Source organism: Miscanthus floridulus, chromosome 11 (assembly GCF_019320115.1).
Source record: "Miscanthus floridulus cultivar M001 chromosome 11, ASM1932011v1, whole genome shotgun sequence".
NCBI classification, from domain to species: domain Eukaryota; kingdom Viridiplantae; phylum Streptophyta; class Magnoliopsida; order Poales; family Poaceae; genus Miscanthus; species Miscanthus floridulus.
In genome coordinates, this window is record NC_089590.1 from 25,005,938 (window position 1) to 25,078,026 (window position 72,089).

A 72,089-nucleotide genomic window follows, 5' to 3' on the forward strand; every position below is an offset into this window, starting at 1 on the left:
GTGACCTAAGACTACCTTGGCGCAGGTATGTCTGGGTTTGTGTTAGGAATAAATTCTCAGCTGGTTGAAATCGATTCGAATCGCCGTCTCTCCTGGATAGTGAGAACTTGACAGAGCTTCTTTCCTCATAGTAATGGATGGAACATGATGGTTATGATGATAATATGATAAACCAGATATGGTTACTATTGTGATGCTTATTAATTAAGTGATTGCTCTAGAATAGGTGCAAAGTTAGTCATGATAAGCTTCACTGAATTTGATGCTAAAACTTGAATAAATGATTGAAAGTAAGGACTCATTATAATAATGCTTGTTTTGAAAAGTAATGCTATCCAACCAGCTCCACTAAATAAGCCTTGTATATCCTTGGGAGTCTTTTTATTTCTCTCCTATCAGGTAAGTCTAGCTAAGTATAGTCGAGTACTTAGGGTTTATCCCACCCTATTGCAGGTGAAGTTCTCGGCCTATGGAAGAGGGTGGCTAACCGCCGGTGGGCTTGGTGACTCTATATTTATTTCTCATCTATATACTTTTATCAGAGGATGACACTTATGCTAGCAATGTATTTGGAACTTATATTAATGTAATCATTTGAAAAAATATGTTGTTTCCCTTAACTGGTTTTGAAACCTAAACTTGTAATATTATTTATGAACCTATTTGTAATATTATTTCCGCTGCAACTCCATGTATGTAATGTGTATTTGATTAATCATGCAATCTTGGTTGTGATGTTGATTTACCGAGGTCCTTCGTGACACTCAGCGGACTATCATGTTTATATAAGTGAAAGTATGCGCGCATCAACGTGTTAAACGGGGATAGCCGTACTTGATCTTGTATAAATTGGGCAGTTCTATCACAGAACCGATCGGAACATAGATCATTCCATTCCATTCTTTGGCCTCTGCTCTACACCAAGGGCAAGGCAACCTAGAGAGGGGCACCGAGAGCTCCTCCACAGCATCCTGTTGTCTTCCTCCTCTCTAATGAGGAGAAGGCTCCACTAACGACGAGGCAACCTTAGGATTAGCACTGAGCTAACCCCCTACCAAATCTCTCTACAACCCTGTTGTAACCCCCTGATTTTGGGTTCTTTTGAGTATAAGGATCATTAGCTGCTAGACGTAGGGTACCGATTGGCCCGAACCAGGATAAACCGCTGCGTCCTCTCTGTGATTTTTGTGTTCTTGAGTCCACCCGAGCCACCAGAGACCCATACTCTGACACCAACTCAAACAACAATGCTTGTCGTGGTTCCAACCCCACAACACTTAGTACAATGTCAGTCAATCCTTTTGGACCGAAGCAATCAATATGGCTTGCTATTGTAGCAACCGCTTATATTGTCACCCATTGAAAGAGAAGACACCTTGTGAGCTCTTGAATGGTAGAAAGCCCAACATTCCATATTTTTGGGTTTTTGGTTGCAAATGATACATATTGAGGAAAGGCACTAGATTGAGCAAGTTTGATAAGAAATGTGATGAAGGATACTTGCTTGGATACTCAACCACTAGCAAAGCATATAGAGTTTGGAATTTAGCAAGTGATACTCTTGAGGAAGTTCATGATGTCAAATTTGATGAAACCAAGTGTTCCCAAGATGAGAATGAAAATCTTGATGATGTTAGAGGCATTCAATTTTTAAATGCCATGAAGAACATGGATATTGGTGAATTAAGGCCTAGACAAGTGATAGATGAAGAAGATGATCAAGTGTAAGTGCTCTATAACTCAAATGTGCAAGTTGACACTAATCAAGCAAGCACAAGTGGCTCTCATAACAATGTGCAAGATCAAGTAGCTAGTTCATCATCTCAACTGAATGATCAAGCAAGTGCAAGCAATCAAGATCCAATACTCCAACCAACAAATATTGCAAGGGATCATCCATTGGACACTATAATTGGAGATATTTCTAGAGGTGTACAAATAAGATCAAGATTGGCTTCATTTTGTGAGCATTTCTCATTTATATCATTCATTGAACCAAAGAAGATAGAAGAAGCATTGAGGGATGTTGATTGGGTGAATGCTATGCATGAAGAATTAAACAACTTCACAAGAAATCAAGTATGGGAGTTAGTTGAGAGGCCAAAGAACCACAATGTGATTGGAACCAAATGGGCCTTTCGCAACAAGCAAGATCAAGATGGGATAGTTGTAAGGAACAAAGCAAGATTGGTAGCACAAGGTTACACTCAAGTTGAAGGTCTTGACTTTGGTGAAACATACGCCCTAGTTCCTAGTTAGAAGCAATTAGAATCTTGCTAGCCTATGCTTGTGCCCATAACATCAAGCTCTATCAAATGGATATCAAGAGTGCATTTCTCAATGGCTACATCAATGAAGAAGTTTATATTGAGCAACCTCCCGGTTTTGAAGATGACAAGAAGCCCAACCATGTACAAGTTGAAGAAGGCATTATATGGTTTGAAGCAAGCACCTAGAGCATGGTTTGAGAGGTTGAGGGACTTCCTACTCTCTAAAGGGTTCATGATGGGCAAGGTTGACACCACTCTTTTCACCAAGAAGATTGGCAAAGACTTGTTTGTGTTGCAAATCTATGTGGATGACATCATATTTGGATCAATCAATCAAGACTTTTGTGAATAGTTTGGGAAGATGATGGCTAATAAGTTTGAGATGTCCATGATTGGAGAGTTGAGTTACTTCCTTGGTCTTCAAATCAAGCAAATGAAGGATGGTACATTTGTGAGTCAAGGCAAGTACATCAAAGACATGCTCATGAAGTTTGGTATGAATGAAGCAAAGCCAATTAGTACACCCATGGGAGCAAATGGCAATTTGGATAGTGATGCAAGTAGCAACATGGTGGATCAAAAGATGTATAAGTCTATGATTGGAAGCCTACTCTATGTGGCCACATCAAGGCCAGATGTCATGTTTAGTGTATGCATGTGAGCAAGATTTCAAGCCTCACCAAGAGAAAGTCATTTGAAGGCAACAAAGAGAATATTGAGGTACTTGAAGCATACACAAAATATTGGTTTGTGGTATCCCAAAGGAGCAAAGTTTAAGTTAGTTGGTTACCCTGACTCGGATTATGCGGGATGCAAGGTTGAAAGGAAGAGCACTTCAGGCACTTGCCAATTGTTGGGAAGATCACTTGTTTCTTGGTCATCAAAGAAGAAAAATAGTGTTGCATTATCAACCGCCAAAGCTAAATACATATCCACCAGTAGTTGTGCACAAATTCTTTGGATGAAGGCTACCTTGAATGATTTTGGAATCAAGTTCAAGAAAGTGCCATTGTTATGTGATAATGAAAGTGCTATCAAGCTAACCAACAATCCGGTTCAATATGCAAGAACAAAGTACAATGATGTCCGCCACCATTTCATTAGAGATCATCAACAAAAAGGGGACATTTTCATTAAGAGTGTGGGCACCAAAGATCAACTTGCCGACATATTCACCAAGCCACTTGATGACAAAAGGTTTTGCAAGCTAAGGAATGAGTTGAATATATTGGATTTCTCAATGCGTTGATGCACCCCCAACTAATATGACATGCCTCTCCTTCGAGCAATCCAAGGTAAAAGTTGATTGGCATGGCATACATCCTTTGCTAAGGACATATTTAGTGCATTTAGTCATTCCTCATGTTTAATAGGCTCATTCATGAAAATAAAATGAATTTGATGCTTGTATGGTACTACTATTGCTTCTATGCTTGACTTGATCTAGTGGTAGCATATGACATGTTTGTGGGCTTGTGAACCTAGTGTTTGATCTAGAAAATGAGCTATAAGTGTTTAACTCAACATGCTCAAGATAACCCTTGAAATGAGGTGTGAAGAAGCTTGTCCTTGGATCAAACCAAGTTAAATATCTTTGGCAAGTTCTCTAGATTGGACCAAATTTGGGAAAATGATCCTCACCCCACTGATTGACATTGATAATCTTACCCTATCTAAAATTGAACCTTTGTGGTCATTGATGACAAAGGGGGAGAAATAGTGCATAAAGATAGTGAATAGATGACAAAGGGGGAGAACTTTGACATAGTAGGAGAAATATGAAAGTAAGGGGTTCAATTAAAAGTTGAGCACACAAGTAGGGGGAGCAAGCTCATGAACTTAAAATGTTGCATTTGAATGTGCATTCACATATGTTTGCTTGCATTTGTAAAGTTTAAATTTCAATATATACATGCTTGTGTGGTGTATGCTAGTTGTAAGTTTGAATGATGAAATGAAAAACTAGCATGCATAGGATGATAGTTAGATATGCCTTTTTTTGGTTTTCAAGTGGTACTAGAGCCTTACATATAATGTTGATCTCATGAGGTATCTAGTGTTTGTGTTTTACAAGTGATTCCAAATGGTATCTAACTAACCATGGTGCTAAGGATGGTATTATTAGTGCACTCCGATTGGTATCATGCTTCAAAGGTCCATTCTTTACACCTTAGCATCATCCGGTAGACATTACTATCCCACAACTTCAAATCCATGCATATGTGCAAGCTTCAATCCAAACTCTTAGCACATATGTAGGGGGAGCTAATGCTACCAATTCAGGTTCATGAAACTTATCCAAATCCTTTACACATGGTAAAAATGCTTGGGCAAGCAACATGGATTCAAAATGCATTCAATTCTTATCTTTGTGAAAGGGTCGTCATCAATTACCAAAAAGGGGGAGATTGAAAGCTCAAGTTTGGTTTTGGTGAATTGATGAAACCCTAAGTGCTAACCTATTACTCTAGTGATCATGAGATAGGGTAGCACATTCCAAGTGGTGGAGCAAATGGATGAAGATCATGATGGTGGTGAGGGCCATGGTGATGATCAAGTGCTCGGGCTTGGAAAAGAAGAAAGAGAAAAACAAAAAGCTCAAGGCAAAGGTATAATTGATAGGAGCTTTTTTTGGTGATCAAGACACTTAGTGAGTGTGAACACATTTAGGATCGATAGCCGTACTATTAAGAGGGGTGAAACTGGACGTGAAATGTGGTTATCAAAGAACCACTAGATGTTTTAATTATTTGCATATGCATTAAGATTCTAGTGAGTGCTAACACCCTTGAAAATGTTTATGAAAATATGCTAACACATGTGCACAAGGTGATACATTTGGTGGTTAGAATATTTGATCAAGGGTGGCAAAGTTTGTGAAGTGGAGGAGTTGTTTTTCTATGACTAGACTCTGGCCATGGCATGACCGAACTCTGCCTGGTGCGTCCGATCACACTGCGTAGAGGAGGCGCTGTCTTAGTCTGAGACCAGATGCTGGAGACAAGAGAGGACTAGACGTGCATGGCTTGCGTCCGGTCAGGTGGTGACGTACGCTGAAGTAATGCGTGGAGAAGGCTAGAGAGGACCGGACTTGGGGCTGCGTCCGATCGCGTGTCAACGGACATGTTTGGTCATGGATTTCCCTCTCTGGATGCTTACTAGAAGTGACCAAACTCGGTGTGGGCATGAGTCAGGTCATCAGTGTGGCACATCCGGTCTCTGCGTTGTTGGCATTGGCGCACATGCGAGCGGACGCGGCTTAGGTGTGTATGATCGCTTCGTGGTGCGTCCAGTCGCCACTTAGCCGTTAGGGCTAAATCTGTTCACTATTGGGATCGCGCAGTGGAGAATCATTGGCGGGGACATGTGGTAGCAATCCCATCACCAGACGTAGAAGGTTGAGCATTCGGTCGATCTAACCGGTGCATCCGGTCAGCGCGAGCAGGGCTCTATATTGAGCCCAACGGCTCTATTTTATGGGGGCTTCTATTTAAGCCCCATGGCTAGCTTAGGCTCACTCTCCTAGCCATTTGCATTGCCTATACACTCTTGTGAGCCTAGCCAACACTCTCTCACTCACATTGCTTGATTGTGATCATCATCTAGTGAGATTTGAGAGCATCCAAGTGCATTGCTTTGAGTGATTACATCTAGAGGCACTTGGTGATTGTGTTTCACTATGGGATTCGCTTGTTACTCTTCGAGTTTGCTGACTCATAGACGGCTTGGTGCAGTGAGGATCATCGAGCGGAGGAAGGTGCTTGTCTCTGGCTCCAATTGTGGTGATTGTGAGGGGTTCTTGACCTTTCCCTGGGGGAGAGCCAAAAGGTACTCTAGTGGATTGCTCGTAGCTTGTGAGTCCCCATCTTGTATTGGTTGTGTAGCACCCAATTGCGGGTTAGGCGTGTGATGCCTATAAGTGCGTGAACCTCCAAGTGGGTGAATCACTATAACAAGGACTAGCTTGTTGGCAAGCAAGTGAACCTCGGTGAAAAATCTTGTGTCATCTTATCTCCGAGGATTTCATTGGTATTCATTGTGATTGATTGATCATCTCTTGCTAGGCGGTATAAACATCACTACCTCTCTTGTGTATTTACTTTCCTAGTGTAGCTAAGCTCTTTAGTGTAATTAGTTTTGAGAGCTAGCTTGTGTCTTGTCTAGTGGTTAGTGAGGCTCTTTAGTTAGTCTTTGAGAGCTCACTAACTTAGTGGGAGTGACTTAGCCTCTTATGTGAATTAGAGATCATAGCAACTAGAATTGTGGATAGGAGGCTTGTATTTTTAGTAGGCTATCACAACACTAACTTTGCCACCTTATTTTCTAACAACTTGGCTTAAGTGTTGTTGTAGCAATTTCTAATAGGCTATTCACCCGCCTCTAGCTATTAGCACCTTTCAGACGGGCACCGAGAGCTCCTCCACCGATCCATTGTCTTCCTCCTCTTCGACGAGGGGGAAGGCTTGATCGGTGGCGAGGCAACCTAAGGATTAGCACCGAGCTATCCCCCTACCAAATCTCTCTCCATCTACTATACACTCCATTGTAACCCCCAGATTTTGGGTGCTCTTGAGTAGAAGGATCATCAGCTGCTGGACGTAGGGCATCGATTGGCCCAACTAGGATAAATTGTTGCGTCCTCTCTGTGATTCTTGTATTCTTGAGTCCACCTGAGCCACTAGAGACACGTACTCTAACACCACCTCGAACAACAATGCTTGGCGTAGTTGTGACCCCGTGACACTATCCCTCCTTTGCATAGTGCTTGTTCATACAACACAATCTGTGCCACTTAAAATTTCACTTTGGTTGTGTGATCGGTAATGGTGTTATCATTAGCGACTAATGGTGCCATGATGAAACCAGGAGCCTCCTATGGCATGTAAGACAAGGTTATTCTACTCAGCACGCATTGGTATCGAGGTTTCTAGTCATGATCCATTGTAGAACTACACCGATGTGTTATCTTCTTGTGGGCTTTTCCCTTGGTAATCTCTCTATATCCCTCTGAAGATCCATATATTAGACTAGATGTAGTAGGACTTTGTTTTGACATTGCAAAGAGGATAACCTTTGAAGAATAGGTCACCGACATAAATATTACAGATTGCAAGAGGTGGTAGACAAATGTTCTTTGGTAGCTATGAAGGCCATGTCACACGGAAGCTTAGGCATACTTGAGACGTCGTTATCTTGGATTCCTCCAAAACTAACACTGCTTCATGGAGGTGAATGAAGGAAATTCTTTAGACTAGAGTAACCACAAAACCACAAGGAAGCTCACAAAGTTGTCCTGACCCTATAACCTCTTTGGTGTTCAGAAATTTTAAGTAACCTTGTGCTAGCATAGCTGTTCAAAATGGATGACATACTTCTTTTCCCTTAAAAGTCTTTTGCTCCGAATCTTAGGATGAGATTTTATTAAGGGGGGAGAGTTGTAACACCCTAGGTGTTAGTCACAAGTTAACAATGAGTTTGGACTCGAGTAAGTTATGTCAAGTGATAATTAGGAGCTCTAGTTCACAACCTTGGAAGTGGTGATGTAACTCTTGTGCTTAACATTAACTCTTTTCAAACCAAGCATGAGTAGTGTTAATCATGTCTCCATATGCATCACCTTGGCATGAGCATCTTGCATTCTTGTCCTGAGCATAAGCATGTTTGAATGCCTTTGTAAGATAGTATGTAATGCTTTAATTTCTATGCAACCATTTGTGGTGATGTTTGGTAATATAACCAAGTATTGTTTGCTCACTTAACCAACCTAGAACAACTTAGTATCAAAAATGATCTAGGGTTTATATTGATTTTTTAGCCTAAAAATGCTTCTAAGTGTTAATGATCTAGGAATCACCTTTTTCGTGATGCAAGTTTGACTTTAGTTTATCTATGACTTAGAGTGCTCTAATGATTTTGACCTTAAATAAGAGTTGTAGTTTAGCTCGAGTGTAGCAACCTTTGTTTAAGGACCAAGACCTAGTTCGGCCTCTAATCTAGCCAAATAGAGAGCCCAAGACCGAACCATATGATGTTTTGCATCTCCAAAAATTGGCTAACTATGGGAACTGGATTTTTTAGTTTCCTAGTTTCAAGTGGCTATCTTTGGAGCCTTGTAGTTTGCAAACTAGTTCGAATCTAATCAAACTTCTTTAAGCAAATTTATAGTGCTCGTATAGCTCAACAATAAGGACTAATTAGTTGAATCAACCATCAACTAGTTAGAGAGTTAGAGGAGGAAGCCTTGGCCATTTCGATCGATAGGGAGCCGCATCATTCCCGACCATGCGCAGGAGAAATGTGCCACATGGCCCTCGCACCCGCTCGCATGCGTGCCACGGTGCCCTGCTCTCCCGTCTTGGACGCCCGGCGCTAATCGCTCTCGGTCACTCGCACTCCATCTCTCTCACTCGGTCTCTGTCTCGCTCTCGCTCAGCATGGAGGTCGAGCACGAGTAGAGCACCTCGCCGCTGTGGCCATGCTTCCCTAGGCCACCTCACCCTAACCAGCTCAACTACCACCACCTCCGCACCAGCCAACCTCGCCGCCCCATCCTCATTTCGCACTACTTCGTCGTCGTGTTCTCGTTCTGGCCAAAGGTGCCGCTTGCTGTCGTGGTCGTGCCGCTGCTAGCTATAGCCGGCCAAGCTAGGGCCAAGCACGGCCACGACTAGGGCCAGGTGACCCTCCGTGGCTACCACCGGCAACTAGCCGGATGGGATTTGGCTGGCCTGATCCGTCCCCCGCTCTGTTCATGCCGAGAGAAAGAAGAAGGGGAGATAAAGAAATAGAAACTATTTCTTGGTTCCAGAAGCGTAATAGCCAGAGAGAAGGTTTTTCAGATCGAGGCTACATTAATTTGTTAAAGATTCAGGGTTCCAAATGCAAAAGTGTTTTCCTTTATCTGCTAATCTTTTTTGCTGTGCATAAATCGGCTGAAACTTTGAAAATGCATAGCAGTTCGTAGAAATATCATAAAATGTAAAATGAAGATGTTTTGAAATCCTAGTGACTAGATATATGCAGTAAAGTCCACACTATGGCATGTGTTAGTGCAAAGTTTTTGTTGTAGATGTATATTTATGCTTGTTTAGGGTTTTCTGTGTTTAATTCATATCTGTTGTTGTATTGCTCTAAATGATGTGAAATTTTTATGCTAGGTTATTCATGTGATGCTTGTGCTGTGGTAAAAATTTTAGCTTCATTGGATGCAGTATGACTGAGCTTTTGATTTAACATGTTTAGTGCTTGTTAAATGGGTTATAAATAATATACATGTGTAAAAAGATTAGCAGATAAATTCTAGCTTTGTATGATGTTGTTGTAACATAAGAAAACTTAAAATGACCGTGCTTTTACAGAAAATGTTGAATTATAGATTTATCCTGCTCTCACATGCTTATTGCAATAAAAACTTATTTTTATTGTAGAAATTAATTCATAAAACCTAAGCATGTAATATTTCTACAGTAGTTATGTTTTGATGTTACCTTTCACCTGTAAAAATTACAAGTCCAAACTAGTTGTTTGTAGTATCACCTAAAATGAATATATATGTTTTAATATATATATATAAGTTAATGAAAGTTTAATGGGGGAAATGCTTAATTGATGTTTGTGATGTTATCCATGCTGGTTGATAGTGGTTGGTTGCTGATCACCATGCTTGTGGTGATGCTAAGCTTGGTATGTTACATATGTGTTGCGATACTATAATTAAGTTGTATGTTGATCTATGTAAAAGGATAGTAATTAGTGACATAATTATCTCTTTCCATGATACTTGTGATGCTCAATTGCTTACACTAACTTGGAGATCTTGTTGAGTTATGTTAGTTTTAGTTAGACCTTGAGATGGCTTGCACGTGTGCTCTCATGTTAATATAGCAACTAATAATTATGTTGCTTATGCAAGTCGATAACCTTTGCTTTAGCTCTACTTTTGATGAGATGATCATTGTGTGAATGTTGAGGATGTTTGTGTGTGGGAAGACCAGCCCCTAAATCACATTGGGCAGGTTACCTTTTCTTTATGTGTTGCTCATGTTTGCTACTCGGTAAACGAGTGTCCAGTAAATGGAAATGAGAGATAAGCATCACCTTGTGACCTCCATGCTTAGAGACATGCTTAGAGACATTTTATATAGGACTAAGGCTAATTAACTATGTTAATACTAAGTTGTGGTCTATGTAATTAGTTGTACATGTATGATCTTGTTAGTGAACCAAGTGGAGAACTTGTTTAAACATCCGTGCTGAAATGGCTGCTATACCTGTTTCTGTTGTGCTGTTAATTTCGTGGTGATAATGATGTTTTATGTGAATGTGGTTAATACAAAAGTTGTAGATAACTCCATCATCTTGGGTGTCCTAAAATTTCGTGATTTTAGGAGCATTGGTCTGAGAGTTATAGATTTTACAATCTCCCTATCAGGTTTTGCTTGCTCTATGTGTAGTGCTGCCTTGTTGTACCTTTTGACTAAGATAACTTGTGAATCACCACTTGATGTCAACTAAATAGTTGTAGTACTTTTTATAAGCTGTCCAAAATGTTAGAGAGCACAGATTTTGGTGGTATATAACTCTAGATATAGATGTCTAAAGCTTAATGCTAGAATCTGTCCAAGTCTGGACAAGTTTGCTTCTTTGCATTGTTTGGTCTTATTAACTGTTGATTCATCTTGAGATGATAATAATAAAGTTATAGATAACTTAATAGGGTTTATATAAAGTTAAGAATCATGTTTGTTGGATGTCTAGAACTTCAAATATATATTTCTGAAGTTCATGTCAGTTTTCTGTCCTTGCTATGCAGTTCTGCTTCCTTATGGTTTTCAACATGGTTAACTAATGAATCAGCTTCGGGTGTAAATAACAAAATTGTATAAAATTTCCTAATCTTTCCAGAAAGTCTAAGATCACCTTTATGGGATGTGTATACCTCTAGTTATGATGAAAACAAGTGACTGATGTGCTGCTGTCCAGAACCTGTGTGTAGCAATAATTTTGTTATGCTTGATAGAGCTAATTTGCTTGAAATATCTAATGAACATTTATCTTACTTAAGTTGTCTCTAACCTGCTGGTTATGTGATGTTAAGCTTATTTAGCTTGTGCTAGCTGAGTGCCTTATGATAGCTTAACTTCAGTTGCCTTGTGAATAGATACTTAGTGTTGCCTTCTTATCATCCTAGCATGATAGGTTTGTGTGATAGCCAATTAAAATAACTTACTCTCTAGTGCTTAATAAGTCAATATGGGGTGACCTTCTCCTTGTCTTGTATGCCTGTTGCAATGCATCATGAGTTGCTTTCTATGCATTTATACATCTGCATTGTGCATCAAGTCTAGGTATGCTAGATGTACAATGCGAGGAGCTGACGGACATGATGTTGGAGCTGGACCCGAAGATGGTGTTTGGTGGATCAAACCTGAAGATGGAAGGACTAAGCAAGTGCTAGGACGGGAAATGCTCGCCAAGCGAGTGTCATCTAACAAACACTGACCTAGTGTTGGATACCGGGCAAGCCCTGGAGCATTATAAGCCTCTTACCCTCTCTTTTAAAATGCACTTGAGTATAATCTTGTATTGTGCATTAGGTTGATAGGAGTTGAATGAAACCATTGTTGCATGACTTACCTTGTCCACTATAGATATACCTATACCCTTACTAGTATGAGTAGGCTGATCTATGCTTAGCCATGCTTAGACAGGTAGAAGGTAGGTGATTTCCTGTCACCTGCGAGATATAGGTGGATATCTAGTCACGGTTGGCTATATTTGCTATTGTGGAAAAGAACCATGTGATGTTATATAAATGGAGACCGGACGTGATCTTATATGTTGATAGTGATATGACTTATGTTGATCCCATCTATGTTGATTTAGGACCGTACCATTGTTGGACCTTGCTCGAGATTGAAGGCCGACTTTCACTTAGCTGCCCGGATAAGTCGTTCCAACCGTGAAGCCGAGTAGCTCAATTCGGGCTGGGAGTTGTTATAATGGCGCGCACACTGGAGGGGAGGATGTATGTGCGGGGACACGGATAGGACCTTGGACACACCATTGTCTGAACATCCTGGCTTCCAGTTGGTCCCTAAGTGTGCGGCTCAGATCACACCCATGATTGTTTCCGAATTGTACCAAAGGTGACCTAAGGCTGCCTTCATGTGGTATGCCTGGGTTTGTATTATGGATTTCTTCCCAGATGGTTGCAATTGATTCGAATCGCCGTCTCTCCCGGATAATGAGAAACTTGAGTGAGCTTCCAACATTCGTAGTAACATGTTTATTCAATATGATGGTTATGCTGATTATACGATAAACTGGATATGGTTACTACTATGATGCTTAATTATCAAGTGATTGCTGTAGAACAGGTGCAAACTTAGCCTTAAAAAGTCACTAAACTTGATGCTAAAATATTGAAAGTGAGGACTTATTATAGTAATGCTCTTTTGCAAAGTTATGCTATCCAACTATCTCCACCAAATAAGCCTTGCATATCCTTGAGAGTCTTTTTATTTCTCTACTATCGGGTAAGTCTAGCTGAGTACATTCTAGTACTCACGGTTTTATCCCACCATGTTGCAGGTGAAGTTCTCAGCCTCCTGAAGGTGGTGACTAAGTGTCGGTGGGCTCGGTGAATCCGTATTTATTTCTCATCTACATGCTTTTGTTGGAGGATGTCATTTAAGCTAGCAATATATTTGAACTTATGATGTTATAAGCATTTTCAATGCTATGTTTTCTCTAATTAGATTTGAACTCAGTATGTATTATTTATTTGTGAACTCAATTGTAATATTATTTCCACCGTAAACTCCGTGTATGTGATGTGTATTTGCTTAATCTATTACGATCTTGGTTTTGATGTGGATTTACCGAGGTCCTTCATGACACTCGGCGGACTACCGAATTTATATAAGAGAAAGTGTGTGTGTGCCAATGTATTAGCGGGGGCAGTAATACTTGATCATGTATAAATTGGGCGGTTCTGTCACATTTGAAGCCGACCGTTGGCCTCCAATGGCTACTTCATGCGTGTAGCAACACCTCCGGACTGAGCATCCAGACCGAGAGTCCGGACCAATGCGCACCACAGTTTGGAGCACAATAGAGAGCTCTTGAGAGCACAAAAACATAGAGGACCCAGTCCGGTTCAGCACTTTGGACCATGCCTTCGAGTCTGGAGCTCGCTCACTTGCACGTTGTTACGCCACATGGCACAACCGGGCGCGTGCACCTTGGTCTGGACCCACTGGGCACCCAGGGTCCGGAGCCTACGCCACCTTGGGAAAGGTACCGGACCCGCGGCCCATGTTTCGGACCCCAGGGCCCAGAGTCTGCCCCCAAGTCTGGCTCCCTACCAGCAACACCAGAGAGCAAGGGTTAGTTATCGAACCCTCGCATCATGGTCCGGCCCCTTGCCATCTCAAGGTCCAGAGCACTCAAAGACACCTCCTTCTCTTGCAAATGTGCTAACACTACCAAGTGTACACCACCATGTGCAAGTGTGTTAGTATTTTCATAATAATTTTTCAAAGGATTATTCTCTCTTTTCACCACGCCACTCGATCCTAGCAACGCATGCAATGTTAGATCACTCAAGTGGCACTAGATGACCGATATGAAAACAAGTTTGCCCCTCTTCATAGTACGACCATCTATCCTAAATCCGGTCATACACTTCTCTACACAATCTTTGACCGGTGAAATAAAATGCCCTACAAATATACCTTTGCCTTGCGCATTCCATTTCATCTCCTCCAATGTTGATGCAACACATGCACCAACCTTGATCAACAGATGATATGATCCACTTCATATGATCATGCGACCTTATCGGTTCATCGATCTTGACCTCACTTGCTCTTCAAATTTGCTTCGGTCCATCAGTGCCAAGTTTTTGCTCAAGCTTCCCTGCCACACGACTTGCCCTTCACGCTTGCAACCGGTCCATCAATCCAAGCCTCATCTTGATCTTCTCCACCTAGTCACATGACTCCTCGTCATGTCTCATGCAATGAGCTCCTTCATCACATGTGTGAGCCTTGCAACATATCCAAGCCATTTTCACCTACATGGCATGTGTTGCTCACACTAGTGTACTTCAGGACTAATCACCTGTGTATCTCACATGAACACATATTAGTCCACCTAGGTTGTCACTCAATTACCAAAATCAAACAAGGACCTTTCAACCATGCAGGACCCCAACCCCGAGGAAACAAAAGAAATGCAGCACCAAGTGCAAGAATTGCTTGACAAAGGTTATGTGTGTGAATCTCTTAGTCCTTGTGTTGTTCATGTACTTCTTGTTCCTAGAAAAGATGGAACATGGCACATGTGCATAGATTGTCAAGCAATTAATAACATTACAATCAGATATCGTCACCCTATTCCTAGGCTAGATGATATGCTTGATGAATTGAGTGGCTCAATTGTGTTCTCTAAAATTGATTTGCGTAGTGGTTACCACCAGATTCACATGAAGTTAGGAGATGAATGGAAAATGGCTTTTAAAACTAAGTTCGGCCAATACGAGTGGTTAGTCATGCATTTTGGTCTCATTAATGCACCCAACACTTTCATGAGATTAATGAATGAAGTTTTGCGTGTTTTCATTGGAAAATTTGTGGTGGTATATTTTGATGACATTTTAATATGTAGCAGAACACTAGAGGAACATGTTAATCATTTGCGTGCTACTTTTGATGCTCTACGCGATGCACGTTTATTTGGTAACCTTGATAAGTGCATGTTTTGCACGGATCGAGTATCTTTTCTTGGCTATGTTGTGACCCTGCAGGGAATTGAAGTTGATCAAACCAAGGTTGAGGCAATGCACAGCTGACCGGTTCCCACAACGGTCACAAAAGTGAGAAGTTTCCTCGGACTTGATGGATTCTACCATCGCTTTGTGAAGAATTTTAGCACCATTACAGCCCCCCAATATGAACTAACCAAGAAGGGAGTGCCATTCACTTGGGCTGCTACACACAAGAATGCCTTTGACATGCTAAAAGATAAGTTAACACATGTACCATTGCACCAACTTCCTGATTTCAATAAAACTTTTGAGCTCGAATGCGATGCTAGTGGAATTGGTTTGGGAGGTGTGCTATTACAAGAGGGAAAACCTGTAGCATATTTCAGTGAGAAATTGAGTGGGCCAAGTTTGAACTACTCTACCTATGATAAGGAGTTGTTTGCTCTAGTTCGAACTTTAGAAACATGGCAACGTTATTTGTGGCCCAAAGAATTTGTTATCCATTCTAATTATTAGTATCTGAAACACATTCGAAGTCAAGCAAAACTAAACTGTAGGCATGCTAAGTGGGTTGAGTTCATTGAATATTTTCCTTATGTCATCAAACACAAAAAAAAGGGAAAGAGAACGTCATTGTTGATGCGCTATCTAGACGTTACACAATGTTGTCCCAACTTGACTTCAAAATTTTTGGTTTAGAAACAATTAAAAATCAATATGTACATGATGATGATTTCAAAGATGCGTTGTTGAATTGCAAAGAGGACAAAACTTGGAACAAATTCGTCCTCACTGACGGTTTTATGTTTATAGCTAATAAGCTATGCATTCTAGCTAGCTCCATGTGTATGTTGTTGTTGCAGGAAGCGCATGGAAGTGGGTTGATGAAACACTTTGTTGTGAAGAAGACAGTGGACATCCTCGCTGGCCATTTCTTTTGGTCCAAGATGAGGAGAGACGGGGAGAGATTCGTGGCACGCTACACAACATGCCAAAATGCTAAGTCACAACATAATCCCCATGGGTTGTACATGCCTTTGTCTGTTCCTAGTGCACATTGGGAAGATATCTCTATGGACTTTGCTTTAGGACTACCTACAACAAAGAAGGGGAGAGATAGTGTCTTTGTTGTTGTGGATAGATTTTCTAAGATGACACATTTCATACCATGCCATAAGACAGATGATGCTACTCATGTTGCTAATTTGTTCTTTCATGAGATTGTTCGTTTGCATGGTGTGCTAGATACAATGGTTTCAAATCGTGATGCAAAATTTCTTAGTTACTTTGGAGAACATTATGGGCTAAGTTGGGCACTAAGCTATTATTTTCCACTACTTGTCACCCACAAACTGATGGACAAACTGAGATCGTGAATAGAACTTTGTCTACAATGCTTAGGGCTGTTTTGAAAACAAACATAAAAAAGTTGGAAGAATGTTTACCTCATGTTAAGTTTGCTTACAATCGTTCACAACATTCTACTACTAAAATGTGCCCTTTTGGGATTGTCTATGGTTTTGTGCCCCATGCGCCTATTGATTTGCTGCCTCTTCCAACTTCAGAGAGACTGAACTTTGATGCTAAAAAATGTTCTAAACTAGTGTTAAAATTGCATGAGACCACAAAAGAGAACATAGAGAGCATGAATGCCAAATATAAACTTGTTGGTAGCAAAGGAAAGAAACAAGTCACTTTAGAACCCGGTGATCTTGTTTGGCTCCATTTAAGAAAGGACAGGTTCCTTTACTTGCGAAAGTCTAAATTACTTCCTAGAGCTGATGGTCCTTTCAAGGTGTTAGAAAAGATTAATGATAATGCCGATAAACTTAAGCTACATGCAGATGTTGGGGTTAGTCCCACGTTTAATATTGCAGATTTAAAACCATACATGGGGAAAGTGGATAAATTTGAGTCGAGGACGACTCAAAAGCAAGAAGAGGATGATGAGGGCATCCCTTGCATTGGTACAACAAAGACTATTGGACAGCAAAGATCAATGACACAAGCTCGAGCACAACTCAATTATCAGGTTAACTCGATCCTCGTTGTCCATACAAACTCTTCTATGAATGGGGTCCTACTAAATCATTGTGATCATTTTCTCGTTCTTAGAAATGTTGGTCAAGACCCCATTGGCTCATGTTCAGACCCAATGATGAGGATGGAGCAACCAAACAAGTGGAAATCATCATTAATAGGGCGCTCAGCTTAGACAGCATGAATCACTCCATCAAAAATACCATAACTCATTGATACGAGATCCAATAAAGCTGGTTTTTGACTTGTTGGAAAGAGCCAATCGTCCTCTTTCATGTGGGTCCAACCCCACTATCAGACTCTACATAAGCTGTGCCTAGCAAGCAAAAGGACACACAAACCTATAGCTTTAGCATGGGCCTTAATTCACTAGAGCCCACTAAAAGACGCCTTGATTAGGGTTTCCCATGCCCCCTTATGCTCTCCTACCTATAAATAGAACCAACAGCCACCAAAATGAGGTTAGATTTTGTTTAGATACAAGATAGCCTAGACCACCCGATTTACTTGTGATTTAGATTCAGCCTTTGGCTTAAATCCCTGAATTATTTGCTTATCTTGTTCTCTATTGCTAGTAGGTTCATGATGTTCTTGACACGACAAGAACATCACAAGCAGAGCTGGTGTACCAGTTGCTAAGGCACAACAATCTTGTGGTTGTTGTAGTCGGACAGCCAACGTCGAATCCACCCGAAATTGAGCTTATCCACACTCATCAAAATATCAGGGACAGCCCCTTGTCGTATCATCAGAAACCAAGTAATCGACACATGATGTAACAGAATGAAAAGATAATTACGCAAGTTGTTTCCTGTAGGTTAACTGCTGCCTGCAGATAAAGCATAACGTGGCCTTTAGTGGTCACTACTGCTTGGTACATGGGATGCGCCAAACGACCTGGGGCACTATGTATATGCAGCTAACCCTCAACTCTAAACCAAGACGATGCAGCAAGGAGCTAGAGATGTAGCAATACCCTATCCCCCCACAGCATGCTACGACGGCTTCAACTTTTCTAGTTGCAATATATGCAAACTAAAACTGTCCCTAGTAGACGGTAGCAATGTTGCTAGTTTATTTCCTCAAACTTTGCGGCCTTTCCTGGCAGCATTCAGTTGCTCCAGCAAGTCCTGTATGGTGGAAGATGCGTCCTGCCAAAGAGGGAATAAGTTGCACAAAAATGTTCAGAAGTGCAAGAAACAAAAGTTCATGCTGTGCTGCGACTTTCGATCAGTCACAGTTTGTTCACTCACCTTCAGCTTCTTCCTCAGGCTCTCCTCTTCTTGGTCTCGTCGGTTCCTCTCTTCTGAGAAGATGTCGATCAACGCTTCTTGTTCCTTGGTTGCAGACTCAAGTTGTCTCTGCAGATCCTCCAACTGAAAAATAGGAGGGTGACGAGCAACATATATTATCCCAAGAGCACAATGTATCCTTATAGAGCAAAGACAGGCATATGATAAATAAGATAGCTCATAGCATGAATTAGGATAATAAATATAAAATATCAATGGCCTTACTGACCAAACACAATAAAAAATGAATCCATATGGTGGATGGGGAAACTAAGGTTACCAAGCACATTGTGTCAGGCATAGAATTTAATGGTAAAACATTTCAACCCACTAACAAGTGACAATACAGTGGGCAGCCTCATCTTTTTAGGCCAAGCAACAATATTTGTTAGTAAAACAGTAGGCAGAAAAGACAGAAGTGCATACCCTCTCTGTCAAAGACTTATTCTTGTCACGCTCCACCACTAGCTCTTGCAACATCGATTCTTCCACCTTTGATAATCTGAGAAAAGAACATCATGAAGAAGGCACCTTACTGCAATCTTGAGACAAATTGGAGTACCATTATACATTGCAGGCATGCTCAACGTCAAGTTCCTCATCCAAGGAAACTTTGATAATTTGAGAAAACGATCATTATGAATGCGGAACGATGCCTGTTCCTCATCCTGGGAATGTCAGTCCCATTCCAGATGCATGAGAACAATCCCGTTGCCACCTTGTCGAAACATTTCTAAAAGTAGCCCCATCAACCCAGGAACTGACTGCAAGCATGCGGGTTTGGTAGTTCTAGCAACCACATTGTCATATTCAAATGGAGTGGAGTAGCTAGACCTTGATGGCCAAAGTAAAATGAATTTAGTATTTATATAGCATATATAAAGTACAGATGATCCCTACATTGTTTTGCGCAATTTCATATTCATATCAAGTGAAACATAAGGAATTTTTAAAAGTGACGTAATTTTCAAATAGCCCTTCTGGGGAAAACTATATAACCTCAAGAGGTGAAAATCCACTAAAGCCCACCCATATGCAGGACAGGCCACACAGAAGCATAGCAAATCACACAGGCTTTCCTCTCTTTGCATGATAGCATTAACATGGATTTGCAATATCCATTTCCTTTTAATATGAAAAGATTCCAATTTCTTAATTATCCAAACAATACTTGGATGGAAACCTAAGGTTTTCCTTCAAAAGCCATTTAAGTGTCTCGTTGAAAGCACATTCATCTCTTAACTATAAGATCAAAAGACGAGAAATCTAATACAAGTCCATTGTCAGTTTTAAGATGTGGCCTGTGGGTCATCATAATCCCTTATTCATGACTCTTGGTTACCATAGACCATTTGAAATATGGAAGCATTGTAATGATACGATGCTTGTGTGTTCAAAGGAGCTCCTCCAAATGTCCAATTGGTTCTACAAGCTGTGGCTAATGAGAGTGCTTTGTGGTGCATGGCTGAGCCTCTGCTCTTAGTGAGATGTTTCTTCAGCTGCTAAACACACAGACTTGATGTGTGCTGTTTTAGTGTGATGGGATGTTCTTTCCTTTTAGTTTTTATTGTTTTTTAAGTGTAGGGTGCAGGAGTTAGTTTTTTTTTCTCCCCTCTCCGTTTTTCTTTCTTCTTAATGAAATGACACACAGCTCTCCTGTGTTGTTCGAGGAAAAAAAATGACTCTTGGTAACACAGCCCATTTGAATAAGGAATCCCTTAACACAAACTTGTTGCTACATTTTAAGTCATTCTCTCAACAGTTGCACAACGTGAAGTATGGAAAGAATGTGATCAATCCAAAGCTTTGTTAAATTTCATCAAATATCATCGACATATAGTAAATGTTGGTTGCCCAACGGTAACAAGAAAAGTGGAAGCTGAACCCCACTGATATTTACCTTTCCTTTAGTGATAAATTTTCATCCCTTAACTGCTTGATAACAGAATCATACTCATCGATAGTATGCAGATCTCCGTTACTTGTTGCTTCTGGGTCCTGGGCAGTAAATATTAAAATTATGAAACCTTGATATGAGATTTAGTAATTATAAGTAGGCAAGTAGCGATGAGACATGCACAAGTTGATGCTCTGAGATAAATTTTAGAGTCAAATGCACCAGAGGTCCATTAACTTATGTGGGGGTTTCAGTTAGGTCCGTCAACTCTAAGGACCTCTAAGGAACACAAGAATTTCACAGGAAAGACAAGAGCACGAATTATTTTCCGTGTTCCAAACAAGCCCTAAAAGAAGTTGATTTTCGGGTCCATAAACTTTTTAAGTGGTTTACCGCAAGTGCATACACATTCTTTTTTGGCCCTTAATTAAATTTTTGGGTCGATAAACTTTTTAGGCCTTGGTTGAATACGCATGCATTCATTTCAATCCACTTGTGTTGAAGTGGATTGGAGTGGAATTAAACTAAGTTCCATTCCAATCCACTCCAACACATGTGGATTGAATTAGATACAAATGCATCCAAACAAGGCCTTATGTGGTTCACCAAAGGTCCATACCCCTCCAGTTTGGCCCTTAGATCTGACGTGGCATGTGGAGTCAGCAGCTAGCATGGCATGAAATTTGCCAAGTTCATGCATATCCCATGACCGCGGTGCCCTCCTTTCCACTCCCTCAAGCCAGTGCTCGCCACCACCATTATCGGCTCCTACTATCACCATTGTTTCTCACCTTGTGCTTCACCTCTATCCTAGAAATGAGCTATTGAGTCTGTCTCCGCCTCCTCTACCCTTTGCGACCGAGCTCCTACTATCACCGTTGTTCCTCACCTTGTGCTTCACCTCTATCCTTGAAATGAGCACTATTGAGTTTGTCTCTACCTCCTCTACCCTTTGCCCTCGTTGGACACAAAAAAAACCATGTCGGAGCTCCTAGCCCGTCATATTACAACTGCCATGGTCAAGCCTTGAGCTCACGTGCGCCGCCGTTCCCATAGGTGTAGGCCATCACTACTTCAACAAGTGTGTGCTTGAGTCTGCCGCAGTCACCTCATCCCCATGCGCACACAATTAGGGCAAGTCTATGTCGGACCCCACCATTTTTGCCACCGTCTTCTACCTTCTGCCTGTCGTCGACCGCTGGACAAGCACGCTCGTGGCCAACCCACTGCTGGGCAACAACGGATAGATTAAAACCACCCACGAATTCGCGGGTGAGTGGTGAGGTTCACGGTCCCATCCATTGTAGCCGACACGTGCTCCCTTGGCCGAATCAACCCTCCCGCCATACGTGTGTCTATGTTGATTTTGTTGGCCCTCGATCTCCCTGCACAGGTGAGCAGCAAGCTCACCTACACTCACACAAACTCACACAACTGTAGGATGAAGAAAGGGTGAGCACAGCACGCACACACACAAGCACTGCACGAGCAAGCACTTGCTGGAATTCTGAATGTAATACAGCTGAACTGCTGCTGGCTGGTGCCTTTACCTTCTATTTATAGCTGATAGAGACTAAAAACAGACCTAGTGGCTTTCCTAGACATTACCTAAGAGAAGACCTTGACTTGGAGTCAAGTCTTCTGCTGAAAACAGCCCTAGTGGCTTTCCTAGAAACTACCTAAGAGAAGATTGACTGCTGTAGCAGTCCTAGGAACTTGCTAGGAAATTACAGCAAGGAATTGACTGACTTGCCAACTTCCTGCTGCAGCAAAACAAACAAGGGCAGCAGCAGATTATCTTACAGATTTGAGGAAGAAAGAAGAGGAAGGAGATGACTGATGGGACATGTGCGCCGCCACGTCTCCAAAGTGCGCCCCTGCAGCCCTATGCCTCACGCCACCGTCCCCTACGCTCGTGCCACTTGTCGGCGCTTGCTCTCACCACCTTGCGTGCTCAAGGAACAGAGCAAGGAACGATAAAGGAGAGAGGAGGGGCTAATTGAAAATTTCATGTCATAAAGTTTATGGATCCGGAAGTTCAATCTAAGGGCCAAACGAAGGGGTATGAACCTACGGTGGACCACTTAAAAAGTTTATGGACCCAGAAATCAACTTTTAAAGTTGATGGACCAACTTAAACCCCTGCATAAGTTAATGCACCTCTGTTGCGTTTAACTCTAAATTTTATATCAAGAATGTTATGTAGGAGTACAGGAGCATATAAATGGGGAAAACAATCATATCTGCAACCAATTAATTCAAATGGCATATAACCATAGTCACCAGGTTCAGGGTTGAAGTCACATTCCTTGACCACGGGACACCGTCCCGAATCAAGTGTAGGGGATGACAGGGATCAACGTCCCTGTTTTAACAGGTGCATTGCATGGGCATTTGACGGGACAAGAGAAAGGTTCAGCTAGCGTGACCATGCTTCATCAGCGGAGGCAGACCGTTAATCATGCAGGTAGAGCACAGACAGCAAACCTCATAGGGGGACGCTGGATGGACTTCACCGGTAGAGTTAGGATGCCCATGAAGGACCCCATTGACACATGGAGGGAAGATAATGGGAAATCAATTTTGTTTCCCACGGGTGCAGATGCTGCTGGTGGCCACTGTTTTGTTGATGCTTCTATATATATATATAGTCATCTCCACTACTGGAGTGCTTAGCTTCTGAGATCTCCAAGGTTAGTAACAAGAAGATGGCTTGCTGTGGTTGTGCAACATCAACTCGTGAGTCGAGACCGTTTTTTTTTTTTTTTTGAAAACACGTAAGAGCTGCGTGTTATTTCATTATGGGAATCGTATAAACAGAAGGGCTAGAACAAACCTTCCCAAGCCCCCCCCCCCCCCCCCCCCCCCCAACTCACATTAAACAAATAGCTAAAAAGAAATTTGTGCCACGGCAAAAATAACAGCCCGACCAGTGAGTCGAGACTGGTACTCTTGTAAAGCTAGTTAGGGTTATCTTAGTGAGTCAAGGACTGTGTAGGCCAACTTTTGGCAGCAAAGAGCAAAGTTGACCTTTTACTTTCTTTTTCATTTTGCTATTATTACTTGTATATATGAATGCATGTGAGCTAATCACGTGACATATCAGCACTCATTGTCATTGCTCAGAGACCAACATCATCGATCTGGATCAATCGGAATCACTTGTAGCGAACTACTTAAGACCAACATTTTGACATCCACAACCCACGTGGGGCTATCCTGCCCTGCAATCCAATTAGCCCTTATTTCTGGTGACTATGCAATTATGCATGCAACTATATAAGGGATCAATCCAGTATTGACTCCAGTTGGAATTTGATATGTCAGCTCTTCCGTCAGAGAAATGCTACTTTTTGCTCCAGAAATCTTCTATGAAATTGTATGGCATAAATAGTAGTAAATAATGTTGTCAGGCAGTCCAGCCATCTATGTGTGATTCAGCAAGAAAAAATATGGGCCACCGCAGATCATAAATTTTACAACTTCATCATGCAGTTTTTATTACCAAACTATAAGAAAACTAGCAGTGCACCCAAACCCAGTTAAAGTAATGCTAAAAGGCAAAGAAAATAGAGTGCATGAACACAAAGCAAAGACATAGAATACAGGATATTATATGGCAAAACGTGGTTAAAAGAATAAAAGACACTCCTTAAGGATGCATAAATCATAATGCTCTAGCACAACATGGTTCAGTTATCATTTGTGAATAAGAAACTAAGCACATAGGGCAGTATAATCCTATATTAGTAGAAGGAAATTACCAATGGCTGGGATTTAGTTCTGACCCTCTCTCTTTCTATTAGTCCACTGGATTGAGGTGTTGTCAAACCAGTACTGCCATTTTGAAACAATTTTTGGTTTCTGTTCACAGTGTGAGATCTTGACTTCGACAGAGTGCCCATAAACTCAGAATCACTATTATCACCATCAGACAGCCCGTGTAGTATTGACTTGGTAGATCGTTTAGTCCTTGCGGACTTCTCAGCTCTCTGCTGAATACCAAATGATGTGCTTGCCTTACCACCCTTTTTAATAATATTATTCATGTCTTTTGCCTGTGTGTACCCTTTCCCAGAATGATAAGGTGATGGTTGTGCACTTGCTGTGTTTTCAGGAGAGTCTTCTGTCCAAAATAGGAAAGATAATTGTCATACAATTGCTGGTTATTCAAGATATAATAATCACTTAAAGATGTAAAACAAATTCAAAAGAAAATGGTAAAGATGTCATACAAAATTGTATTTCTATAAAGGTTGTTATTGGATTTTTTTTCTCAACACGTCATTGGACTAAGTGTGCAGATAGAGCATGAATAGGAAAAACAGTTAATGCAAACTCAAAATGGCAAAGATAATCCATTCAAAGAAGAAAAAAATTCCCAAACACTTTGTTATCAGATTTAGTGTGCTGATATAGCATGAACAGAAGGAATATTTAACCCAAACTCTAAAAAAGGCAAAGATTCCATTCAAAGAAAAAAAATATTTCTCATTACATCAGTCCTCAATAGCATACCATAACTTACCTGGGAGTTAAGACCAAGGGTTTGGTTGTTATTTTTTGTTACTTTTTGTTTGTCAAGAATGATTAATGTTGTGCGTTGGTCCTCAAAATTCCATTTTACCTTTCAAATATTCAGCCATGTGGCAGAAACACTTTTAGTGGTATTTCAAAGATACCAAAGATTTAGGCAAATAGCATCTCTATTTCATTCCATTTTTATGTTGCATGGCCCGTTCGTTATCTATACCTAATATTAAAGAGGTAAAATTTCTCTCCAATTTTTCGTTCCGCCCATCTCATTCTACTACACATTTCAACCAAATGCAGTTATTTTCTACGCTTCCGAATAAGAGCCATTTCTATTTTTCCTATCCCCCCCCCCCCCCCCTCGAGTCTAATCCTGCTTAAACTTTTACTATGTCCACTGCTTCCTTTTTTATTCCGTTATGTCCGCTGCTTCCATTTTCGTTGGGGCGTAACCCTCTTAGCGACGCGCCATATCGGAACCCGGGTATGGTGTTAAATGGGCAAGGGCCGGGTCATCACCCCCGTGACGCGCCGTGTCGTGATCTGGGCATGGTGTCAAGTAACCAAGGATCGGGTCGTCGCTTCCTTAGTGGCGCGCTACATCGGCGCCCGGGTGTAGTGAAAAATGAGCAAGGGTCTTTGCATCAGAGTCGACGGGTGCGAAGGGTAAGGAAGCTAGTCGAACCAACTAGGATCCGTTTAGGTAGTTGGAATATAGGGTCACTTACAGGTAAGTTAAGAGAATTAGTTGATACCGCGACTAGGAGGCGTGTAAATATATTATGCGTTCAAGAGACTAAATGGAAGAGTCAGAAGGCGAAGGAGGTGGACAATACAGGTTTCAAGCTTTGGTACACAGGGACAGTTGCGAATAGAAATGGAGTAGGAGTTTTGATTGATAAGAGCCTCAAGAATGGTGTGGTGGGAGTGAGAAGGCAAGGAGATAGGATTATCTTAGTCAAGCTTGTCGTTGGTGATATGGTCTTGAACGTAATTAGTGCGTATGCCCCCCAAGTAGGCCTCGACGAGAGTGATAAGAGACAGTTCTGGGAAGACTTAGATGGTCTGGTTAGAGCTATACCTAGTAGTGAGAAGCTTTTTATAGGAGGAGATCTTAATGGGCATGTAGGTACTACAAGCGCAGGTTTCGAGGTAGTTCATGGAGGTTTTGGGTATGGTAGTAGGAATCAGGAGGGGGAGGAAGTTCTGGACTTCGCGGTAGCTTTTGACCTGATGATAGCCAACACTTTCTTTAGAAAGAGAGAATCTCATCTAGTGACCTTCAGTAGCGGACAACACTGTAGCCAGATTGACTTTGTCCTCGCAAGAAGAAAGGACAAACGAGCATGCTTGGATTGCAAGGTGATACCAGGGGAGTGTGTTGTTTCTCAACATAAGCTTTTGGTGGCAGATTTTCGTTTTCAGGTGCGTGCTCGTAGGGATAAACAAGCTAAGATTGAAAGAACAAAGTGGTGGAAACTGAAAGGGGAGACGTCAGAGGTATTTAGGGAAAGGGTTATCAAAGAGGGCTCTTGGAAGGAAGAAGACGACATAAACAATATGTGGGACAAGATGGCAACCAACATTCGGAAGGTAGCCTCAGAGGTGTGTGGAGTAACCAAAGGAAGGGGACGCGAGGCTAAAGATACTTGGTGGTGGAACGAGGAAGTCCAAAGGGCTATTAAGGAGAAGAAAGAATGCTATAGACGCTTGTACCATGACAGGAGTGTGGACAACATAGAGAAAAGGTGGCAAAGAAGACTGCAAAGCGAGCTGTAAGTGTGGCAAAGGGTAGAGCGTACGAGGATCTTTACCAACATTTGAGTACGAAGGAAGGAGAGAAGGACATTTATAGGATGGCTAGGGTTCGTGAGAGAAAGACACGGGACTTCAACCAAGTTAAGTGCATTAAGGATGAAAGGGAGCATCTCTTGGTAAAGGAGGATGAGATCCGACATCGATGGCAAGAGTATTTTGACAAATTGTTCAATGGTGAGAATATGGACACAACCTTTCAGTTGGATGACTCTTTTGATGACACCAATAGGCGCTTTGTGCGGAGAATCCAAGAATCTGAGGTCAGAGAGGCGTTGAAAAGGATGAAAGGAGGTAAGGCGATGGGACCGGATGGTATCCCAATCGAGGTGTGGAGATGCCTCGAGGACATAGCTGTAGTATGGTTAACCAAGCTGTTCAACCATATTTTTCGATCGAACAAGATGCCTGATGAGTGGAGGAGAAGTATATTGGTACCGATCTACAAGAATAAAGGGGATATTCAAAGTTGTACAAATTACCGGGGAATTAAGTTGATGAGCCATACTATGAAGCTATGGGAGAGAGTTATCGAGCATCGCTTAAGAGCAATAACGCGGGTCTCTATGAACCAATTTGGTTTCATACCCGGAAGGTCAACCATGGAAGCCATTTTCTTAATAAGACAAGTTATGGAGCGGTATAGGGAGAAGAAGAAGGACCTACATATGGTTTTTATTGACTTGGAGAAGGCTTATGATAAAATACCAAGGAATGTTATGTGGTGGGCTTTGGACAAATATAAAGTCCCAACGAAGTACGTCGGGCTCATTAAGGACATGTACAACAATGTTGTGACTAGAGTTCGAACAAGCGATGGAGACACGGATGACTTCCCGATTAGGATAGGACTACATCAAGGGTCAGCTTTGAGCCCTTATTTGTTTGCTTTAGTGATGGATGAGGTCACAAGGGACATACAAGGGGACATCCCTTGGTGTATGCTTTTCGCGGACGATGTAGTGCTAGTTGATGAAAGCCGGACAGGAGTAAATCAGAAACTGGAGTTATGGCGGGAGACTTTGGAGTCCAAAGGTTTTAGACTTAGTAAAACTAAAACTGAGTATATGAGATGTGACTTCGGCACTACTACTCGGGAAGAGGAAGATGTTAGTTTGGAAGGTCAAGTAGTGCCTAGGAAGGATACCTTTCGATATTTATGATCAATGCTACAGAGGGACGGGGATATTGATGAAGATGTTAGCCATAGAATCAAAGCAGGGTGGATGAAGTGACGGCAAGCGTCTGGTGTCCTATGTGACAAAAGGGTACCACAGAAGCTAAAAGGCAAGTTTTATAGGACGGCGATTAGACCTGCTATGTTGTATGGTGCAGAATGTTGGCCTACGAAAAGACGACATATTCAACAGCTAAGTGTCGCGGAAATGCGTATGTTGCGTTGGATTTGCGGTCATACAAGAAGGGATCGAGTTCGGAACGATGATATACGTGAGAGATTAGGGGTAGCACCAATTGAAGAAAAGCTTGTCCAACACCGGTTGAGATGGTTTGGACATGTGCAACGAAGACCTCCAGATGCACCGGTGCGTAGTGAAATCCTAAGTCAGGATAGTAACGTGAAGAGAGGCAGAGGAAGACCGAAGTTGACTTGGGTAGAGGCAATAAAATGAGACTTGAAAGGATGGAATATACCCAAAGACTTAGCCTTAGATAGGAGTGCTTGGAAGACAGTTATTCACGTGCCTGAACCTTGATTGCTTCTGTTGGGTTTCAACTCTAGCCTACCCCAACTTGTTTGGGACTTAAAGGCTTTGTTGTTGTTGTTGTTGTTGTCGTCCGCTGCTTCCATTTGTGTTTTTTTCTGTTGCTTCTATACCTAATATTAAAGAGGTAAAGTTTCTCTCCAATTTTTCGTTCCACCCATCTCATTCTACTACACATTTCAACCAAATGCGGTTATTTTCTACGCTTCCGAATAAGAGTCCATTTCTATTTTTCCTATCCCCCCCCCCCCCCCCCCCCCCGAGTCTGATCCTGCTTAGACTTTTATTACGTCCACTACTTCCTTTTTTATTCCATTCCCTCCTTTATGTCCGCTGCTTCCATTTTTTTTCTGTTGCTTCGATTTGTTTTCCTTTTTTTGTCGCCAATTAATTATGTCTGCTGCTTATATTTTTTTCTAGTTTCATCACATCATCCTTTTCTTTTCTTCTTTTTCACAAGTATGTCGTTTTTTCCTTATAAACATCATATCTAAAATAAATTATAGATGTAATACATGTGTTTTGTCTTTTTAACCTTTTATTCTTTCCTAATAAATAAATATTCGCACCCCTAAGTTGTTTGTATAATTTTAATTATGAATAAAACGTGTTCTTGTTAGAACCTATATCAGCCAATGGTCCGACTAATCAAACCATGAATTGAAATCTTGAGGAGTTTGTTAATTATCCAATCTAATCCAAGTTGTATATCATCAGTGTAACCCTAGACGAGGGCTGCCATGCGAAAAATCGAGAAGTCTCCATCATAATCATCAACAGACAGACCAATACTTGACACGACGACAACTAACTCATTGCTGACTTTAATCAAAGACTAGAATTGCATATTTTTATGGGTCCTCAAAGAAAATCATGACTCGATATTTAACTCTATCAGCACATATGTAGTATAAAAAAAGTTATGATATATTTACGAGTAAACATTTCTATCTTTATGGGTCCTCAAAGTAGTCAATGAACTCGATACTTAACTCTACCCGCACATGGATAGTATAAAAATTAAAGTCATGACATATTTATGAGTGAATATTTTTGTGCCTTATCACAGAAGAAAACAATCTATCAAGATTGTATTTTAATTCAATACAGATTTCATAGAACATTGTCATATTATTGCCAATGTTAACTTATATTATGGAAACCATGGTTATCATAAAATAAATTATATCTTTTAAATTGTCTCATTAACGTTTGATAGATTTTTTGTCTTCCGCTGCAACGCACGGGCATATTTGCTAGTTATATTTTAAAAGGCACGACTTTGAAATTTTAAGTTTGGATCGCTGCTTATTTCGAACCACACCGTTTCAATGATCTGGCACAGCAACCTTTGTCATAAACAGGTAGGTCTGAGGCACTTGTAGATGAATACAACTGCTTGATCAAAAGGACAAAAAAACAAGATACGAAAGTTGAGGAACCAAAAGAGGACAAGTGTATTTGCACCAGAAAAAGGAAGAAGGAAGCCAAAGGTTTAGGAGCTAAGACACTTGTCTATTTTTAATCACTCCAAAGAAGTAACACCAGTCAACAAGTTATAAAGTTCCTAACGCCAGTCAACAAGTTATAAAGTTCCTAACTAGCAATTAAGTGTGTACATAGTAAGCTAAAATGCTCTCAACAAATCACAGCACAAACAACTGCAACTTCACCCTATATCTCATAATTTCAGCCATTATTTACCTCCATCTCCTGCCTCAGAGTTCCTGCCAGATCGTGGTGCAACATATCCTATTCGATGAGCATTCCCAGACCTATCAGAAAGAAACAGAGGAAAAGGAATGTTGAGAATCAGACTGATACTTCAGACAACTGTCTGCCGAAAGATGGCCAAACAAGCAATTATTAAGGACTTTTAGAATTCGCCTGGCACAGAAATTGGCGCCTAATTTTGCCCTCTAGATTGCCATGATCTGGCCAGTAAACAGGCAGTGTCGGGCAACCGAACAGTTGGAATGGATCCAAGGTAGGAATCGTAGGCCCATCCAAATATGCTATCATTATGCAAAAAAAAAGACAAATGATCACAAAACGGACCAGTAATCCTTCTGCATTTGAACTAATCGTGCTTCAAGTCTTGCTAGAAGTGTTGTCCGCTCGAAATCTTGCTTATCATGAGCTGGTTCAATGAAATTTGCCTCAAGTACACCTGCAGTGTAATTGATCATTACTAGACTTTGAGCTCAATAGACAATAAGAAAGACTAAAGAAAAGAAATCATGGAAAAGGGACTACCTATGACACCACGACCACCACTTCCAGCAGCAGTCCACACTCTCCAGAAAGGCTAAAACACATTTATGTTAACTAATCAGTAAACATCATGCGAAGTAGTACTGAGTATACCAGAAATAGAATACAGGTCAACATTGAGTGAGCAAGGCCAATTTGTTCGAGAAAAAATAAAGCAAGGCCAATCAGTCACTAGTACTATTAAAAGTAAATATTGATTTCCTCTTTACTAAATATATGTCAAATACTCAAATGGCACCCTACTCCACAGCAAAAGGACGACAAAGATGGAACAATCAGTTTATGAAGAAATGGCATATATGCTACCATGAATTCAGTTGGAGGTGGGAGATTTATTTGGCTCTTTTAAGGAACTTTTTCCTTATAAAATACTGCCACATGACATTGACAAGTTTGATGGCATAGATGAAAATTGCCTAATACTGATAACAAACCAAGGATATGTTCCACCAGCAATCCAGTATAAGTATCCATTGATATGTCAGAGACATACAAGAAGAGGGTTAAAGCAATAGTTACAGTGGCAGCTGGACTACAAAAATTGCAGCTAAATATGATCACACACAAGAAAATAAATATTATATTGTAAACTTAAAACTACACTAAGGTAGTAAAACAGATATGGCAAAACTATATTAAGATTTCATTTCACAAAGTAATACTTGTATTGTCATATTGTGTCAACTACACAATTATAGTTATTCCGCATGAAATACAACACTTTTAAAAACCGTCAAGCCATCAGGCAATGCAGATTTACTATTAGATATATGTATAGTCTAACACATGTATATCATGTCACTTGTACTCCGAGTTGTATATCAGGCGCTTCTGTACTTTTATATTACGGTGTCGTGGTGTGTGTTGTAATTGGGGTCTCCCCACCTTTTTTCTTCTTAACATAATGAAGCGCAGTTCTCCTGCGTTTTCGAGAAAAAAAATTGTACTATGACTATATACATGAAAAGTCAACCCCCTCTCCCCAAATTGGGTGTGAGGTGTTCCATAATTCTCTACATGGTATCAAGAGTCTGGGTCCCCTTCCGTTTCCCTCTGCCCTAGCTTCACTCCCGAGCCGCAAACTCCACGGCTGCGTGGCCACCCACCTCGGGACACCCCTGCACACGATCTCCTCTCCACCATGCGCGATCTCCTCCGCACGGTGCGTCTCTCTGCTCCGTGTGCATCCTCTAATGGTATATTACTCACCCACCTCCCTCCTTCGTCTCACTGTGGACAATGGTCACTCCACTCCTATTGTAGTCATGGCACTTCCATCCTTCCCACCGCTGACACCTTCTACCTCCACAATGTTCTTGTTGTCCCTACTCTTGTGCGCAGTCTTTTGTCTATTCGTCAATTTACACGTGATAGTAATTGCTCCGTGGAATTTGACGCTTTTGGTTTTTCATTCAAGGATCCATGGACGGGACGTGTGATCCTTCGCTGCAATAGCCACGGAGACCTCTACACCATCTCACCAGCTTCACCATCCATCACCGCTAGTTGCAGCCTCTTTGTCTCGTCCACCTTGTGGCATAACCGCTTGGGTCATCCGGGCACCTCCGCCATTGCTTCTCTTCAAAACCTGTCGGTTATCACGTGTAATAAAGCAGCATGATCCTTGTGTCATGCCTACGAGCTTGGCAAACACACACGTCTGCCTTTTTGCTAGTTCAGTGTCCACTATGTCAACCATTTGCATTAGTTCATTGTGATGTATGGACCTCTCTAGTCCTTAGTACTTTGGGTTACAAATATTATTTGGTCATGCCTGATGATTTCAGTCATTTTTACTGGTCTTTTCTGCTGCCTCAAAAATTCGAAGTCTATGGTCGTTTTGTTGATTTCGTTGCATATGCTCGGACTCAGTTTGGTTCTATACCTAAGTGCTTTCAGGTTGACAATGGCAATGAGATTCTTAATCAAGCCATGTATACCTTCTTGTAGAGTCGCGATATCCTGCTTCGCTTCTCTGGCCCCTACACTTCTCCACAAAATGGCAAAGCCGAACGTATGATCCGAACCATCAACAATACCATGCCGACTATATGGACAGCCAGGGTCGACTAGGCTTGACTAATCGCCCATGGCGACTAGGTTCGACTAGACGACTTGTAAACATTGGTTACCGGTGCCTCAATATCGCTTCGCGGCGAGTCATCATCTCCCGACATGTCATGTTTGATGAGTCGGTGTTTCTGTTCGCCGCCACCCCATCTGGTGCGTATTCACTTGCCACACATCTTCTGCTGCTTCGGTCGCTCCACCTTCAGGTGTTGAACAGCCACACTCCTCTTCATTCGCTCCCTCACCGCCACCTGAGATTGAGCAGCTGTTGCTCAACGACCCGGCCATCATCATGGCCGGAGTCCGTTGGACATCTCACCCTAGCTGCTGGCCACCAAGGTTCTTAAGGCGGTAAGGCAAGGCACGGCGAGCCACCCCCTTCGAGATGCCTAGGCCTTTAAGGCGCAAGGCGAGGCAACGCCACACAGACATCTTAATGTATATAATGCGACTAGAACTTGGAAGCAAACTATACCTTAATGGTTGGAATTTAGAAGCAAATCACACCTTAATAGTTGGCTGCAGAGCAGAGAAGAGCCAAGCAGGCAAGCAAAAGCAGTCAACCACATAGCAATCTAGCACAAGCATCCACCAAGCCACAACAATTTATATACAACTAGTAGTAGAAAGCACAGGAAGGAGCACATTTATCCAGGTCCTAACAATCTAGCACGAGCACAGGAAGCAGAGCAGACGAAGCACGGGAGGAAGAGCAGAGAAAGGAGGGGACTAGGGGAGAAAAGGACGTACTTGCAAGATGATGGAGGCACGACCACACGAATCGATGGAGGGCTGGAGGCTGTGGAGAAGTCTAGAACGCGGAGCAGAAGGGGTCGCGAATGGGGCGGAAGTCGGGGTCACGGATGTGGCTGGGGTCGCGACATCACGGATGTAGCAGAAGTCACGGATGCGGCGGAAGTTGTGACCGGAAGCGAACAGGGCAAGCGGCGGGATGGAGGAGGTAGGCGCCACCACCACCAGATTCCAGGTGGACCTCCACCCTCTTCTCTTTCCCTCTCTCCTCCTTGCGTTGTAGGCGCCAGACGGCTCTTTCCCCCGTGCGCGCAATCCCTGCCTTTCCCTCCCACGCGCGCGTGATTTCCCTCCTGCGCTCCCGCATGCACAGCATCCGCCTGGGTCAACGCCTTGGCGACGACTTGGCGTGCGTGGCGACACCATACGCAAGAAAGTCGCGGCGAGCCTGATACCACAGTTCAAAAAATGCCTGGACGCCAGGGCGTTGCCTAGGAGATGCCTTAATAACCTTGTGGCGCTTCGTCATCGTCTATCAACGCCGCCCGCCGAAGCCAGCGCGGTCAGCACCACCTGCTGCTGTGGACAACCACAGTTTCGGCAATGTGTACCAGCATCGCCCGCCCTAGCCGTCTTCCCCAATGTCGCCTGCCCCAGCCATCTTTCCCAACAGCCATGGCCGGAGCCAGCCCTTCTTCAGCCACAGCTCCATCGCTTGCTAGGTGCTGCCTAGCACTGCCCCTGCTGCCGCCGCTCCACCGACCGCCGGAGACGTCATTCCTGCTGTGGTGCCGATGCTGTATCCCGCGGCACCAGGTGGCCGGCAGTTCCGTTCAGCCGGCTGCATGTCTCCACTGCTCCAAGTTGTACTTTGACTGTATATATGAAAGTTAACCTTCCACCCACCCACCCACCCCCACCCCCTTCCCCGCGCGTATATTGGGTGTGAGGTGTTATCTAATTCTCTAAATTTACAGTGCAAATTTGTATTAAATTTAATTTTGAAGCAGAGTGGCAACAAAAGTGTAGTCTTGCAAGAAATAGTACTTAGTACAAGTGTATTTTTCTCAAACTGCTTCTCGAACGCATAGTTTTGTGACACAAAATGCCACTAAAATGTAGTTTTACAAAACTGATGCTTGGAAATGTTAGTATTGTGAAATGTCATTCTTCAAGATCTATATTCCATAAGAAAAATAGTACCTTTATCAAACGGTTCTTGTGGTATACATTAAATCCTTGAACGTCGATGTGATGTTTTGCATCTTTTACAAACCCAATTGTTACATCAGCTACCATCTGCACCAAAGAAGATCACTAATGAGTTGCAAAAACATCTTAGGATTAAGAATCGGTTTTGGGTCATAGTTGTTTACATTTGAATCCTTTGGATGTCCATTAGGTGCCACAGGCCTGTATGTGACCTCTTTCTTCAGCATCATGTCAGTCACAATATTATGGTGTTCAATCTCTTTTCCACGCAAAATCATTTGGAAGTAAGTCGGAAGTCGCAAATACAAAATTGATGCATAACTCTGCAAAATTTTTAAAAGTCATTCTCAGGATTCAGGAAACACAGCTAAATGGAACACCTATTAGGACTGACAAGCTAACATTATTTTGAATAACATGGCGATAAATTATGATTTGTCAACCAAGGAAAATGCAAAGCACGAAAGAAGTTCTGCATTGTACGGATGCACATAAACCAGCTTTAAGTACTGTAAAATCATGCTACTGTAAACACAATAATATTCTAGATAAAACTGCATTAAATCTGTTTCAACCAAGAGCCAAGAGGTGCTGCTTCTAAGCTATTATGTGGATAAAGCAATCTGCAATACTAAGGATTTTTTGTGTTGTGTGAGGACTTTGAGTTCTATTTAAGTATGCAAACGATTAAAATTGATCAAATGCAGCCATCTATTCAAAGTTGTTGGACACACAAGAACCATAATATTCATTTGATTTGATTATGCTCCAGAGTCCAGGAGCATGAATGTGAAACAGATCGCAAAAGGAGGTAAGCAAAGGAAAAAAGGGGGCCAAAAGACTCAAACTAAATGTTAACTTGTTAAGCGAGCGAGAGGGGGAGCAAGAGGTTTAACATTGGAAGCAAACTGCAAGTCTTCCAAGAACCCCAGGCACCACCGCAGTCCGCACCACCACTTGCTCCACCTGTCCTCACTGCTCTAATACCCCTGCTTCCTACACTCCTCAAAACCTCCCTTCTGCAGTAAAGACTCATGCCGTCATCCTTGTGCTCAACTCATCTTCCTCCACATTCAAAACTGTGTATACCCTTCCCTCATAACATGCGCATGCATATGCATTACTTTTCAGCTCTGCTTTTTATTTGCTTTCTGTTACTGATGCATGCATATGGTGCTACAGTGTAATGCCAATGATAGTTAACTATTGCAGTGTAGTGTGTACTATTGTGCTAATACTACAATATTAAGGTACCCATGGGTGAAACAAACAGATGGCTAGTTTAGCACCTTTGTGTTAGTAGTGCAGCAGCCAGCAGCTATAGGATGAGCAGAGGTGAATAGAGTAGATGGAGTTTAGATCACAGGTTCTGTTTTGAAGCAAACTGGCTTCGCCTTTCATTGCATATAGTTAGGGATGAAAACGGTACGGATATTTTCCGACCGTATTCGAAACAGAATCCGTTTAGAGGGGTTGAGATCCGTCCGTATCCGAGTCCGGATATCCAACATCCGATACCGTATCCGTATCCGAATACTCAAATCGCATATTTATGATGTCGATATCCAATCGTATCCTATCCGACATAGTTGACACTATCCGTATTCGAATCCGAATCCAGACAGAAATATGAAAACAAATGTAATATTGGTGATATCCGTCCGTATCTGATCCGTTTTCATCCCTACATATAGTCATAAATATTTATTTATAGACATGTGAAGTCGATTTGTAAACCAACCTTACTACTGTACTGCTCTTGTCCCAGCTACTAGCGAAAGGGCGCCTAGCCTAGTGGTTAGGACATCTGAGTAGCATGCCTCAGGTCCTGGGTTCAACTCCCCGTGGGAGCGAATTTCAGCCTGAGGTAAAAAAAATCCCCTCATCCGCTCCATAAACCAAAGAAGCACAAGTCTAAGGCCCAGCCCAATTCTCACTTGGGCAACGGATTCCGCTGTGTAAGGGTGGGGCCGGGGGGTTTCTCGGCCTGGTGAGAAGGTCTTCTTCTTATTGGAATGTTGTGGGGGCAGTCATACCCACTCAGGTTGAGTTTTTTTTTTTTTGTCCCAGCTACTAGTAAAAACAGATTTGAATACTACTGGGTAGTAGTCTGACATATCCCCCTATTGCTGCTGTAAGCAAAGTCTAAATTGACTTCTACTGCAGACTGTCAGAGACAGCTGCACTACTCTTAGTGCCTACAGGAGTAAGTAAAAGAACATATGTTGGCAGCTAACAAAAGACTACTGTTGGTACTATCTAGATAAGCAGTAGACTACTGTTGAGTGAGTGCGGGTGTGTGTTGCGTGTGTGTGGTGTTTGTGGGGTTGTTTGGGCTCTTGCCCTTTTCTCTTCTTAATATAATAAGGCGCAGCTCTCCTGCGTTTTCGAGAAAGAAAAAAAAAACTTTGTATGCCGTGGTACTAAGTGCTGATATAATTTGCTGCCATGCCAGGTTGACATGTTCTAGCCTCAACACGACACATGCCCCTTATGCGCTTGGGATGTGTGGTGGTGGTGAGGTACCACACGGAACACAATGCTTTGTTACCATAGTGAACGAATGCATCAATAAACTCAGTAAATCAATGTTACAAGAAAATGTCATGCACAGGATCCTATGTCTTCTAATTTAGAAGCAAGAAATTGTTGATAGAGCCACCAAGTCTTCCCAATTAGTATATACCTTCTCACAATTTGCGCACAGCAGAAACATAAGGTAATTTATAATACTCCAGAGATTGAGCTTAATACCCACTGATCCAACTTCCTAGGGATGCAAGCAGGCCTGTCCACGAGCCTGCAAATTTGCAGGCTGGCGGACAGGCCTGCTTGAATCTGGAAACATCGGAATGATTGTGTCTTTAATGGTGCAAGTCTGAGAGTCACGGCTGTACTGCAAGCTGTCACCAATGAATGCAATGTGTGGTGCTCCGCTGGAACAAATGCGCTCCAGGAGCTGTTGGTCAGGCCTGGTCAGCAATACTTCTAGTCTTGGTAGCTTGTTGGTCACTTGCTGTTGAAAAGGGCAATTTGTTTCTACTATTCTCCTGGTTGTAGTGTGGCTGTGTGTTAGTGTGAGTTTTGCGTGTGTTTAAGGGGGACTTTGTCCCTCTCGTGTACTCTCTTCTTCATTAATGAAATGACACGCAACTCTTGTGCATGTTTGCAAAAAAAAGAAAAAGAAATAAGTTTTATTTAGTCAGAAACTGAACTATGCCAAGTCACTGCTAAAATTATAAAAGGCAGGATGTACTAAAGAACAATTTTGTATTAAAAAAGAATCTACATAAATAATTTGAACTGCAAACACTGAGCATGTTTGGATGCACGGCAAGTTTTGCCTGGCCTCGTCTAGCCAGGCAAGGCTAACCTTGGCCATTGAGGAGGGCTAATTCGGCTCTCCCAGCCAGCAAGAAAAAACTCGCTTGCAAAGAAATCGAGGCAACAGGCAAGAAAACCAAACGCGTTTTTCTCTCCAGTTTCTCGATGGGCGAGGCGAGGCGTGCTTCTTCAGCTGAACCAAACGCGCCTACTGTTTAGTGACTAATAGCAAAAAAGGCGCTTAGGTTATAACTACGAGTATAAAGGGCAGCCCCAGTGCACGTAGCTCCCGCTTGCGCAGGGTCTGGAGAAGGGTCTGACCACTTGGGTCTTTTATAACTACAAGTATAACGCAATAAAAAAAGGGACCAATTATATACATTACATCATCAATTTACTACCAACCAGAGTATGCATACATCAAACTTACTCTCAATGAATGCCTATATGTGAGGTAATGCTTGGAGTTTGGGAACTGCTTTGCCATCTGGATACTTTTCTCATCGCGATTACCACCTCTGAGTTGAATATCCTGCCATGTTAGACATCAATAGAAATCATAGTGAGCAGTTTAACTAAAACGATGGTATAGCCTACAGTCCTTGGTCACGGGAACTTACATGTACTTCAGCATCAAAATCAAGCTCCAAGTCCCCTTGGTCATCCTCCCAAAGATTGTAAATAATAATTCGTGTCCCTCGATCTTTCATAGAACTAAACTGCAAAAGCCCACATGGAATGCTATAATCTAGTGCACTCTAAAAGTAAAATAAGATGCATGTAATTGTGTTCAAACAAAAAAAAATAAGATGCATGCAATTAAAAATTACAAGTTGAAAATTTGAGACATTGTGGCATTTTAGAAATCAGATGAACAGTTTTCCATATAGTTTACCTCTTTTCCACAATATATTTTGGTTTTCCAAGTGAATCATGAAACTACAGCACAATATGGTCATTTGTAACAAGAATAAATAAAAGGACACATCCAATGAAACAAAGCATGCTCTAAAAGGATTGAAAATAAAATTCAAGGAAAAATTGTAGATACCATGTAGATATCACTTAAAGATGTAAATACCCTTGTGTTTCCTGCACTTGCCACTTGACAACTCAACACCAATTTGAAACCTCACCTAAGGCCTTGTTTGGATGCACATGTGTTCACCTCAATCCACATGTGCTGGAGTGGATTGGAGTGGAAATTAGTTTAAGTTCCACTTGAATCCACTCCAACATATGTGGATTGAGCCATTGAGGTGAATACATGGGCATCCAAACAAGCCCTAAAGGTAGATCTCACTTCCAGTACTCCACATATGATGTCAGAAATCAGGATGCCAACATGGAAAGAAGGGGATGATGTAACTAAGTACTAGAGCCCACTGTGTCAGATGTGTCAATTCAGTTCCCTCCATGAACAACAAGCCACAAGTCTTGTGATCTTAGTTCATATAACCCTCAACCCCTCCCCTACCTTCCACACTGGCATCTTAAATTAGAACCTACGGCCATATCACAGCTGATATGCTGACACAGCATCTCCCAAGCATCATCACAGGGATTTTGCACCAAAGTTTAGCTTTAGTAGGCTTAGCAACTCCAAGTTGCAGTGACTTACAGGGAGAGGGTATTTGCATTTTCTAAATAAAATTTCACAGCCTATGCCTATCATGAATACACTACTTTTTACTTGCAGCAAGCGCATTAATACCTTCCTACATGGTTCTTACAGCAGTAAGCCAGTAAGGCATACATGGAGACTCCAGTACAGGCAACAAGGCTTAGACCCATGTGGCAAGATACAACTTGTCACCAAGGAATGCCTTAAGAACCTTAGTTTTCTGCAATAATTTTCCTGTTACCATGTATTGTGACAACTAGTCCTAAGTATCATTGCTCAACAAGCAATCACTTTAGTGCTTTACCAACAAAGTTAGACATGTTCTTACTCTCAAAAGCAAGCACCATGAAAAGGAGAAGCCTTGAGAACTGCACAGTACAATCATACATGGCATCAACTATACCTGTTCAAGTAATTCTGCTTCAGTTGAATATGGAGACCATGTAATGATGGTTTGCAAGCTTGTGCTCCAATCATCTAATGTAGTCCGGGCCATTCTTTCCCAACCTTGTTTATATTCATAATCAATCTGCAGAATAAGTGGTAAAATCACAATGTCAGATTGTACCAGTCTATTCAAAGATCAAGAAGTTGATTGTGTGCCTCAAAATAAAAGGACTGCCAGAGTGCCTCAAAATAAAAGGACTGCCAGACAACTTATAGACACAACACACAAAATGTCCAGCAAATTATTCTTCATAGAAAATAATAGTCAAACAACAGACTCAAGTATGTCAAAACTATACAAAATGTTCAGAAGACAATACAGTGATTGTTAAGAATGAATGGTATTCAAATAATTTAAGATATAAGAAAATCATGAAGGAATAGATGTTACCATTGGAACAATGATGTCCTCTTTGCCAGTGCTCCTAAGAAACGTATAAGATAGCATGCCAATGCTTTGAGTAGGCCTTCGTGCCAACCAAAAAGTATTTATAAGTGAAAAGGTGTCAGTTTGCTGACAAGTTACTCAAAATGGATTGAGGTAAAAAACGACAAGTCATAACACATATACAAATTACTACAACCATTCCTCCCTTTGTGTCATCCCTGACTCAATATCTATTGCCACTGCTTCTCATCATCTGTCAGTAAGACTAAGCTACTGATGCCATTTTCATGAAGCCAATCTAAAGTAGCTTCTATTTGTATGAGTTATGTTGGGAAGACTAAGCTTCTATTTATAGGAGTACATAAAAACAGCCCTAGTGGCTTTCTTACAGCCTAAGTAAAGACCTTGACTTACAGCCTAAGGGCTTGTTTGGATGCCCATGTAAACCACTCCAACACACATGAACTGAGGTGGATACATGGGCATCCAAACAAGGCCTAAGATGTGATTGCCAAGAAAAGCTTATTGACCAAGCAAGGGAACTTGCTGACCTAAGGTCAACAGACCAGACCTAATATGACCCTATTAGCTAAACAGGAGATTGACACTTATCTATCACCTATGACAAGGACAGATATGAGAGCAGCAGGCTATTCAACAAGCAGCTTCACCAGGGAAACTGAAGCTGTTTTCAAAAACGTTTGGTAAAACAGCTTCTCAAGGAACATAGAAGAGAGAGAGCGAGAGCTAGGAGAAGCTAGTATTTTTAGCTTCACCTAGGTTCCCATGTGCATGTGAGAGGAGATGAAAAACAGCTTCAGGGAAAGGCTGTTTCAAAATATCTGTTTGGTAGGAGAAGCTGAAAAACAGCTTTGTATGCTGACCCTAAATCTTGAACAGACATCCAAACTGAACACATATTTCTGTGCTATCAAGATCATATAAAAGCGTCCATAAAAAAGTTCACGTAAACCAAACAAACTTCTGTCTCCTGTTGTCTAAAAGCATATTATGGTTTCAAATCCTAGACAACAATCAAGATAACAGGCATCTTCAAGAATATTTATTGTTACATTGTAAGTTAAGATAATAAAACTGGGCCACAACCTTTTGCCTGATTTTCCACGACTACGGGAGAAGACCAAAACATCAGCACCAAGCCTCATTGTACTCGTCTTGAAACCATTACCATCTGCAAGGCAAAAAATGAAGGACATTGAATGCATCAAACTTTGACCAAAATATTTTATGGGCTAAGACAATTTATTCTTCAAAACTCACATTGTCCAATAGTACTAGCAACTTTGCTCTTAACTGAATAACCCAAGGACATGCATTGCCGCATTTTATCTGGGTCCATTCCACCACCATCATCTGTGGGCAATTAACAAGAAAAGGAATCAGCTATAACATGATTACCTGAATGCCAGCAGTGGCTCCAGAGGTCCACCCACATCATCTGACAGATGTATCACAGATTTCCTACGTTGCCAAGTTGTATATTGCATACATACAGGATCAAAAATAGCACTAAGCCGATTGTTATTTAGAATGAGTTCATTCAAGAAGATGCCTATTACAGTGCTCTCTGGACCACGACTGAGAATTCCCTGAGGAGAGACAGCAGGAGGTGTGGGAGGCACTGGCCACATCTGAAAAGTACCAGTCCACGGATTGTAGGTGGGGAAGCTGAGGTCTGTGAGTGCTTGCGGATGAGAAGCATTGCTCTTGGAGTCCCAAGACTTATTGCGCAGCTTGTTTTTCTTGCACCAGGAACTTCCAGGAGTCGAGTTCCCAGTGGTTGAGCTGGAGGGAGGGGTGCTGGACTTGCTGCCAGAGGGAGGCGAGGAGACCAGTGGTCGATGAAGGCTTCCTGCTGCGAAGATCAGCCTCATCCTCAAGAGCCAGGAGGGAGCAAACCTGGAGGAAGGATGGCAGCGGGAACTGCGTCTTAATGATAACCGCCATGGAATGCAAGCTGGGGTTCAGGCCCCGAAGCAGCTGCATGGACGGAGCTTGGTTGAGACCAAGCTGGGCCATGGCCCCTGCTGCCAATTATGTTTTTTCACTGGCTAAACATTAACTTTGGTACTGTTCATGGGTGGTTAATGCCTAATTATTATATAGACCAGCCCCTCCTATATCCTTGATCAAGCTCCACCACTAAGCAGCTGCAACACCAGAGTGTCAGGGGAGCCTTGTTGGCCAATAACAGAGAGTTGGCCAGAGTATTCAGGCGTTGCGAGTACTGGAACACCATCTGGTCACCTTGTTCTGTGGTCCAGAACTCCGCCTCAAGCACAAGGGCACATGAAGCTTTGTTGTCATAGAAGAGTCCCTCGACAGCAGTCCAGATGGCATGTGCCGTGGCATCCTGCATGAGGACACTGCTGAGGATCTCCTCTGAAACTGAGTAGTAGATGAGAGAGTGCATGGCATATCAGTTGCCCTCCAACCAGGTGTAGGAGGCTCTGGTGCTGCTGTGCCATCAACATGATGCATGGCACTGAATTTGCCCACAAGAGTGTGGAAAGGCTCATGCCATCTGCTGTTATTGCGTGAGTTGAGCTCTAGAATAAAAGGGATATGAGAGCGGACGTTGATGGCTGCTAGAGCAGCAGCAATGTTAGCTGGCTGTGGATGGGGAAGAGCAGCAGCAATGAATGCATCTAGTGTGGCAGCAGAATCTGCTTGTGGCTGCTCACCCATGGTGAGAAAGAGAGGAGCAGGAAGAGAGAAAATGAGGAGAAAGGCAGGATATGTATAAGGCTGATACCATGAAAGCTAATAGAATAGAATGAGCATAATCATTTCTCCATTTATATATGGCTTTATTTACACAAAAGTGAGTGTACATGTAAGGAAAAGAATTAAAATGCTCTAATGTCATCTAATCTAGCCTAATCCATACAGGATGTACAATGCAGATATGATCTGAATTTAGGGCCAATAATGGCCAAGATATGAGGGCTAGTAATGGCTAGGATATTGCCATTCTAACAGTATGGAAAAATTATAATGGCATCTCATGTACACTTCTAACACATGAAAATGACATCGTATAAAATATTGTATAGCCAACTCCACTCAACATTTCAAATCAATACAACAGGACAAGTCAAGGCATTTGCCAAAGTCAAATGACTGTTTCTTTGTATTTGATACTAAATAACTGATAGTAGGATCTACCATCTCCAGCTTGGAGGATTTTGCAGATTGACTTAAGCACACATATGCATGTCCAACAGAGGATCCTTTACCCAGGATGAAATCATCAACACAATGATATTCAAGTGGCCTTGTGATGATTGGTTGTTTAGATCCATTGCAATACCTGCACCCTACTAATAGGAACTAAAACAAAAGTCAAATAACGTTCGTACAGTCTGATGCAATAAAAAAGGGCGTACCCAATGCAGAGAACTCCCGCTCTGTGCGGGGTCTGGGGAAGGGTGTCAGTGGCAAGCCTTACCCTCGCCTGTGCAATGTGAGGAGACCGCGACTCGAACCCAGGACCTTCCGGTCACAGGCGGTAAGACTCTACCGCTTGCACCAGGCCATTATAAATGAGCGCTTATCTCAGCATATAATGTGACTCTTGTTAGGAGGTAGGTTTTGGGAAATTGCATAGTCCATATAAGATGATTCTTGTTAGGAGGTACGATGTAGGTTACAGAACTTCAAGAACAAAATTTTTCTGCAACGAATTTAATTTTGAAGCTAAATTCAATGTTCTCAAGTACACATTATGGCATGCATCAAGTGATGACCTCAAAGTCATGGAACATAAAGTTAGAAATTGCAATATCAGTATATCACCATAAATCTTTTGGGCCCACAATCTGTCTTCCCATGGACAACATTTGATATAGTTCGATGAAACCATTGACGGTCTAACTGTGTATTTGTTGGTGGAGCACAGGACCTTGCAGTATGTAAATAGATCAGTCACATGCGGTGACGCATGTGGTCACCGCATGTGGGTTTGAGGCTGTTGCCGATCAGACATTGGTGCACTGTTGGTGTTGTGCATGCAGCAAAGCTCCAGTCAACAAAGTGCCGGTAGATGAGCGCATATGCCACACGATTGGCGAGGGGAAAAGGAAACCATGGTGATGATGAGAGAATTGCCGACATGCAACAAAACTGGGGGTTGCCAACTGGGACGCGGCGGCAACAATGTCAGATGAGCCAAGGAGATGCAGTAGTAGAATTGGAGTTCAAAGAACAATCTGCATCTGGTATGGTGGTGGCTTCTGCTCAATGGCTGCACAATGCAAGATCAATAACTGTCGCCGTGCATTTGCTATGCGGGAAGCGGACAATTTCTTGTGCCCTGTAGTTCTAGATTGGACCATTGGAGACAATCAAGAGGTGTGGGAGGTCATTATGATATGATGCAAATTAAAGGCAACTTGCATGCACATGTTGGAAGATGAAATGAAAAGCTGCACAAACAGGGGGCAGAATGCGTGCATGCTGAAAGATGAAATGAAAAGTTGCACGAAGGGGCCACATGGCTTCATTCAGGGTTATTAGTATGTTATATTATTGCTTAGTAATTATAATGGCAAGATTAATTTCGATAAATGCTAATATGTTGATTAGTGCATTTTAATAATAGTGGTGCTAATTAACATATTTTATTTGTAATTAGAGATTACCATGACAAAATTAGTATTGGTGCATATTTATTATTGTATAATTAGTTGTTACTTTTAAATAATGTAAGTACAGTTATTCAAGTATTCTCATCTCATCCACTCTCATCCATCTCACCAAACAGAAAAAGGCTCGTCCCATCCATCCAACCAAAGATATCCATATCCCGAAACCCATGGATGACCATATCACATCCACCTTTGTCCTCAAACCAAACAGACCCTAACAGTTAGGATGGAGATGGCAACTTAAGATCGAACATCCAAAACCATGATGATGGTGTGGCGCAACATGGAAGAGAAATAACATTAGTGGGGGTTTGCTTCATAAGAGACATTATAGATTCAGTTCTAGCCTCAATAGGAATTAGAAGAGGTATACTCATTGCTAAAGGAAAACTTTGTTACTTCTAGTCAGATCAAGCAAACAAAAATAATCATATCAGCTGACATAATGTAAACAATGCAAAGTATGAGGAAGTTATGCACCTTCAACAAGAAGCATTCTGGACTTCCCTTTATCGATGTCTTTGTCATTCTCTAACACATCTATGTTCACATAGGTAGCTCCATTTATAACCTTCAAAACAATACATACTACTAAATAAGCATGCAAGGATTCTTTTTAAAAAGAAGGAATGATTAATATTTCCATTTAAGCTTACTTCATCAAGAGAATTGTCCAGCAGCTCAGCCAAAGCTGTAATATCATAGCATAGGTTAGCCAAATAATATGACTAGTTTACCACAGAATTCAGTAACACATTGCTGAGTGGTGTGTCAGAACTCTGATTCAGCATGTTACATAAAAAGATAGGAATTAAGGCAAAATGAAGAGGAAGACCATACCACCTAGGGCCCACTTGTGACTTGTTGCGTTTGAGTGCAGAAATCTAGGGTGCACACGAACATGATCCATTCCAGAGACTGAAATGAGAAACAGGAGAGAACAAAGAAAAATACTAAGTAAAAAACTAGAAACATCACAGATACAAACACAGGCGACAACATACACCACGATAACACTAGTACTACTGCCTCCGTTCCATTTTATCTGGCGCACACGCATATCAAGATTCAAACTTTAAAAACTTTGACCAATAATTAGGCTAATAATTTTTAACTATTATGATACAAACTTTAAATGATTAGATTTGTAAGGAATTATACTATCCAATGATTATAAGTTTATAAGCATAAGTAATATAATATAAAGCAAATGAATGGTCAAAGTGTAATCTAGGAGACCGTATCATTCTAACTTGCGCCAAATAAAATGAAATGGAGGGGGTAGTAATTTAAATCCCTCCATTCCAAATATAGTTCACTTTACCTTTGTCAGTTAAACTTCTCTAATTTTGATGACCAAGTTTTAGGAAAAATATATTAACATCTACAAGTTCAGATAAATGCCCTATCAAGTATCGAAATATATTACAAGGAGAATTTAGTGAAACCAGTTTGATATTGTAAATGTTTATGCATTTTTCTAAAAAGGTAGTCGATGTTAGAGACAAAGCCAGATGAACTATAATTTGGATCAGAGAGAGTATTGCATTTCATTTCAGCGTGGAAATTCAATATTAGAAAAATCGGTAGCCACAAGAACCATCATTCTACACTTTGCATGTCCAGCGTTATGATTTGTAATAAATCCATGGACAAGCTTTTACAAACAAGGACCTGTTTATTTCCCCTTCAATGTTTTTTTTCATAAGCCAAATAAGAAAGCAATAACGGGTGCAAAAAAATTGACCACAATAGATTGCATAAGTTTCGAATTAATGAACTAAACCGCCCTCGAATTCTTCAATAGGAAAACTGTTAATGAAACAAAAGGAGAATGCAGAAGGGTTTTAGTATCAGAATAGTACCTGACGGCTGAGCCACCCCATCACCGAGCGGCTTTCCGTCGTAGTCCCCGGCCTTCCAGAACTGCTTCGTCGCACAAGCTGCCAATGGCACCGGCAGCGGCGGCGGCGGGATTGGCTCGAGGAAACCCGGGGGCAGGTCAACGACCGCTGAAACCCTAGCCCGCTTCGTCGCCGAGCCGTCTCCTCCAGCGCCCCTCGCCCTCTTACCGCTTCCGACCGCACCCTCGCCGTCGGAATCGGAGTCGCTGCTACTGAGGTCGATCACCGCCGTGGCGGTCCTCCCGCCGCTACCCCCGACCGCTACCGCCGGCGGCGGCGTCGGCGGCGTCCGGGACAGGGGGCCCCGCTCCTCCGCCGCCTCGGTTTTCACCATTGATGTTCTCATCAAAAGGCTCGAGGGATCTGATCTACCGGTGTGTTTGGTACCTCAAAACGTTGAAAGATTTTTCCCTATGTACCATTATAAAATATCGTAATCTCCTTCCGAAAAAGTTTAGCGGTCTTCAGCGCTACTACTTTAACTTTTTCGTGTCCTCCATGCCACTTCCGTCAGTTTGGGCTCTAACATCGTCAAATTGCAGGTGTGAAAAGACGAAAATACCCTTAAGTTCAAATATGTTATTAATTTTTTTAGCATCTTAACGACTTCAAATGAAAAAACTCAAAACTAGAAAGTTATAGATCTCGTCGAGATCTATAATTTTCATATAAATTTTTTTTCATTTAATTCCGAAAAAAAATAATATGATTTTTGTAACATATATTAATCATATCAAATCATATTTTTTTACGAAATTAAATGAAAATAATTTTTATATAAAAATTATAGATCTCGACGAGATCTACAACTTTCTAGTTTTGAGTTTTTTCATTTGAAGTCGTTAAGATGCTCAAAAAAATTAATAACATATTTGAACTTAAGGGCATTTTTGTCTTTTCACACCTGCAGTTTGACGGCGTTAGAGTCCAAACTGACGGAAGTGCATGGAGGACACGAAAAAGTTGGAGTAGTGGCGCTGAAGACCGCTGAATTTTTTCAGAGGCACACAGTAGATTACGATCTTTTATAATGGCACACAGAGAAAAGTCTCAAACGTAGATCCAGATCCAATTTTTCCACTTAAACATGTGCCATTTTAATAGCTCGATTAACTCTAGATTCACCAAATTTAGATCTAGATTAAAAAAAATTACCAAATATCTTCGACTGCACCTACTCCACTGGTAGATTTGCTCCACTAAATTGGTGAATCTACCTCGGATTCATCAAATTTATGGATCTCCTTAAGGGGTGCTCCACCAGATCCAACTTTAGTGGAGTCGGGAGAATTTACGCACGACTGCCACTGGTTACACAAAAAATAATAATTCAATTTGTTCTGTTTCGCATCTTCATCGTCGCGAGTCTCCTTCCCCTCCACATCCCCGCGCCTGTCGTCACGCTCACTGTCGCATCTCACCGAAGCCCCGCCCGTGTCTGTTGCGCTCACCGGAGCCCCACCCATGACTGTCGCGCTTGCCGGAGACCCACTCGCGGGGCTCGTAACCTCCATTGGCCTCACTGCACCCACCCGTGAGCTCTCTAGGTCGTCGCGTGGGAGCTGCGGCCCTGGCCGGCCGTTAGCCCCGACGTGCCGCACTTGCCTTGATTGTGCCTGCGAGCTCCCCCGGGCGCAATGTTGCTAAGTAATGGAGACGGGGTTCCCGATACATCAGGTTCAAGGCTGTAACACCCCAGGTGTTTGTCACCAGTTAAGCAATGGGTTTGAGCTCAAACATGACATATTAAGTGGTGCTGAAGGCAAAAGATCAAATCTACAAGAGTGAGCTCAAACTTAAACTTGGGCAACACACCCTATTTTCATGTGGACCCTTATTAAGATTATGCAAGAGTAATGTTAAACATGATTATTTCATATACATTATATCAACATGCATCCACCTTGACTAGTGAAAAAGTTTCATAAAGTTCGGAATCAAGAAGTCACATAAAATGATAAGTTATAATCTCTCTTGGATGGCTTTATTAAGTGAATTGAATTATAAGTCATCAACCAAACCTTGCTACCTTACCCAAATAACTCTAATTGAACTCTACAACAAAACTCATGAAGGGTTTGTATTGAGCAAAAGTCAAGAAAATGCCTCAATTGATCAAAAACTCTGATTTAAGCTTTACCGTGATGCTATTTTGACCTATGTTGACTAATCGCTTATAGTGCTTGCATAGAGTTGCACCTTAAATAAAGTTGAAGTTTAAGTGGAGTAGAATAAACTTTATTTTTGGACCAAGAGCTAGATCAGCTTTTAAGAAAGTCAAACCGAGGCTCAAACTTTGAATCAATAGCTGTTTTCACTACTTAAAATTTTTCTAAGTCTAGAATTCATTGTCATCGACATTGGCATCTCGTGTTCTCGTGATTTTGTTAAGCAACGTGATCGGGTCCCAAAAGAAAAGTTGGAGTATACATTATGGAGAAGAGTGCAAAAAGATGGCACTCATTTGACCTTGTTTTGACCAACAATTTTGGAGTTTGTTAATCGTCGTCAATGCGTTGACAATGCCATCTTAGAGCTTAATTACCCGAGGATGCAGAACTCAAATAACCATCGCTCCTTAAGTAATGTTGTAGTGTAGTCTAAGAGTAACAAATTTTCTTCAAGCACCCAGGGACGAATATGCTCTAAAGATGCCGAAATCTGGACTGAAAGTCGGCCTCGTTCGCGCACGCCACATGTTCGGCAGAATGCCCACGTGGCGACCATGCAGCAGAGCGCGACCCACCATTGCTGCCGCGCGTCCCACCTCCACGCCATGCGCCCCTGCCTTCCCCTCGTGTCAATACGGTGACAGACACTCCCTCATCACTCACGATGAGCTTCCCCCTCTCCCTTCCTCGCTCTCTGGCGTCGCGCGTGCTCCTGGACGCCGCCACCAAGCTCCGTGGCCACCGCTCCACTCATCCTTCGAGCTCCCTCTACCTCTCCCGTGCACCGCGGCGCCTTCGCCGTCATGCGTCGCTCCTCCTCGCCTGTGGTAGCCTGCTGCTGTCGCCCTAGGGCTACCACCAGCGCGCTGTACCCGCCACATCCGCTCGCTCGTAGGTGGCCAGGCCACCTAGGGCCGCCTTGGGCCAAGCCGAGCAGTCCCCTAGATGCTCGTGGGCCCGCTGGTGCTCGCCCTACTCTTCTCCATCGCTGCCGGCCCTCCTCCGGTCGGGTTTCGACCTCCTCGACGCCCGTCCCCTACTCTCTGTTGTAGGAAGAAGACAAAGGACGGTGGGCTTGAATAAGGGAAAAGGAAGGGGGTTAAGTGAAGAAGTCGTGACTTAGAGGAATAGTGCCAAAAAGGATATGTTTGTTTGAGTTTAATTTGTGAAAACTGTAGGGTTCCCGATGCAAGATTTGCATTCATTTTCTTTGATTTATGTAGATTTCAATGATCAACTTTGAAAATTTGTAGTAATTAGTAGAAAAATCGTAAAATAGTAAATGAGGACTTTTTGGAATCCTTGTGAAATTATCTATGTAGTAGATCTATAATATAGCATGCTTTAGTTTAAAGTTTTTGCTATAAAAATTAATCTGTGCAGTTAGGTTCTTAATACTAGTTATGTCTTGTCTTTTTCATAAATGTTGTTGTTGTCTCAAATAAATTTGAAATTTTTATGTAGTGCTAATAAGGTGGTGGTTGTTGTCTCGTAAAATTTTTAGGAGTTTAGGCTTGATAGTTTAAGAGCTATAAAAATAACAAATGTCATATGTTGCTTTGCTCCTATTCTAAATAGGACTGCATATTTGTATTAATTGGCTTGGTTAAGTTATGAATCATGACTTGATGACAATACATGAGTTTTAGTAATTTTCTTAAGCTTTCCAAAAAGCTAAATAGAATAATTTTTGGTTAAGTAGATTTTTAGTTATAGTTGCTTATATTTCTATGGCGGTTTCTGCCCAAACCCAGATAGGGTTGTCTTGCTGGTAATGTGTGGCCTTGTTAATAGCAGAATTAGCTCTAGGTATTTATAACAAAATTGTTTAAAATTTTCTAAGCTTTCTAAAAAGTCTAGAACCATATTTTTGGATATGTGGAACTCTAGTTATAGCTGTTTAAATTTGCATATCAGGTTCTGTCCATATTTTGGATAGAGATGCATTCATTGGATTAATTGACCTTGTTAACTGTAGAATCATCTTAAGATGAGAATAAGAAAGTTGTAGGTAACTTTATTATATTTTCAAAAAGTTATGATTCATATTTGTTGGAGGTCTAGAACTCTAGTTATGCTTCTTTGAAATTCCTATCAGTTTTCTGTACCACTGCTGTGTGGACTGCATGTGCAGTTTTGCTTGTATAATTATTTTCGTGGTGTAAATGATGTTTGCTGTGGTTGTAGTAAATACCAAAGTTGTAGCTAATTTCATAATCTAGCTTGTGTTAAATTTTCCTTTTTACTGATTAGGTGGATATCTCTACCAAACAAGTTTTACTCACATTTAGCAATTTTGTTTTCAAAAAGGTGAAGTTTTTACTAACTATTAACTTGTCATCTATTTCCTTTAGAAGTAAACATACAAGGCAAAGCTAATCACACACTATCTTCAAGCACAGCTATTCAAGCAGCATGGAACAAGGTATTTTGTCTGGCTTCATACAGGGACGATAGTAACATCACATGATCACAAGTTACTTAGTATTAAAACAAAGTGATGGAAGCATATTTATGTACAAGCACAATCATGATGCATGACCGTCCTATTCGTTCTCACAAAATTACTAGCCTAAGGTGGTAATCACGTTCTATATCAGTGACATAGCATGTACTCTCTCGATATATAGCTAGTCAATCTATGCATTCGTGGTTAGCGTACCTACAGAAGGATTCATTTCAGCACAACCCTACAATTATATATGCAAAAATGAAAATCTAGTCTTTAGGTTGCAAGCTAAATACTTCCATATATATACGCATATATATATACTTCCATATCAAAACTACCCGATCATTAAATTTGCTACCCACAATTAAATACGCACCATACACATATGCAAGCATGCGTATATAGTCATATCAAAGCTAGCTCTTCTCGACCGCACACTCACACTTGTGGTCATGCCACTCATCAACTTACCTTCTTACCTAGGCATAAAGGTATAGTGATCCATATATTACCATTCAAACGAATGACATCCATACAATAGCACACCATATAGTCTTTAACTGAGCATAAAGGAGGATGTCGTTAGCATAGTTTTACAAATAAGTTTTGATAAATTTGCCTATAGCTAAAGTTTTAGTCAAAATAGGCTTTTTAAAACTAAAACTTTATTTTTAAAACTATTTATATAACAGTATTATGCTTAATCTTGCTCTGATACCAGCTGTGATAGAACCACTCAATTTATACAAGATCAAGTACGACTGTCCCCGCTAACACATTGACACACTCATACTTTCACTTATATAAACCTAGTAGTCCGTCGAGTATCACGAAGGATCTCAGTAAATCAACATCACAACCAAGATCGCGTGATTAAGCAAATACACATCACATACACAGAATTGCAGCAGAAATAATATTACAAAGGGGTTCACAAATAATAATATAAGTTTGGGTTTCAAAACCAATTAGTGAAAACAACATAGCTTTCAAATGATTACATTAATATAAGTTCTAAATACATTGCTAGCATAAGTAACATCCTCAGATAAAAGCATATAGATGAGAAATAAATATAGAGTCACTAAGTCCACCGGTGGTTAACCACCATCTTCAGTAGGCCAAGAACTTCACCTACAATATGGTGGGATAAACTTTGAGTACTCGAATGTACTCAACTAGACTTACCCATTATAAACCAGAAATAAAGTGACACCAAAGAGTATACAAGGCTTTATAGGTGGAGCTAGCTTGACAATATTTTGCATAAAAAGTGACTAATTCAGTTGTACAATTATTCTTTGGTCATCAAGTTAATTATAGCTATTCATCTCTAGATTAGCAACTAACATGTGCCAAATATGTGGTATATCTTTTAATAGCATACAATATTAATCATAGCCGGTGTAGTAATTCCTTGTTTATCCGAACCCTCATATTCTATAATACAATTACTACGATGTTGGGGCTAACCAAGTGTCTCACTATCTGGGAGAGATGGCAATTCGAATCGATTTCAACCAGTTGAGAATTTATTTCTAACACAAACCCAGACATACCTGTGCCAAGGTAGTCTTAGGTCACCTTTGGTATAACTTAGGTCCACATTTCATGGGTTTGCCCAGCGCTGCACAATCAGGGACTGACGATAGCTAGGTCGCTCAAGCCATGCATGCCCACAGTCCTGAACCAGGTCGCTCAGGTCATGCTTGCCCACGGTCTATTGATCCGCTCCCCGCACATCCTTACTACCATCCAGAGTGCGCACTTTGATAGAGCGGGGCCCGGCCTGAGTTGAGCTACTTGGCTTCACGGTTGAAATGAGTTATCTGGCCAGCTAAGTGATAGGCATGTGTTCAATCTTGTCAAAAGTGCCAATAACGGTACGGTCCTTAATCAGCACAGACAGAATCACATGAGTCAACCTACCCATAGACTCCGTCTGGCCTCCATTTACATTACCCCATGGTTCTTTTCCACGATAACAAATATAGCCAACCGTGCTTCGATATCTACCTATATCTCGTAGATGACAAGAAATCACCCGAAGTCTGCCGGTCTAAGCATAGCTAAGCATATATTTGATCCTGGACCTACACAGGATTAAAGGTATATTTCTGAACAAGAAAATTATATGCATCAAGTAGTTCCAATCAACTCTTATAACCTAATGCATCAAACATAAAGGACTCAAGTAATATTTGTAAAAATATAGGAGGCTTATAATGCTTCGAAGCTTGCCTGGAATCCAATACTCGATCAGTGTTTGTTAGACAACACTCGCTTGGTAAGCATCTCCTGTTCAGGCATGTACTCCAGGGGTCCTTCCATCTTCGGGATAGGTCCACCATACACTATCTTCAGGTTCGGCTCCAACATCCTAACCTTCACGTGGTTTATCTAGCGTACCTAGATGAGATGCAAGATGCAAGTGTATAAATATGAAGAATGGTAATATGAGATGCATTACATAATAGCATTCAAGGCAACTTAAGATCATGCAAGACATAGGCACCTAGAGTTATTCAACTAAATATCACACAACCTATTATAGAGGGATAGCAAGCATATTAGGCATGGCACACAAGTGAACTTAAGTTCAGATATTGCACCCATGCATCGATCAAAAACTAACCAACATGTTTAGCCGAAACAAGACCAAGCTAAAGCAATCACCTAGCACATATATAGAAATCTAGACAACAACACAACAGTCACTTGTTTTATCCATAACTAGAGATCTAGATATTCAAAGAAGGTGATCCTAGACTTTCTGGAAAGCTAATAAAATTGACTACAACATTGTTATTATCACCAAAAGCTTATTCCAAATCTAACTAGGTCAAACAGGCCAATGATTCAGATCTACATAGAATTAGGACAGAAAAGTAGCAGCAATTTCAACAATGCATAACTAGAGTTACGGACATCAAACAAGCATGAACCTTAACTTTATAGAAAGCTTATTAAATTATCTAAAATATGTTTATTATTATCACAAGGTTATTCCTCAATTAATAAGGTCAATCAAGCACAATTGAGCACCTCTGTCTAGACTTGAACAAATTATGCCTTGAAACTTCTCAAGCTTATAACTAGAGATTTAGACCACAAAAGGAGTGATCTTTAATAATTTGGAAAGCTCATGAAAATCACTACACTTATTCTATTATCTCTAAGACATGATTCAAAGCTTAGTTGGGTCAAACAACACAATCATTCAGATCTATATAGAGAGCATGCAAAACCTGACAATGAACTTATAAAATCTATAGATCCCAAATTATCAGGCCTATGGCCAGGAAAATTTAACATAAGCTATATTATGAAATTATATACAACTTTGGTATTTACTACAACCACAAAAAACATCATTTATACCACGAAAATAATTATACAAGCAAAATTACACATGCAGCCCAAACAATAGTGGTACAGAAAACTGATAGGCACTTCAGAGAAGTATAACTGGAGTTCTAGACCTCCAACAAATATGAATCATAACTTTTTAAAAATATGATGAAGTTACCTACAACTTTATTATTCTCATCTTAAGATGATTTTACAGTTAACAAGGTCAATTAATCCAATGAATGTATCTCTGTCCAAAACATGGACAAAACCTGATATGCAACTTTAAACAGCTATAACTAGAGTTTCACATGTACAAAAAATATGGTTCTAGACTTTTTAGAAATATTAGCAAATTCTAAACAACTTTATTATAAACACCTAGAGCTAATTCTGCTATTAACAAGGCTACGCATTACCAATAAGGCAGCCCTATCTAGGTTTGGGCAGAAACCACCATAGAAATGTAAGCAACTATAACTAAAAATCTACTTAACCAAAAATTATGCTCTTTACCTTTTTGAAAAGCTTAAGAAATTTAATACAACTCATGTATTGTAATCAAGTCATGATTCAGAACTTAAATGAGCCAATTAATACAAACATGCAGTCCTATTTAGAATAGGAGCAAAGCAACATAGGGTATTTGTTATTTTTATAGATCTTAAACTATCAAGCCTAAACTCCTGAAATTTTTACCAAACAACAACCATCACCTTATTAGCACTACATAAAAATTTCACATTTATTTGAGCATAACAACTGCATTTATGAAAAAGACAAGACATAACTAGTATTAAGAACCTAACTGCACAAATTGATTTTTACAGCAAAAACTTTAAACTAAAGCATGCCATATTATAGATCTACTGCATATATAATTTGACAAGGATTCCAAAAAGTCCTCATTTACTATTTTACGATTTTTCTACTAATTACTATGAATTTTCAAATTTGATCATTCAAATCCGCATAAGTCAAAGAAAAGGAATGTAAATCTTGCATTGGGGACCCTGCAGTTTCCATAAATTAAACTCGAACAAACATATCCTTTTTGGCACTATTCCTCTAAGTGACGGCTTCTTCACTTGACCCCCTTCCTTTTCCCCTATTCAAGCCCACCGTCCTTCGTCTTCTTCCTACAACAGAGAGCAAGGGATGGCTGGTGGGGAGGCCGGAACCGGGCCGGTGGCGACGGAGAAGAGCAGCGCGAGCACCAGTGGGCCCACAAGCATCTAGGGGACCCTCTTGACTTGGACCAAGGTGGCCCTAGGTGGCTTGGCCACCTGCAAGCTAGTGGATGCGTCGGGTACAGTGCACCGACGGTGGCCTGAGGCTGGCAGTAGCAGGCTGCCATAGGCGAGGAGGAGTGGCGCACGACGATGAAGGTGTCGCGGTGCATGGGAGAGGCAGAGGGAGCTTGAAGGACAAGTGGAGCGGTGGCAATGTTGATGTAATGTACATGAAATAAGCATGTTTACCATTACTCCTGCATAATCTTAACAAGGGTCCACATGGAAGTAGGGTGTGTTGCCCAAGTTTAAGTTGGAGCTCACTCTTGTAGATTTGATCTTTCACCTTCAGCACCACTTAGCATGTCATGTTTGAGCTCAAACCCATTGCTTAACTGGTGACAAACACCTGGGGTGTTACAGCCTTCCCCCCTTACGAGAATCTCGCCCTGAGATTCGGTGCGAAAGACTTTTAAGGGAAAAGAAGCATGGCATCCATTTTTCAATGTCAGTGATAGCATTAGGCTACTTAACTTTAGACTATTAGAGAAGCTAATTTGGTCAAGACACTTTCTGATACTTTCCCATTGTAGTAAGTTCTATCTAAAGAATTTCCTTCGTTGGCTTCCATGAAGCATTGCTACTTTGGGAGGAATTCAAGATAGCACAACACTTCGTTCTCGGGATACGGAGAGTACTACGGAGCATAAACCAATTACCCACAATCTCTATTTCCCTAATGAATATAGCATGGACCATGTGAACTTTGTACTAGCCTACAAGCTTCTGAATTTTACTCATTACAATGGTTCCATGTTCAATCACAAAGTTCAAAAAGCAGTTCTCTACCAAAGTAGCTTGAGTACAACCTTTCATAAGGGATGAGATCATAGATGGGGTAAGCATCCTCCAAGGTGGTAAGAGACCAAGTAACCAACAGGCAATATCTATGTCGGTCGTAACTGTTCAATCACTCAGATGCCAACCGATGGAAAACTACATAATGTTCTATGTGTGCAGTTCTCTTTCTCTAATGATAACACTATATTATTTGAGTCCGTTGAGTGAGTGGTAAATGTGATAGCTAATTCTATTGACCCATCATGTTCGACGATCATTATTTGAGGGAATCCTCTTATCCAAGCGACAACAGTTATCTGGATTGAATCTAATGCAACCTCTTAGGTAAAACGCATGGAAGGCACTAAAGGACAAGTCCGCCTTGGAAAACATTGCCGAAGAAGGATGACAGCGAGGTCTGAAGGTCAACAAAAGTTGCAAGTACATACCGACTGGAAAAATAGTACACTACTTAGCAGGTTGAGCATAATTTGCCTTCATGGTGCAGTGGCACAGTAAGTTGGGTTGACTTACACTGTAGCAAAACTAGCTTTGTTGAACTACATTTGACATTGAAGCTTCCTTCCTAATGTTAATCAATAGCTCATAAGCAAAATCTGAAATCTATTGTTTGACACTTTCACGTTGTTTTTTACTCACAAAAGCACAAATTGACTTGTAGAACACCGGGACTGCTCAAGCATTACTAATACAAGAGGGCAAAAGCAAGGCTCAAAAGGGTGCAAGGAGTCTTTTCTAGGGCATCTAAAGTATTAACAATCCTCACATTGCCAACATGGCCTAAACTACAACACAACCAGTTAACAAGGTCAATTAATCCAATAAATACATCTTTGTCCAAAACATGGACAGAATCTGATATGCCACCTTAAACAGCTATAACTAGAGTTCTACATATCCAATAAATATGGTTCTAGACTTTTTAGAAAGCTTAGCAAATTCTAAACAACTTTGTTATAAACACCTAGAGCTAATTCTACTACTAAAAAGGCACCATAGTACCAACAATGCAACCCTATCTGGGTTTGGGCAGAAACAACCACAGAAATTTAAGCAACCATAACTAAAAATCTACTTAACCAAAAATTATGCTATTTAGCTTTTTGGAAAGCTAAAGAAAAGTTCTACAACTCATTTATTGTCATCAAGGCATGATTCATAACTTAACTAAGCTAATTAATTTAAACATGCAGGCCTATTCATGGCCTGACCACAGCCGCTGGCAGCGGTCTGACCACGGCCGCTGGCGGCGGTCTGGTGGCGGCAGCAGCTGTGGTCTGGCTCTAGTGACTATGGTGGCCAGGGAAGTGACTGGAGGGCGCAACATGGCTGGCGGTGGTGACAGGAGCGACGTTGCTATGCATTATTGGGGAGGAGGAGAGTGAGAGCAGGGCCAGTAGCAGCGGCATCTCGCCAAGCTCGGCCATGGCACTAGTAGGGAGTGAGGCAGAGAAGAGAGGGAGAGAGAGAATGGAGAGGGTAGGGGGTAGGCTCAGGCTCGGCTTCTCCAAAACGACGAGAGAGGGCGAGGTGGTGCATATGCAGCGAGCGCGCCAGACCAAGTGGTGCTCGGTGCCTGCACACGGTCAGCATGAAGGCCACGCAACACAGATTCAAAATTTCTAATTCTACCCCAAACATGCGACTGAACATCAATCTTTATCCCTTCGTATCTCCTAACCCGTTTAGTTTTGACATAAGAGGTAGTAACAAATGTTGTAGAGCTATATCAGGACTACCACTTTGCTTAAAGGTTCTTAGTCTAACTTGGATTATATTGGAAGATAGAGAGCTGTGAAGTAGAGCTCATGAAACTAAAAATTTAGTTTTCAGATAACTCAGACTTAGCAAAATTTTGAGCTCCCAAAACAGCCATGGATTCCAACTTGAGGGCTTGGTTTGACTTACTTACAAGCTGATCTAGCTCTTGGTCCAAAAACAAAGTTTGTTCTACTCCACTCAAACTTTAACTTTTATTTAAGGTGCAACTCCATGCAAGCATTCTAAGGGATTGGTCAACACCGGTCAAAATAGCATCACGGTAAAACTTAAATTACCCTTTTTGATCTATTGGAGCATTTTCTCCACCTATAAAGCCTTGCATACTCTTTGGTGTCACTTTATTTCTGGTTTATGGTGGGTAAGTCTAGATGAGTACATTCGAGTACTCAGGGTTTATCCCACCATGTTGCAGATAAAGTTCTTGGCCTGCTGAAGATGGTGGCTAACCACCAGTGGGCTCGGTGACTATTTATTTCTCATCTATATGCTTTTATCTGAGGATGTCACTTATGCTAGCAATGTATATGGAAATTATATTAATGTAATCATTTGAAAGCTATGTTGTTTTCACTATTAGGTTTTGAAACCCAAACTTGTACTATTATTTGTGAACCCCTTTGTAATATTATTTCCGCTGCAACTCTGTGTATGTGATGTGTATTTGCTTAATCACATGATCTTGGTTGTGATGTTGATTTACCAAGGTCCTTCATGACACTCGATGGACTATCGGGTTTATATAAGTGAAAGTATATGCGTGTCAATGTGTTAGCAGGGACACGGGTATTAGAGCAAGATTAAGCATAATACTATCATGTACATAGTTTTAAAAACAAAGTTTTGGTTTTAAAAAGCCTATTTTGACTAAAACTTTAGCTACAGGCAAATTTGTCAAAACTAATTTACAACACTATGCTAGCGACTTCCTCCTTTATGCCCAATTAATGACTACTAGGTGGCAATAAGTAAACTAACACTAATTATGGGGGGTTTACTTCTTGCAATTTTTATTTCGTCGTCCATACGGCGTGCTATTGTATGGATGCCATTCGCTTGAATGGTAATGTATGGATCACTATACCTCTACGCCCAGGTAAGAAGATAAGTTGATGAGTGGCATGACCGCAAGTGTGAGCGTGCAGTCAGGGAGAGCTAGCTTTGATATGATTGTATACGTATGCTTGCATGTGTGTATGGTGCGTATTTAGTTGTGGGTAGTAAATTTAATGATCGGATAGCTTTGATATGGAAGTATATGTAAATGGGTATATATATATATGGAAGTATTTAGCTTGTGACCTAGAGCCTAGATTTTCATTTCTGCATATATAATTATGGGGTTGTACTAAAATGAATCTTTCTATAGGTACGCTAACCACAAATGCGTAGATTGAATGTAATTGACAACTAGCTATATGTCGAGAGAGTACATGTTATGCCACTGTTGATAGAATATCATCGACAGTCCTCCGAGTGGTATCCCACGAAGGTAGATTGATCGATAGAGAAGCGTGAGATCAAGAATAAGAAGGCAACAGAGACACATGAGTTAGATAGGTTCAGGCCGTCAGTATGACGTAATATCCTACTCCTGTGGTCTGTTGGTTTGTATTAGCCATTGTATGATATTATGTGAGTTTGGAGGGGGTCCTTGCCCACCTTATATAGTCCGAGGAGTAGGGTTACAAGTTGGTTAGATCTGAGAGATAACCAAAAAGTAATAACTGATTACAGGAATCTTAGGATCATACATATCCTAACAGATCTCGTAGTATCTTCAGGATATCTTTCAGATGTCTTGTGGGAGGCACCGAGCAGAGTCATGCCCTACAAGGCTTCGTCTTGTGGGCTAGACCACCCCTGAGGGCACAGCCTATGTGGTCTGTCGTGGGTATACGGGGTCATACCCCCCACAGCTAGTCCCCGAGCGCCTTGTACCCATTGTGCAACACCGTCTTGAGCTTGTCCGAGCAGGTGCGAACACGGTCGAGCAGTCAAACTCATGGTCTGACCACCATGATGAGATGCCGAGCAGTTGTCGAGCAGCATGAACTATCGCTGAGCAGTGTGAACTAAATATGGCTTGCCATAAGGGTGTAAGAAGCTCAAGTTTAGAATCAAAAATTTCTTCACGATGGACCAAGTGTGCTCACTTAGAGTCCGACCACTAGAAAAGGAGATAACCTTTTTTAGCTTCAAGAGGCACAGAGTCTTCTAGAATAAAACAAGCACACTCACCGCTAGGTGAAGTGTGCCCACTTAGTCCCTAAGCCTGACAGTAGATGACGTAGTCATGTGGTGCCATGGTCCAAAGTAGGAGAATAGTAAAAGGCTAGCCGAGTAGGCAGCCAATCCTCAGGCGTAGCCCTGAAATGAGAGAGGGCACATTCACCGCAAGGTGAAGTGTGCTCACTTAGTCCCCGAGCCTGATAGTAGATGACGTAGTCATGTGGTGCCAGGGTTAGAAACAGAAAAATAGTAAAAAACTAGCTAAGCAGGCAGGCAGTCCCCGAGCCGCAAACGGAGATATTGGAGAAATCCAATCCTGGAGAAAAAACTGGAGTAATGGCTGTACAGTAACAGTTACTGAGCCTCAATAAATTGCGGAGAAGTCGGCGATTATTCGGTGAGTAACAACCAACGGTGGCGATAAATGAGTGACGTGGGTTGCGGTTGCGTGAAAGCCCAGGTTATGGCCCACCTTGTTGTTGCGGAGAATTCATAGAGGCGTAAATCGTGGGAACGATTTCCCAAAAACCCTCGAATGTGATAGGGTGGGGAAAGTGTTTATAACTATGCCGCCACATCCCGTGTTTCCACCTTTGCCACTTTGCCATTTTGTCTTCCTCCTCAGCCCTCGCATTTCTAGATTCGCATCCACATTTGCTTCCACCGCTAAACCCTAATCAGATATGGGAGATGGCACTGAAGAAGGGAGCTTCGAAACCAAAGAAGACAAGCCCCAAGAAGGCAGGCACTAGAGCCTAGCATGACGAAGAGTGGGTGCTGTCATGAATGGGAGAGGTGGAACTCAACAGATTGGTGGAAGCTAGCATTCTTCCTGACCGTGCTACCGCTGGATGGTGACCAGCCCTCGGTGAGTCCTTCCCAATGCCTCATACCGATGAAGTGGTGGTATTCGAGGATTATTTATGGCGCGGGTTGGGATTTCCTGTTCATCCATTCCTGAGGGATCTGTTGGAGCTATGGGTGGTTAGTCTATGCAACCTCCATCCCAATACCATTTTGCAAATCTCAATCTTCATCCATTTATGTGAGGCATACCTCAGAATCCTCCTCCACTTCAACCTCTTCTGTCACCTATTCTGGCTAAAGAAGAGAGACAGTGGTGGTTCCAAGGTGGTCGGCGGGGTGTACCTTCAGCTGCACGATGGGATGGTGGGCGAGTACCTTACTGTGCCGCTAAACACATCAGTGAAGGGGTGGAACGCCAGATGGCTCTACATGAAATAGAGCCACCCAACCGTCCGCTGCGACACCGACCACATCTCGGAGAGCCAAAGGAGCTGGTCAGAGATGCCGATTAGCGCTGATATGGAGCAAGTGAGGGAGCTCCTTGCCTTAATAAAGGTCATGAGGACCAATGACGAATTGGTAGCAGTGAGCTTTATAGTATGTCGCGTGCAGCCCTATGAGGAGAGGGCACACCCAGCCTTTGAGTTCAAGGGGGAGACCGACGGTACCCAGGAGAGGCCAGAGATGCTGTCAAGGGATGTTGTTGAAGAGCGGGCGGCAAAGCTATTCACTGCGTTTGCCTCATTCAACATGTCAGGGTATATGAAGCCCTTTAACTGCAAAAATCTACCTCCTTAGGTAAATATCTCAGTTGTGTATTCCTGATGCTTTTTATCCTTTGTCATTGCCGAGCAGTGGACTAATTCACTTATACGAAGATCCATTTGTAGGATAGGGCGGTGTACTTTTCAGGTGCGCCAAGGGGTGATTGGTCTCCAGCGGTGGATGCATGACCACTGGCTCAACCTAAAAAATGTGCCATCAGCGTCTCTTCGGAGTCCGAAGGTACGGATGCTGGTCTAACAGAGAGTCCTCCCACAGTGTCGGAGAAAAGCCTAGGGAAAGAGGGCAACAATAGACGAGTCGGTCCAGAAGAAGAGGAAGATGGCGGCTGCTACTCCCCTCAAACCAGGCGGCATCTTGCTTGGCGATGATCAGACCACTCGAACATGAAGGACCGCAGTGTTCGACTAGTCTGATTACGACAAAGTTTTGATGGCTCCTCCATTGAGCACGAAGGAGCCTCCACGTAGCACGTGCATGGAGGATCAATCAAGGGGAAGTGAAGAAGTCCTCGAGCAACAGGCAGAGGTAAACCCAGAGTGGTAGGCAGAGAGGGTCCTAGAGTGGCAGGCAGAACAGAGGTAAATTGTGGAGGAGGTGGGACCTCCCCCCAGAGCACGAGAGTCGACCCCATGGCTATGTCTGGGGGCTCGGGCAGGCACCGCCGGTTCAAGAAATTAAACCGACAAACCAAATCATAAGTACCCTTGTCTTGGAGTTACTTTGCTATAGTTTCTTAACTTTTCTAGTGACTGATGAGCCGATCTGATGCAGTGCAAAGCGTATGGAGGATCTGACCCCACCAGTCCGGACTGTCGAACAACCAAGGGCTGAACCCGAGGTGGAGGGAACACCGGTGGCTCCTGTCCCGATGTCCCTGAGTGCTTGATAGCCAGAGGAGGAGTCAACCACCACCACTGGTGGACTTGGGGGTGGCGAACAATTGGTGCCAGCAGTAGACGAGTCGGCGATGATACCCAAGGCAATGGCGGGAACCGTCGGGGCTTTAGGAGCAAAAGCTGGAGTTGCCGGCGATGAGTCAGAGTCTAGGGTGGCAAAGCCGGTGGCGGCCGAGGAGCAAATGACACCCCCTGAGGCATCGCTAGGGATGGTCAGACCCGCTGTCCGGCCAAGGAGCCCCCCAATGGTGCCTCAAGCTACGATGGAAGAGGACGAGGTGGAAGAGATCGAGCGTGCTAAACCTCGACTCTAATCCATCCGAGTCCTCCATAAGTGCGGTGATGAGGTGGTGGTTATCGAGGAGGAAGACACCACCAGGGAGATGAAGAGACTGAAATCTACCATCGCCAGAGTAATTGAACAAATCGAGGTCAATACTACATCTAGAATGCTCATCTATGATGTTGGAGATCGGAGTTCGTCATTAGCATTGTACATTTGTAGAGGATAACTCGAACTATTGAGCAGTGGCACTAGCTGATAAAGAGGATGGAGCCTCTCATCGAGGAGAATGAGAAACTTAGGGAGGCGATGAACCTCTTAAAGAGAAACATCTAGAGGGCCCAGCATGAGCGAGACCTTATAGAGTCCAACATGTAGGACCTAGAATATCAGACGGGGGTCCTGTCCGAGTAGCTATCGGCTACGTCCGAGCAACTACAGAGCAAGTTCGAGCAGTTGGCCACTGTCTCCAAACAACTGAGGGGTGCCTCCAAGCAGTTTGAATAGAAATCCGAATAGCTTAGAAGTGTATCCGAATAGAAAGCAGGTATGGCATATCGACGAATGTCCTTTATATTGCTGAACAGCCATATTTTTTGTGATAACTGTTGTGCTTGTAGAGCAAGACACGAAGCTTGGCCAACTACGCTAGGCCATCGAACAACTCTGATAGGAGAAGGCGAAGGAGTCAGAGCGAGCAGACAAACTGGCCGAGGAGCTAAAAGGTAAATACCTCCTAGTTGGAGTTACTATTGAAGTAGTTTCCTTATATGATGGAACATTGTAACGCTTGTAGGCTACCGTCATAAAGCCAAGGCACAGTTTGATGTGCTGGTGCAGGAGGCTAGGACCCAAAGGGATAACTTTGACACTATAGTCACCACAATTAAACCGGTGCTCGACTGTGTCGACCTAGAATCGGCTCCTGAGCTCGACGGTAGGCAACAACGTTCGGACACCATCATCTAGAGGTGCAAGGCAACGTGGGAGAACTTCAAGAGCTTCAACCATGATGCCATTATGATAGTCGCTACTCATGCCCTTGTGGTGGTTCGGTCCCACTACCCAGCCATCGACCTTTAGGCGATAGGGGGCATGTTCACCGAAGGGCTGAGTGAGGCGGAGACCCTGTAGCTAGAGGATGAGGTGGAGGACACAACAAAGAAGTTGGGTGGCGATATAGACCTATTTGGTGAGATGGATGGTGATGGTGGAGCACAATGATCTGCTCAGAGGGTATTGTTTGTAACATCTTTAGAGGGTAGTTAGGATGCGCGAGAGCGCAGAAAACATTTATGTATGTGCATAAATGTTATAAAGTGCATGTGATGCAGCTTGATTGTATTTGTGGTGAAAAATCATTATAGTAATAGCCCTAATGCAATTGTACATAGTATAAGTAGCATCCGAGTAGTTAGTTCGTTACTAAGCCCTATGGTGTCGGCTAGCCCATAGTCCATAATGTCAAGCGTGAAGCCCGTGGACGTGTAGGAGGAATAGGCATGACTAAGGAACCATAGCCGACCAACCATAACGCAGAGCGTGGAGCCTGTAGCACGTGTAGGGAGAGATAAGAGACTGGGTCTTCTCCATAGAGCACAGAGCGGAACGTGTGCTGCTCGGCGGTTGGCGAAATAACTTGGAGATAAATGTAGTATAAGTGGCATCCGAGCAGTTAGTTCTTTACTGAGCTCTCGGCCTTGGCTAGCCCATAGTCCATAACATCGAGCGCGGAGCCTGTGCACATGTAGGAGGAACAGGCGTGACCAAGGAATCATAGCCGATCACCCATAACGCAGAGCGCGGAGCCCATAGCACGTGTAGGGAGAGATCGAAGACTGGGTCTTTTCCATAGAGAACAGAACAGACCATATGCTGCTCGCCAATTGGTGAAATATCTTGGAGATTTGGAGAAAAATCTTCAGCGATTTGGAGAAACATGTGGCGAAATACGTTGGTGATTTGGAGAAAACATGTTTGGCAATTTGGAGAAAACGTGTTCGGCGATTTGGAGAAAACGTGTTCGGTGATTTGGAGAAAACATGTACGACGATTTGGAGAAAACGTGTTCGGCGATTTGGAGAAACTTGTTCGGCGAAAATGTTGGAGATTTGGAGAAAAGTGGTCGGCGCAGTTATGGTGATTTTGTATTGGATTTCATCATGGAGTGGCATAGAGCTCGACGACCGTAAGTGGAGATTTAAACCGTAATGGAGAAAAAATGGAGACAAATTATGGAGATCAAAACTTTATTTATCATAAAGTGGAGAGTACATATCTGGGGCATTTCAAGGATAGAAACGTATGAGGTGCTCGATGTACCAAGAGTTGGGAACATCAATTCTGTCCAAGTCACATAGGTGATAAGACCCTGGTTGGGTAACCTCTTTGACAATGTAAGGCCCTTCCTAGGGGGAGGAGAGCTTGTGCATCCCTTTGGTTTTTTGTTTCGAGCGGAGAACGAGGTCACCGACAGCAAATGAATGACCTTTGATGTTGCGGTTATAGTACCTCCGCAAGCCTTCTAGATACTTGGCTATGCGGACACAAGTGATTAGGTGTTCTTCCTTGGCCCTATCGACGTCCTCTATCCGAACAGCTATGGCTTGCTCTTCATCATAATTCACCACCCTAGGTGCTCGGAAGGCAATATCTGCTGGTAGTATAGCTTCTGAGCCATAGACCAAGAAGTATGGAGACACACTGGTGCTATGACTAGCTTGAGTGCGCAGTCCCCAGACTACAGCTAGTAGCTCCTTGAGCCATCTACCCGGATGCTTTCCTTCTTTCTGATATAGCCCCTTTTTGAGGGCATCAAGGATCATGCCGTTCGACCTGGCCATTAGCTCTAGGATGGGCAATGGAGACATATTTGATGGACATGCACCGGTCTTCGCAGAAGTCCCAAAAGTGATGGCCAGTAAACATAGTTCTGAGATTAGTGATGATGCTATTTGGGAGACCGAATCTATGGATGATATCTTCAAAAAGCTCGACTGCTTTCTTTGTAGTAGCCGAGATGAGTGGTTTATACTTGATTCACTTGGAGAACTTGTTGATGGTGACATATATGTATTAGAAACCACTTGGCGCTGCCTTGAAAGGCCTAATCATATCCAGTCCCCAGCATGCGAAGGGCCAGGAAACTAGGATGGTCTGTAGCTCTTGTGCCGGCATGTGTATCTGCTTGGCGAAAAATTAGCATCCTTCACAATGTCAGACGAGGTCTTCTGCACCAGAGATGGCCGTGGGCCAGTAAAAACTAGCTCAAAAAGCTTTGTCGACCAATGTTCTCGAGGCCACGTGGTTGCTGCAGGAGCCAGAGTGAATTTCAAGAAGTAGCTTCACTCCGTCTTCTTAGGTGATGCATTTTTACAGAATCCTTTCCTTGACACTTTTCCTCATCAAGTTTCCATCCACCAGCACATAATGCTTGCTTTGACGTAGGCGTTTGGTTTCAGTCTTATCGGCAGGTAGTTCAGTGCTGGAGAGGTACTTAATGAACTGTTCCCTCCAATTAGCGGCCGGTAAAGGTACCATAAGTACTAGCTGCTCGACGAGGGGAACTTTCTAAATTTCCTTTTCTTCCTTAATGGATGGTGCTAGAAGATCTTGAATGAAGACCCCTAGCAGAATCATGGTGCGAGAGGAGCCTAACTTGGACAAGTGATTGGCGAGCTGATTTTGATCGCGTACCACGTGGTGGTACTCGATACCGTAGAACTTCCCTTCAAGCTTCCTGATTTTGGCGCAATATGCATCCATCTTCCCACTGGAGCAGGACCAGTCTTTGTTAAGCTGGTTGATGACCATCGCGGAGTCCTCGTATACCATGAGGTGTTTGACACTGAGCTCAATGGCTATACGAAATCTATGGAGACATGCTTCGTATTCGGCGGCGTTGTTGGTGGTCGAAAAGTGTATCCAGAGAACGTATCAGAGTTTATCCTTGGTCAGCATAATGAACAGGATGCCTACACCAGCACCATTGATGTTAAGGGCACCATCGAAGTATATCACCCAGTGCTCGGGGTAGGTGGTTGCGATGGGCTCTTAGATCTCGGTCCATTCAGCGATGAAATCAGCGAGTGCCTAAGACTTGATGGTAGGCCTGCTTCTAAATTCAATTGAGTAAGTGCCGAGCTCGACAACCCACTTGATGATATGGCCATTGGCCTATTTGTTGTAGAGGATGTCCCCAGAGGGAACTCGGTGACCATGGCGATCTTGTAATACTCTAAGTAGTGACGGAGCTTGCGCGACGTGATTAGGACAGCGTACAATAGCTTCTAGACCTAAGGATAATGAGTCTTGGGCTCATTAAGAACCTCGCTGATGAAATATTCCATACATTGCACCTTATAGGTGTGGCCAGCTTCCTTGCATTCGACCACAATGGTTGTGCTGACAACACGAGAAGTAGCGGCGATGTAGATCAAGAGGGTTTCGTTTGGCCGTGGCACCATCATGATCGGAGGCTTTGTTAGGAACAACTTGAGTTGCTCAAAAGCTATGGTTGTCTCCTCTGACCAGGAAAAGCGCTTAGAGGCCTTGAGGAGTTTGAAGAAAGATAGCCCTTTTTTGCCAAGGTGCGATATGAAGCAGCTTAAGGCAGCCATGCTGCCTATAAGCTTCTGTATATCATTGACGCGTGTTGGTCGTTTCATATTGGTGATGGCAGAGACCTTGTTAGGATTGGGCTTGATGCCTCGTGCGCTGATAATGTAGCCTAGGAGTATACCGGATGGAACTCCAAAGATGCACTTTGAAGGTTTTAGCTTCTATTGGTACCTTTTTAGGTTGACGAATGTTTCTTCGAGGTCAGTTATAAGATCATCAGTGGTCTTGGACTTGACAACCACATCATCGATGTAAGCTTCGATGTTGCAGCCAATCTGTTGATCGAGGCACATCTGGATAGCCCTTTGATAAGACGCCCTAGCGTTCTTGAGTTCGAAGGACATGGTGGTGTAGCAATACACACCAAAGGGCGTGATGAACGACGTCTTGATCTAGTCTTCTTCCTTGAGGGAGATCTAGTGATAGCCGGAGTAACAGTCAAGGAAGGAGAGCAGTTCGCAGCCGGCGGTGGAGTCTACAACCTCATCTATCCAAGGCAAACCGAAGGGGTCTTTAGGGTAGTGTTTGTTAAGATCAGTGTAATCAATGCACATTCTCTATTCTTTATTCTTTTTTTGAATGAGAATAGGTTTGCTAACCACTTAGGATGATACACTTCTTTTATAAATCTAGTAGCTAAGAGCCGTTTTATTTCTACCCTAATAGCCTCCTTCTTGTCTGGCATGAATCGGTAGAGTTTCTGCTTGATCGGTTTGGCGGTCGGCGAGACATTCAAGGAGTGCTCAATCTTCTCTCGTGGTACCCCTGACATGTCTGCAGGTTTCCAAGAAAACACATCAGCGTTGGCACGTAGGAAGGAGACGAGCACGCTTTCCTATTTGGGGTCAAGGTGAGCCCCAATCTTCATGGTCTTGGAGGGGTCGTCGAGGCCAAGGCTGACCTCCTTTATTTCCTTGGACTTGGTGGAGGCATGGGGAGGCTCTAGATCTGGGATCTCCATGTCGTCGACGAGCAACGTCTTGGCTTCGATGACCACGCTGGCCATTTGGATGGAGAGGTTGATGGCTTCAGCGAGGGCAAGACTCTCTATCTCACAAGCGTAGGCGATGGAGAGGTTGGCCCGTAGGGCCAAAACTCCTATAGGTGTAGGCATCTTTAGCACCAGATACATGTAGTGCGGTATAGCCATGAACTTGGCTAGAGCTGGCTGGCCAAGTATGGCGTGGTAGGTGGTGTTGAAGTCAGCGACGTAGAAGTTGATGTGCTCAACGCGGTAGTTGCTTGCCATGCTGAACTGTACTAGTAGGGTGATCTCTCCTAGTGGTTTGGAGGCCATGCCAGGTACCACACCCCAAAAGGAGGAGTCAGAGGGTGTGAGATCTACTAACCCGAGGCCTAGCTCCTTTAGGGCTCCAGCAAAAAGGAGATTTAGAGCGCTCCCACTATCGATGAGCACTTTTCTAAAAAGTACTTTCTCGATAGTTGCATTGAGGACAAGGGGGAAACACCCTATGTAGGGAATGTCCACCCACTAGTCAGCCCTACTGAAAGTGACGGGGACCTCGGACCATGGGCGATAGCTGGGGTTAGCGGCTTCATCTTCTGCAATGATGGCGAGCACTCGCTATGCGGCGAGCTTCCATTCTCTTTTGCTCTCGGTGGAGGCGAGGCCCCCAAAGATGGTGGCGACCACCTTGTCGTGGTCTTGAAAGGCATTGTTATTTCCCCCTAGGTGGTCAGCGACCTCTAGCTCCGTCGTTGGTGTCGTCGTCTAGTTTTTTGTCCTAGAACTCCTTAGCCGAACCAAGGTAGTTCTTCATCTTGTGCTTGGCATTCTTATGGAGAGGGCACGGGCCGTCAAGGATCTTTTTGTACTGCTCATCATAGTTGTGCTGGGCGTGAGGTTCATTGATGGTAGCGACAATGTGGTCTGGCTGGTGGTGGTGATTTTGATGAGACTTGGGCCCTTCTGGCCGATCACGACCGCTGTCATGTTGGTAGCTGCGGTCATCGAAGTGGTGATCGTCATGGCATTGGTCATCAAAATGGCCATCATAACAATGTGTTGGGCGATGAGTGCCCGTATCTTAATTGAAGCGCACCTCAGCTTCCTCGGTGTCGGCGTACTATTTGGTGGTTGTGATCATCTCGCCAATCCTAGTGGGTGGCTTGCGGTTGAACTTGGAGCAAAGCTCACGATGATGGAGTCCTCGGATGAAGGCGGTGATGACCTCAGCTTCCATGATGTTTGGAATAGAATTCCTCATCTTGAAAAAGCATCGGATGTAGCTATGGAGGAGATCGGACAGCTTTTGGTTGATGCGGTTTAGATCATGCTTGGTGCCCAGCCGAGTACACGTAGCCATGTAATTGTCGGTGAAGACTTTTTTAGCTCTTCCCAGGATCCGATGGAGTCTAGGGCAAGGCTTGTAAACCAGCTCATGGTGGCTGGTGTGAGCAAGATGGGGAGATAGTGCACCATGACACTAGAGTCTCCTCTGGCGGCACGGACAGCAGTGGCGTAAGCTAGTAGCCACTGTGTCTGGTTCATCCTTCCTTCATAGGGCTCGACCCTAGTGATTTTGAAACCACAAGGCCACTGAAGTGTTCGGAGCACCCTTGTGAATGCTAGGGGCCCCTGGGGGTTGTCAGCATCATTGTTGGTAGCATTGTTATCAGTGAGCGGCTCAAGAGCTGAGTTCGGGTTACCATACCCTTGCTCGTACTCCTAGCGGTGGCGTACTTCGTCTTCATGGTGACCAAAGCGGCGTTCATCTATGCATCATCGTGCATCTCGAAGATTGTTGAGGTGCACTCGGACGTCCTGGTCGACCTCCTAGTTGGGTTGGTGGTGATGTTCAATACGGTTGCCCCTAGCTCCACCCTAGAGGGGTTGCCTATCATCGTGGCACTGGTCAGTGAAGCAACTTGGGCGGCGATCGGATCTTGTGGCGACTGATCAGCAAATCAAAGTTGTGGAGTATGAAGGTCTCTACTCCTGGCGGATCTCATTGACCTAACAATGCGCCGCTTTAAGCATTGCAGTGACCTTGGTGACCTTCGGTGTCTGCAGGAGCCAGGCGAGCTCATTGGTGGCCACAACCAGGTTGGCACTTGGAGTCTTGTAAACATCGTGGCCATCAATGTAGAGAAACTCATCGTTGAGGTTGTGCTGGAGTGGCCTTCCTTGCGAGTCGAGCTGCTGCTCAGCCATCACAAGGGCATTCTCATTTGCTCGGCGTTGTGTGCGGTTGATGTTTCGGTTCTCATGAGCGGCGCATTCCTCCTCGGTATCACTGTTCCGAGGGGGCTATCAATGCTGACGTTGAAGATCGCACCACCCCGGAAAGGTGGGAGAGGAAGTTGCTCGATGAAGGTTTCGATGAGGGTTGTCGCAGAACCAACCAATTTATAAGAGTACGAGTACAATGGTAGCCCATAAGCAGTCGCACTGTCATACTTGAACCCATATAAACTCGGTAGTCCATCAAGTACCATGATGGGTCTCGATAAACGATTCACAACAACCAAGATCATACATGATTCAACATACATGTCACATATTACATAAAGTTCACAAATACATTTCCATCATCAGAGTGTGAAACAAAGTTATTACAAACCAAGTTTGATAGATAAAAGCGGAAGC

General features: G+C 42.6%; 1 protein-coding gene across 3 annotated transcripts; it reads right to left on the minus strand.

The window, feature by feature from the left end:
- Window positions 1–17,827: 17,827 nt before the first annotated feature.
- LOC136494649 (protein MICRORCHIDIA 7-like) lies at window positions 17,828–47,388 on the minus strand. Of its 3 annotated transcripts, none has more exons than XM_066490821.1 (20): window positions 46,971–47,388; window positions 45,949–46,023; window positions 45,762–45,796; window positions 45,586–45,676; window positions 41,717–41,809; window positions 41,543–41,627; window positions 40,439–40,514; window positions 40,004–40,129; window positions 38,597–38,695; window positions 38,407–38,508; window positions 34,817–34,975; window positions 34,644–34,739; window positions 30,600–30,651; window positions 30,402–30,513; window positions 30,048–30,118; window positions 24,036–24,397; window positions 20,275–20,372; window positions 18,801–18,876; window positions 18,336–18,458; window positions 17,828–18,233 (listed from the first exon to the last, which is right to left on the minus strand). In XM_066490821.1, the coding sequence occupies exons 1-20, from the start codon at window positions 47,353–47,355 to the stop codon at window positions 18,165–18,167; spliced, it is 2,385 nt and encodes a 794-aa protein (XP_066346918.1). In that variant the 5' UTR covers window positions 47,356–47,388; the 3' UTR covers window positions 17,828–18,164. The 3 variants fall into 3 exon arrangements, with proteins under 3 accessions (XP_066346918.1, XP_066346917.1, XP_066346916.1); XM_066490820.1 differs by having other exon boundaries at window positions 24,036–24,394; window positions 45,946–46,023; XM_066490819.1 differs by having other exon boundaries at window positions 45,946–46,023.
- Window positions 47,389–72,089: the final 24,701 nt, after the last annotated feature.

Bases quoted from the DNA above. Each gene is read 5' to 3' on its own strand.
- LOC136494649 (XM_066490819.1), bottom strand. From the start codon at position 47,355: ATGAGAACATCAATGGTGAAAACCGAGGCGGCGGAGGAGCGGGGCCCC. The intron at 34,740-34,816 runs GTAAACAACTAT...TCTTTGGTGCAG, and splicing joins GACATCCAAAGGATTCAAAT to ATGGTAGCTGATGTAACAAT. The intron at 30,119-30,401 runs GTCCGTTTTGTG...TCTTTCTGATAG, and splicing joins CAAATGCAGAAGGATTACTG to GTCTGGGAATGCTCATCGAA.